Here is a 69,895-nt window from a genome sequence, read left to right on the forward strand (position 1 = left end):
ACACTTAAAAAGTAAAATCACGACCGAGTGTTGCAGCTGCAAGGTTAGCCACCTCTAAATAACAACTGTGTGCTTGAACAGTGGACTGACAATATCGCTCGGATGCTTGTGTGTCCTTCAGCATCGTTTCCAGCCTCAGAATCCTCTGAGCGCCGCCCAGCCATTCAGCCCGAGGGAGGGGGGAAGTGAGGAGGAAGAGCTGCGTCTCAGCGCCCACACTCTGCTGCTGCCCACACGGGGCCAACTGGAGGCTCGCATGATGGTGACCGCCTTTGAGGTGGGCTTGGATAACGTCACAGAAGATGCCATCAGCACCATGATCTATGCCGTTGAGGTATATACTAACAGTTCAACAGAAGAGTGACTGTTTGAGCCTCAGTGCACCCTCATAAAAGCTGAGAGTGTGACGCAAGTGATTCTTCTGCTTTTTAAGTCTGACATTGTTTAAACATCGGTGCAGTGGTTTAAATGATCAGAAAGAACATGCTCTGCGTCATTTATTATGCAGCACTGACAGCTTTGTTTTCTCCAGAGACTGAGCAGAGCTTTGTCGCTTAGTCACACCAAAATCTAATGAGATGTTTACCCATGTGTGGTGGCCAAAAGCAGGAGGGACATCAGTTGTACTGTCTCAGTCTGTGTCCTTGCCCAGCACAGTGTCTTTTTCACTCAGCTGTTTGAATTATTTTAAAGTTGAGTTATGAAACAAGTATATAGAATATATATATGTAGTAAGAGAGGTCTGTCTTGATTCCATTATCAGTGATCACTTGGATTAAACTACACTAAGCTATCAGTCAGTTTACATGCAAAAGCTAATGCGACCTGTTGCACCCAGAAATGAATGGGAGCCATTTTGAGTCTGACTGTGCACTGACTCAGTGCTCTGATTTATTTCAGCACCACTTGAAAGATGTCCTGACTGCCGTAATCATGCGGAGGAAGGCGTATCGATTACGAGACAGCCGTTTCCCCTACGCCTTTGGCAATGACGTCACGCCTCAACCCTATCTGAAAAACAGCCTTGCTGCTTACCACAGTGTTGCTGATTGGTAGGGACTCCAGCTTTTGTTAGGCTGTGAGAATTCTCAGTATAAGAAAATGCATTTGATACAGAAAAATGTGTATGCCTCTCATTAGTGCAACTTCATTAAATCTTTTTAGTTTTTATGTTTGTATCAGTAGCTGCTTTCTTTTGCTGTCAGTATGGACTAATAGTGTACTTTTTTCCCTTGAAGTCCGCCACAGAGTGCTTCCCTCCCTGCAGGCCCACCACCACAGGTGTCACCCGATGAGGCTGAGCAGCAAGCTGTTCATTTGCTGGCTTGTTCTGCTGACAGTCTTCCTGCACCTCTCCCTCCAATCAGCATGTTTGATCTCCTCGAGGCTTTACAGGTAAGAAAATGTGCACAACTGGTCCTAGCAACATCAGCATATTTCACAGTGAGTTTTCTTGGAACAGCCCAAAGGAAAAGTTGTGATATTCCCAGGCAAGTGGTCAAATAATACAACCTTTGACCCTGTTAAATGTGATGGAGTTTTTCACCTTGAAAATGTGTGTGTGGGATTCTTAGAATGCTGTGAAGTTGTGTAATAGTCCACAAATGAGTGTGTAATAAGATTGATATAAACTCATTTTTCCAGCAAAAATGCCAAACTTTTCTAAGTTCTGGCTTCGAAACTGTGTGCAGTTGCTGCCGTTTTTTGTCTTATAATTTTCAAGCTGTCAGTTAGAGATGACAAAACTCATAGCTTTTTTTTATTTTCTAACCAACCTATAAGTTTGAGGTCTTATTGCAGAATTATTAGGCTGTTTGCCTTGTTTACTGAATAGTTGTGTTTACACAAAAACGCTGTTTCCCTCAGAAATGCATATGTAAAGTTTAAAGGTTTATATCTTCATGTCTTACTCTTCATGTCAGCACATGAAATTTCCCACTCGTGGGACTAATGAAGGTATCTTATCTTATCTTTCTTTACTCTTAACGCTGGATTCTTTTTTTTTTCCCAAGCCTACTTTTCCATCATTTAACTATCAGAATTGAAATGGTTTACTCATCTCTTTTATACTCGTTTAATGCAGGTTCACCACGGCGTGATGCCCTCCCACACCATGTACGCCCTCAACATGGAACGCGTCCTGTCACGGCTTTGGCACCCCAGCCATGAAGAACTAGAGCAGGACCACGTCCACCGGCAGCGCATAGCTGCTAAAGAGGGCGTGCTCGTCAGCTGAGAGCCCCCGGCCACAGGACTGTGCACAGACTATGGGGGTTATCAGGAACCAAACACAAGAACGACCCCCAGATAGATATAATTTAGGAACTCAACTCTGTGTTTGAGAACTTAAAGCTGTTTAGAACCTGGAAAAATTTGTGTTGCACAGAAAGACGGAAGACAAGTAAGATCAAAAGAAGCTGTTGGATGAGACCAGAGCAGGCAGTCGGCTCCAGTAATCAACTCCACCAGTCGCTTCTGGCAGACAACCGTCATTTTGTAACTTCAGTTCCATAGTAGAATATAGTGTTTAATTTTATGTACACTGTCTGGGGATCCAGTGCAGGATGCAGTTGTGGAGTTTGTGGATAAGATGCCTTAACAGACTAAACCCTGTCTGAGTTGCCTCGAGTTCGTCTTTGCTCACGTTGTCAGATACGCATCAAAACATCCTGTAAAGATACAGAAAAGCACATATCTAATCCTCAAGTGTTGTGTAAATAACCAGTTCACAACATGACATACGGCACGTATAAAAGATTACAAGCATTTAAATGGTCATAAAAGTCCTGGACAGAATATGCAGGTGTATTCATTTAATGGCTGATTAAGTCTTGTGTCAGGCTGAAGTTGAGGGAATCTATGAGGAGCTTATCTAAACCAATGTACCAAGACTCAAGTTAAACATAGAAACAGTCCTGTCATAACAGGTAGGGCCAGGGTGTATCAAGCAGTGAGTGAAAGCACCTGTGTGGGTTTACAGTCTGTGTGTAGGGTCTTTAAACTGCCAGACAGCTGCCTCCTCCAATCATTTACCAGCTGGTAAATGATTGGGCATGAACATGTATCCAATCATTTACCAGCTTCTGGTGTCACTGTTGGGCTAAAGAGTCTGTTTTTTGTTTTATTTTGTTTCAATTTCTTTCCAAGTAAACTAACATGTGCCCCTCTGTTCAGGTTAAATGTATAAAGTGTATACATTTGTACTTTTTTTCTTCTACAGAAACGTATTTATATTACAGACAGTTAATACAGTTGAGAAAATAAATAAAAAAAATAAGCCTCCTCCTCTTTACAAAGTATCTCTTCTCCACTCACTCCCTTCAAGTGTGTAAACAGATCTGCCTCGGCATCATGGCGTTTCTTGTAAAAGAGTCACCAGCTGTAGTGGGAGGACGGTGACTATTACTCGCGCGCGCGCACATACACACCCCCACCCGTCCCAGCGCTCGCTCGAGACCTCTTGCCATATTTGGCTGCCTGCGGCTCACTTCCGACGCTTCGCTGTCCAATGGGCGTCCGAGTAGCTTCGGCAACCATCGGGTGCGCCTCAGCGAGCTGGTGACTCAGTCTCCCGTCCGCCCCAGTTTCTCCAACAACAAACACTCCATGTAACACACTGCAAGACTATCCGCTCACCTCCAGGCTCATTTATCGTTGATCACAAAGCCACAACACACATCCTGCTGCATGTCCAACACTTTTATTTTCTCATATTTACAGTTAAGTGCTCAAAATACTGCGTACAAATATTACTAAGTGTTAACTTGAGGTTTAACATTAGTTACAACTATATCACAAAGTTGCTTGAAGGTAAGTATTAAGAAAGTAAGGCAGTTTTGTCAGTAAACACACACCTATGAGTCTTTAGGGAAAGGTGTGAACTTTTGTTGTTGTTGTTAGTGTTCTGTACATATAATCGTTGGTGTCTGGGATACTCAGTGCTTGACTCATGTCTATATGCATACGTTGCTACTTGACATAGTGAAAGGTTCGGTTCACATTGTGTCTATGCAATTTGAGCCCACATAAGCCCTATCTATCCTCCAGTCAGGATGCAGGATATGTGTGGGCCACAGTCGAGTGATAAGATGTGAACACTTGCCATAGCTGGTTTGACAGATTATAGATTTCATTGTGTAGTTTAAGGTGGAAATAAATGACAAAGACACAAAAAAAAAATGCCAAAAATATGTAACGAGCCAGATCAGAGGCGCTGGCAGAGCCAAGGTTCCATCTGAGCTGTGTGCGCCTGTGCAATAAGTTTGATGGCTTCTGCTCTGTGATAATTCACCGTTGCTGACCAATACCAAGTATCTTGTCAGTCAGCCTCCATGTGGATACAGTCTGAGCGGATATTTTGGTGGAGGAGAAAAAAAACAATGCGCTGAGACTTCCCTGAAAGGCTGCATTTGGTCCCCGAGCAGTGTCCCTTGGTTCTTTTTCTTTTCTTTTCTTGGCAAGTCTAGTAAGCTTGGAGCTGCTGCGTCAAAATGAGCTGGCAGCCGCTGTTAACGTGGTCCATCACCTTTTGTTTGAGCAGAGCCAGCTCGTCCCGCAGGACGTTGGCAGAGGAAACCAACTCCGTGTTTTGGCTCTTTAGGTTTTTGACCCTGTCCTCCAGTCGGGCGATCCTCTCCAGCTTCCTTTTCCGGCATTTGGACGCGGCCACCCTGTTCCTCATGCGCTTTCTTTCAGCTTTGATGCGCTCTTGGGACTCCATGTCGATGGGGGAGAGCGGTGGGGTCTCGCCGGACATCTCCGGGACCGTCTGTGGCTCCTCTTTGAGCGCGTGTAGCCGTGAGTGCTGCGCAGCCACCGGCAGCTGGTGGTCCATGTGGTTGTGGGACGGCTGTGGGGCCGCCGGGTAACTTGTAGGTGGAGGTGGCTGTCTCTCGCCGGCAGGTGCGGGCGTGGAGCCTATTACAGCCCGAGTGAAGCTGCTCAAGTTGGTGTACTCCGGCGGCTCCGTGCGCACCGTGCAGCTGTAGGAAATCCCGCCGCTCTCGGGCGCAGCGGAGCCGGATGTCATGCCGTTGGCCGAGCCGGTCTGTGGGTCGGGCTGGGCGGCAGGTATCTGCTGCTGGTAGTGGAGCTCAGCCAGCGCCCTCACAAACCCTTCAGCGAAGCCCTCCTGCTCGTCGGTAATGTTCTTGGAGCAGATGAACTGGGTCGGGGTGGGAGTTGTCAGCCCGTTGCAAGACTGGATGATCAGTCTCTCCAGTTCAGGTGAGGCCAGCTTCAGTAACCCGACATCAGGGGACGTCAGGATGTCCAGGGCCTTGGCGCCCAAATGAGGTTTAAAGTTCTTCGGGTCGTTCAGATTCAGGGTCATGGTCTGTTTGAGGGTTTTAGGGTTGAAGCCGTACACTGCCGCCCCGTCCCGCTGAGAGTTGGAGGCTTCGTCGTAGAAGGTCGCTTCCATTTTTCTGGACATAAAGTTTTGTTCACCCTGAGGGAGATCTTTCTTTTTCTCCTTTAAAAAAAGAAACGAGAAAACAGTCCAAGGTCGACTGTTTACATAGGTCCCGTGACAGTCCGTCAACTGGATTGCGATAGAGTCCGCCTATTGTTGAAGTTCAACTCACTTGACAACTTTATGTCCTGGGAAAACTTTTCCTTTGTGAGCCCTGCGCTCATCAACAACCAAAAATTGTCCCCCCGCCGCCGGGTCTCCGTGTCCGGACACACCGAATGTCTTCCGTGATTTATCCTCGCTCCCAAAAAGTAAAAACAGTGCCCGAAAACGTCTAATACTTTCTATCACTTCCAACGTGGAGACGAACTTTATCCACCTCTAAGCTGCAGCTCGCCTGAAAATAACAATGATGTCATTTCTACAGCCAGCGATTGGCTGGAGATGACTTGGTAGGCGGGATGTGTCTAATGACATGCAGGTTGCTCTGACAACAGGCCATATCCCCGCCCACCGCGATGGCTTATGGGATTAGGTAATGCAGACAGTGGAGCAATGTACTCTGGGATTACGTAGTGTTTTTGAATATTTAGTTACCCGCTCAATTACTAGTTATCCCCCGAAGTGCGCGCTGAGGGTGCGCAGAGATGAGCGCTGATTGGAAATGAACCAGGAATCTTTAAATAAGATGTTTCGGATCAGGAACATGTGATTTAAGGCTGTAGGTTTCACAGGCTTAAATATTAAAAAAATAAATCACAACAAAGAGATAATTAACCTGCTTGAAAATGCAGAAATTGTGGTGATCAGTGTGTGTGGCTGTACAGGAAGAACTACACGGGACTTTTGAGGAAGTGGGCACAGGTTGGCTGGTAAAGCAGGGTTAAAGACAGGAAAGAACAAGAACCTGACTTACGTTGAGCTCCTTTGTTGCCCACAAAATATGTGGTCCTACACCTGTGCTGGTTTTAAGTTTCTTTTTGATTTCTTGCTATCTGAAGATGGCATGTGTCCTCAGCAGTGCACATATTTACTCGGAAAATGTGTATCTGTGCCATACAGTATGTGGAAACAAGTAATATCCAAAAAGCTTAGAAATATAAGAACAAAAAAATTATTATATGTAAACAAATGAGTATTAATACATAAATGTACACTAGGCCGTAAGCACTAATTAATAGTCTTGTATGGGTACTCCATGTTTCTATACATGAAATTTATAATAGACTATAAGATTTGTGCATCTCTAACACTAACATTGTTGTATAACAAACATTTATGCAGTTATGGTCTGTTTTTCTTAATACCAGTATCATATGATGCAATAAAATCAAGTTAGCTGCTGAGCCAAAGAGTATTTTATTTAGCTGATCATTTTCAGAAAAAAAAGCTCTTCCAGGAGAAATTTGTTCCACTCTTTAAGGAACATCAGCTTGTAAATTTCCACAGCAGCCTTTTAGAGTGTTTTTTCTCTTGAATGTGTTCATGCAGAGGATGTCAGTCATTCTTTTTGATGTGTGGCTTAAAAAAAAAACAAAGTTGCGTAATCCTGTTTGGAGTGTGTCAAATGTTTGGCATGACGTGAAAATAAACTAGCATGCAACTTTTTGTTTTGATTAAGGTGCAGTACTAGTTAAAACATTTATGGACACATATTTATTTCACAATGCATTTTTGCACAACATAAAAAGTAGTTAAAATAAATAATCGTAAAATACAAATGGAGCTCTATTTTAGGTACGATTGTGACCAATCTATAGATGAAGTCTGCAACAGCAAAGATGATGGCACAGGTGTAACTTCCAGGGGACATTTTTAAAACCTTATATTGAGGGGAAAGCCAGCACATTTAACAGCTATATATAATTTTTTAAAGATATTGATGGGGGAGTGTTTGTTTCCTGTAGTGGCCAATCAAATTAAGCTTATTTTTAATTATGTTATGAAATAAATACCCAAATAAGTTCCTGCGATAGATGGATGCTGAGTGGTGAGACTTGCTCGAAGGACTTTGATATGACACGTGAATTCCTTAAACACTGTAATTTTGGATTAATTGTTATTGAGCAAAATTTGTCAACGCTGATAAGGCCACACTATTAAAAACTCTAGGCAACCTTAACACTGAACTGTGCTGAGAAAAAAAAAGACCATTGATTTAATGATGTATATGAGGGGATAGCAACATACCTATGCACTGACAGGCTAACCCAACCCTAAATCTGCACAAAAAGTAAGGAAATCAGCTTTTTCTTTCTTGGTAATTTCTTTCTTTCTTTTGTTCCCCTAAAATAATAACACATTTGTAAGGAAAATGCATTTACAGGTTTAGCAGCAGAGTTGAGTATGTGGACTGAACCCATGAAAAACTTGTCAGATCTTTTCTTCTTATGTCAAACAGCTTATTCTACTATTGACTCTTGTTTTGAGCTGCTGACACCCCAGCATATGAGCATGGACCCTGCCAGAGCAGTCAGTTGTTCTGCTCCAAGCATGCCCCATTTGACTGTTCTGGATCGGACTTGTGCCATGGTGCAACTTCAAGCTTGTGTTTTATAAGACCAAGTAGCAGCATTATTTGGAGTAAGCCCTAGTATCATCTCCAAATTGAAGGCCAACTTCTATCTAATGGGGAATGTCAGAGACAGTCATTGAAGTGGGCGTCCCAAAATGCCGCCGCCACAAGAAGACCATTTCCTCACGTTGTCAGAACCGTAGGCAGTCTTCTACAGATTTGCAGTCAAGGCTTGCAGGACGACATAGCAGTGGGTAGGCAACTCCCTCACTGGAAAAACAAGGCTTGTCGTCACTGGCGGCAATCTGAATGCATATCAAGATATTGAGATGAGATTCTACAACCAGCAGCGATCCCATGTCTCCACAGTCTGGGACAGAATTCAGTCCTCTAAGACGACAATACTCACCTCCACAGAGAGGGGTTTATCAGAGACTACCTTCAGAACTTGGGAGTGGAGAAGATGGAATGGCCTGCCTGAAGTCCTGACTTCAACCCCCCTGAACACTCGTGGGTGTGCTGTTCATGACCAACACAACCATATTGGCTGACTTGCGACAAGTCGGTTGAAGAATGGGACGCCATCCCACAGCAGTGCCTGACCAAGCTGGTGACTAGCTTGAAGAGGAGCATGTGTATGGTTCTTCCACATGCTACTAAGGTCCCTGTTTGTTAAATGAATAAACTGTTAAATTGTCAATATGTATTGTTTCTTCGGACGAAATCATCCAATCTAATAAACGACACCAAATAAAAGTCCACAGCTGTTTGGTACTGGCAGAGAAGCATGGGTGCAGCCCCCACACTTAACTCATGAATGCATTTTCCTAAAAATGTGGCACCATTTAGTGGAAAATAAACATAATGAATGCATTCTTTGGCATTGCAGTCTTAACCACCCCGCACTGTATGTATGAATATGTGTTCTTTCATTCACATAGGTAGACACAAAGCCAGCTAATGACAGCTGCTGTCCAGTCTGTCTGGTCTACCCCATTGTATTATTAAACATGTTCTCCTCGAGCCAACTATAAATAAGTTAACAGCCCAGACAGACAGGCTGGGATAACCAGGGCAGCCTGAGGTCAACACTCTCCAGATGACATGTTGTCTTCATCAGAAGGCTGCGCAACACCCATTCTAAAGTATGATACCCTGAAGAATGCTTTAGAAACGTTCTTTCTTTCTATCACACGGTAACGTTCTGGGCCACTCTGTCCATATACCTGTGTCAAGACCCACCGTGCAGTGTTTCCAATCAAACTATCGCTATGGCCTGGCCATGCTTCCTGTTTCTCTGTCAGCTTTTCCTCTCTACTGGGTTGACGGGGTCGCCTTTAGATAACAGTGCTTTCCTCCTCCCTGGCTGGGCCAGCTGTTTCCACTGCATGGAGTTTTCTAATCAGGAGCTGGTCCCGCCTGTCTCTCAACAGGCCCTGCTTTTGTTGTACAGAGGTGGGACAATCCAGCTTTCACGGAAACACCCCTCCCCTCTCCTCCCCTTTATTAGGGCAAAACACACAGAGAGAGTGTATGTGCATGTGTTGATGTATCAACAGAACAAAGTTTTGATTACCTTCAGGCATGGACTTGAGGGACACACACACACACATGCACACTGGCCAGTGAGAGAGACAGATGAGATTTCAAACACTGTCCATGCACTGTTTGTTGGAGACCATCTGTTTCTTCCTGTCCTGCTGTTTGGTTTTTCTCTGAAGTCCATCTCTGCTGATTATTCCTTGCCCAAACATACGGGTCACATCCAGCGGCACTTCCTTTACACAGCTGCTTAGCTCCTTTAATAACACAAATAGACAAGGTAGGATTTAGAATGAAAAACTTGACTATATAAAATTCCCCACCCTTTGTCCTTCCCTCGAGCTTGAGGGTACCCTGGAGTATCTTTGCTGTGTTCCTAGAACTGCGCTCTTCTGGACAGAGATCTCAGATGTCATTCCTGGGATCCGCTTGAGCCAGTCGCCCAGTTTCCAGTCACTGCTTTGAGCTCTCCGATTTCACCCTCCACATCTTCTCTACTCTCTCAGCCCTTGGTATTTCTCGAGTTTCTCATGTTCCTTCTTCCTGATGTTCCTATTGGTTGGTATAGCTACGTCTACCACTAAGGCCTTCTCCTATCCCATTTTGACCTCAGGACTTCCAGACCATACTTCCAGAGATGTTCCTGTATACTATGTCGGCATACACTTCCACATCTGCCCTGTCTAATGGCAGCTTGCACCCTGTTGTTATGTGCTGGGTTGTCTCAGGGGCATCTTTGCACAGCCTGCACGTAGGCACGTGTCTTAGCTGATGTGGTAGACCTCAGCCTCTATCAATTTTGAGCTTATAGCTTGTTCCTCTTCTGACATGATTAGTGCCCCTGTGTTGTCTTTCAGTCCAGCTTTGTGAAGCCATTGGCAGGATTTCTCTATATCAGCCACTTCTTCTATTTCAAATCAAATCAAATCAAATCACTTTTATTGTCACATCACATGTGCAGGCACACTGGCACAGCACATGCGAGTGAAATTCTTGTGTGCGAGCCCCACAAGCAACAGAGATGTGCAAACACAACAACACAAACGAGCAAAATACAAGAATGGCCAACCTGAAACTAATAAATATATGTACAATATATAATAGTGTATGCATTTCTGGATGTGTATACTAAATATTTTCCTACGTGTGTGTGTGTGTGTGTGTGTGTGTGTGTGTGTGTATACACATTTTTACAAATTAAATAGTAAAAAAAAATAATAATAATAATAATAATAATAATAAAATATATAAAATATACAGAGTTGAATATGTGCAAAACAAGTGGCATTTATATACAGTGTGGAGTGCATAATGTTGAAGTTCCAGTAGTGAAGCTGAGGTGTCTATGACGTGTTCAGCAGTCTGATGGCCTGATTTCTTGGTGGTACATGCCGTGCAGGGGGCTGTCCTCAATGATGGTTCCTGTTCTTTCTCCTCTTCTTTCTCAGGGGTCTGCTGCCTGAGGCATCCACTAAGCACACAATCAGTTGTGGCCAGTTGTGGTTTATATATATCATAAAAGCAACTGAAATCACCAATGTCCTTTATTACAAATGTTGTGTAGGAATCAGTAGTTCTGATCTTTTGGTCCACCCCACCAGATTTATTAAAATTTTTATTTCTAATTATTTTTTTTAATTTTTATTTCATTTTTAATTATAATCTTTTAATTCAGTTTACTTTCAGTCCCCCCCACCCCCCGCTCATTGTTTAGATTTTCTAGTTTTTATTTAAATAATTTCAGTTTTTAATTAGTTTTAGGTAATTCTGATAACAAGCACTCCACAACTGGCATTGCAGTTATTTTCTGCACACTTTGAAAAAGTCAAAATGTTTTCAATGGTAAACTTGGACTTTTCAGATAATAAAAGATATAAATGTAAAATATAAAAATATTTAAATGTATATATAAAAATATGGCATGATGAAAAAGTGAATAAGCTGATTTCTGAAGCTAAAATGCCTGAACAACTTGGCATACGATAAGCTTTTTGTCCGCTTTCGCATTCCGTCCGACTCTGAAGTCCAGCAGCGTTAAAGCAATGCTTTAACTCTGAAAGTACCCTGATCACAAACTTGAACGATCAACACAAATGCTCTGCGGACTAAAATAATTGTTTAATCGCTGGGTAAGTTCAGATTACGCACTCTCGTCCTATTTGTTTATTAATAAGTACTTTATAAGTACTAGTCTGTTATTATTGCTGAAAACTCTGTTTTACCAGCTGCTGCTGCACTTCACACATTCCTGCCCTCCAACCGTCTGCAGGAGTGTGTGAAGATGCTAAAAAGAAGAAATTTTTCAAAAGCAAAATACGCAAGTTGCCTTAATAATTGCGTTTTTCTTGAATTTGTATAACCTGCTCAAAGTCGACACTGGTAATGTAACCTGGTTAATAATAAACCTCCTCCCCCACTTTCAGGTCATCTCCTCATGGCAGAGGTTTTTTATGTTGGAGTGGACGTGGGCACAGCCAGTGTGAGGGCTGCACTAGTGACCAGGGAGGGCCTGCTGAAGAGCACTGCACAGGAGCCCATCGGCATTTGGGAGCCGGAGTCTGACCACTATGTCCAGTCCTCCACTGAGATCTGGGAGAAATGCTGCACAGTTGTCAAGGTGGGATGATTTATGGCCTCAGTGTGTGTTATAAAAATATACATCCATCCCTCTACAGCAGCAGTCTGAGCACAGATACACCAACACAGACTCATGTGTTCATTTTAGCTAATTTTTAGCATGGATGTTAATAGTATTTTAGCAGCTAAAGAAAAAAAAGCAGTTTCTTCATTATATATGTGTTTTAATTATTTAAAAATTCCTTCTAAAACGTATTATTTAATATTCCTACCGCCCTTACATTGTTCTCTGCTAATTATTTCAGCATTTTCTTCACTACATCAGCCATCGTTTGTTATTTTTAGCTAACTCTCGGTAAGTCTTTCAGTCGTTGTGTATTGTCATATGCTAATGTTTCGCTTACTTTGCTATAATTACTTTAAGCTAGTTATTTCGTCTTTTTATTCAGCACCTATTTTAGGTAAAATATAAAATATATTTACTATTTTGACCATTTTGGTTACCTTTAGCTAGCTACTGTACTCGTGCTTTTTCTGCTAACTTTCTGCATTTAATTCCCTCCTAGTTCAAACTCAGCTGTTGCAGTAGGCTTCTTACTACCAGTACATTTGCATAATTAATTAAACTAGCACCACTGAAGAACAATGGGCTGTGAGCTCAGTTTCTTGATCATTAATATGCCAAGTGTCATGACCATGAGGACCATTCACAAAGAACTGAGGAATGGCTTTCAGTCATTGTGCAAAGGCACTGTTTATAAGGTTGGGGAAACCTGCAGTCAGCTGAGACTGAAAAAGTCACTGGGATGAGTGACCAAGCGTTTCTCCCACTGAAAAGGCTACATCCAGATGATTTTTGGGATTTCCTTACCTAAATGATTGCGCATGCATCAAGACATTTTACTTCAAGATGTTGCACCTCCATTGTTTCCAATACACAAAACACTATAACCAGTGGTCTAGAATTAAGCTGTGTGTTGTTGTTACACTGTAAACTAGTTTGTTTGAAATACATTGCTGAAAAGTTGTTATGCAGGACCCAATCAATTTGCCTTTTATTTAGAACTCCCCTGTAAATACAGCATTACTGTATGTCTAAAGAATATAGGGCATATATTAGTATCAGATCATTTTTTACACCCTAAGTTGGCCCCCAAAATCTAGTATTGGTCAGGCTCTACTCTTAATGGCAGCACACACACTTTGGCAACAGCTGCCTTATGGTTATGGGAGGTATATACTCGGCAGCTGGCATATGTGGTGGATGACTGGTCTCTGCGACAAAAAAATTAACATTACAGGGTTTTTCCTGGCTCCAAATGTGCCTGTGGGAGAAGCATGATTCATCCACATTAGGTTAAGGCAAAGAATATGTTTTACCTTAGTTAACAGAGGTTTATGTAATGAGAAAAATGTGAGTAAATTTAACTGTACTAAAAAAAATTAAAAAAATACCTGTTAAAAATGCTGGTTGAAATCATCAGTAGTGGTAATTTCCCCTCAGTGGAAGGCAAAAACCTCATGGGCAAGGAATATTCAGGAATAAACTTGTATTAGACTCACTACATGTTGTAAACGTGTTGTGCTGAAAAATCTTTTCTATGTATTGCCAATGTACTCCCTAGGTTTCAATGTGCACTTGGTTGGGAATCTCAAGCACACATCCTGTGTGAACAGCTGTTTATTTATGAAAGGCAGAAATTGACATCATAAGTTGGTAAATGTATTCGTGCCCTCTTACGGTTGCAGGATGAGTAAATGCACGGAGGAAATGTAATTTAAAAACAACTGCGTGTATTTGTTCCAGAAAGTTACTCACGGTGTGGAGAAGAGCCAGATTAGGGGGATTGGCTTTGATGCCACCTGCTCTCTAGTGGTTTTGGACCAAAGCTTCCAGCCTGTGCCCGTCAGTCAGGAAGGTAAGCGATTTATTTTATTGCAGTTGATCTGATCTGAATGCTTGGTAAGCATTGGTTATGTAAGCCCCATTTTTGCTGAGCATTGATCCTTCAGGGGGGAAAAAAATCACCCCTCCACAGTGAGGTCCAAGGTCATAGTCGGCTGCAGAGTAGAAGCCTGGAGCTGGATTTGAATCATGTTTTTGCTTATTAAGCAAGACACAAAAGCATGACCCAAATTCTTTGGCTAAATACTGAATTTGTACTTCAAGATGAAATCTATCCATGACAACAGTTTTATGTATCAGGTCTTAACAGATACAATATTATATCCAATATTAGCTCTCTGGTGTTTGTTGCCTTCTCCCTTACTGAACTGCTTTTCCCAGGTGACCCCCAAAGGAACGTAGTGATGTGGATGGACCATCGTGCTACAGAGCAGGCTGATCGTATAACAAAAAATGGCCACAGGGTCCTCAGCAGGGTAGGGGGAGTCATGTCACCAGAGATGCAACCCCCTAAGCTGCTCTGGCTTAAAGAGGTGAGAGGTGAACAAGGTCACCACTGATCTCTGCATGTTTTATTATTGCTCTTTGTACTGGCTGTTCAGCAGATACCTGGTGGGCTTTTTTTTGTTTGTTTTTTATTACTGTTTTAGCCTTAGCATATTTGTCATACAGTTGTTGCTTTTATTCTCACACACTCTGTCTTTCACTCATTCAGAATCTAAAGGAGAACTGCTGGAACAAAGCCAGTCACTTTTTTGATCTTCCAGACTTCTTGTCTTGGAAGGCATCCGGCTCTTTAACGAGGTGAGCTGTCGATGATGTTACGGAGACTTACACACTTATGTATGTCTAATAAAAAAAGGAGGTAGGTTTGAAAAGGATCACCACTAGCAGGCCTAAAACCCCTTGTATTAATTCAAACATATTTGCTGGTGGGCTGCCCCATTAAAAACAATAGTCTTCTTTCTGTTCTCAGTTAAAAAGAAAAGATGCAGTTGCCTAATCCGTTGTAAAATGTGTGGACAAAGTCATTGGTTTTCACAAAATACTTGTATCTAATGTGTGCTGTTAATAAAGCATGTTTATTATCCTACAGTATTTGCAAGTGGATGCATGTTGTCCAATGTTGCACAGGTCTTTATGTACTCTGGTGTGTAAGTGGACCTACTGCCCTCCAGAAGGATGGGAAGCCAGCTTCTGGACGAGCATTGGACTGGACGACCTGCTGGAAAATAACTTCTCCAAAATAGGCCAGAAAATGACATTTTATACATTCAGATAGTTTGACTGATTATTTCTTATATCTTTTACAGTTTTTGTGTCCTTTATTAAATTCTAAGAATTAAAAATTTTAAATAATTTTGTCATCCAGGCAGTGTGACGTGTCCTCCAGGAAGTCCACTGGGAGAGGGCCTTACACAGGAGGCAGCAGCAGATTTGGGTTTGGACCCAGGAACTGCAGTTGGGGCTTCTCTCATCGATGCCCATGCTGGAGGCTTAGGTATCAGATGACGAATCACACTTACTTGAAAACAAAAGTATTTTCTTGTCATGAATAAGCTGAGATTACTCAGTTTGCAGCCGCTTTCACACAGCCTGTGACTGAGGCTGTTCCATATGAAAGCTATAGTGAAAGCATGGAGGGTAATCACATAGCCAAGTCATCACACACCAGAGATGTGTAGCTGTTTTTTAATGGTGTGCTGGAGTGGTGCAGACATGCTGGAGGAGTAAAAATTGCTCTATGCTGTCGCGTTGTTATGCCTATTTAGAGGTACTGAAAGGAAAATGAAGGCATAAAATGTCAGTGATGCAAAGTTGATATTTTATTTGCAAAGTTGATATTTTGATATGCTACGTGTCAGGGTCACAATAAAAAAGAAGTTCATTCCTTAAGGAGCAAAGTTTAATATAAACATTTACTAAATAGACTTTAATATTTCATAATTTCCACTTGTGGCTGTGGCTTTTCAGTATCCTGTGTGCAAAGTTTAAACTTTAACTCCAAAACAAAGCATGTGCTAAGTTAAATCATTATTTTTGTAGGTGCATGAATACACTAGGAAACCAACTTAAACATCATAGTAATATGTATATGGACAAATGTAAATTTGGGCTTGATGGTAGTTCTATATTAGATGCTAGTTTATCCATCCATTATATTTTGCTTATTTAAAGCCACGTCACAGTAGCAGCAGGCTAAACAGGGTGCTCCCGACGGCTTTTCCAGTCCTTTCTAGGAGATCCCGGGGCATTCCCATGACGCGTCAGATATATAATCTCTCCAGGAGCTTTTGGGTCTACGTTGGATTGTCCTCCAAATTGCATATGTCAGAAAAACCTCTTAAAGGAATCTCCAAGGAGGAGGCTTCCTAACCAGATGCTTAAACCATCTAAGCTGTTTATGTTTGGCGTGGAGGCGCATTGGCTCTATTTCAAGCTCTCTCCTGATGTCTGAGCTCCTCACCCTGTCTCTAGTGCTCGCAAATAAAAGAAATCAACACAAGTTGCCTTTGTGGTGTGGCTGGGCTCAGCCTTCGAGATAGGGGAAGCATTTTTGCACTTCTTTGTGAAATGTATGCCTATTGATCAGTGGATGACCTGCCACAAGTTAAAGCGCTAATTATCAGGATAGTGTGATCCTCACTGAAAAGTGAAAACAACCTGCTTGACCAGCCGACAACTTGTGACTGTACTTAGTTACCAAAAAATAAATAAATAAATAAATAAAATACCTTTTTTGGTTTTATGAGTTTGCTGGAAGAAGGAAGTGAGAAGGGAGATAATAGATGGATGATGTGATAATATTTCAACAACTATAGTTTACCACATGAGGATTAGGTGCCTAGCGTGTGTTAGATGTTCCCATCTTTAATATTATGGGAAATAAACTGAATAACAAACCCGCCTGAGATGTTAGTGAATTTCTGACCAGTGTCAGGGCAGCAGCAGACCTTCCTCAGGATCAGAAATCCTCACCATCTGGATCTGTTCTGTGAGCTGAACTCGTCGTGAACTCTTGCCTTTGACCCTCAACCGTGACCGCTGCCAATCACACATTGCTGCGTCAGTGAGAGGTTACAGCACTCTGCACCATTAGTTTCTGTTCATGTCACAGTGATGGAGACTGGCCTCCCACCTTAAACTCAAACCAGCTTGATAAACATTATTCCAGCAGTTAGCGTCACTGCTGAATCCTACGAAGAGGTTGGAGCACAATTTCATTCATGTGGATTTAAAGCTCTAGCAGCATCTTTGACACTTTGTGTTAGATGACAGCAAAAAAACCCAACAACTTAATTATTACAATGTATCTTTTTCCCCTGCATAAAATAAAGAGTGTTAAATAAAGCAACATTAACCTCCTCCTTCCAGGTGTGATCGGTGCTGATGTGAAAGGTTTTCATTTGCCCTGTGAGGGTCTGCCGATCACTGCACGCATGGCGCTGATCTGTGGAACGTCAACTTGTCACATGGCGGTCAGTAGTTCACAGCTGCTGTTCACCTGATTGGTGTAAAATTACCGTGCTAGTCTACTACTGTACTGTTCCCCAGTGGCCTTTGTGATTGTGTATATGTTCCTGTGAAAATCTCCTGATGACTAATAAAAACGTCTTCTGATGATTAATCGTGTACTCACCACCTTCATTTCCTAGGTGCACAATCTGTCTTAACTAGTCTGATAAGATATCTTTCTAAAAGCCACTCTATCTGTATTACTTGTTTATACTTATGTGAGCATTGTTAAAAATTGTTTATAGACATAAATTATCCTGTCTGCACAGGCCAACTGCAGTAACTCTGAGATGAGAAGCAAATGGCACGCATATCCTGTTAGTCCGGCGGTTTCTCTTTTAATTTATAAAATATCTACCTCCAACTAAAACTAACTAAAAGATTTCCTGTGCCATCAGATCAGTGAGCAGCCTCGGTTTGTGCCAGGAGTGTGGGGGCCCTACCTATCTGCCATGGTGCCTGGACTGTGGCTCAACGAGGGAGGGCAGAGTGTGACAGGAAGGCTGGTCAGTCTACTCATATTTTCTTGATCTTTTTCATTCATATTTAAATTATTTTTCAGATCCTCTTCATGCTCAATACTAACAGAAAACATGGAGACAAAACCACTTATTTTTTCCTCACCTTTCACATTTGAACTACTGGTTTGACAAAAGGAGCTAATGCTTTGAGATGTATATAGATTCAGCTTTGACATTATTAGTTGAAGCCAGGTGGCCACCAGTCATTTGTGATCCTTTTCAGTTTAAATGTATTGCCTCTTTCCTCCCTCAGATTGACCACATGGTGAAAGGTCACACTGCATATACCCAGCTCCAGGAACAGGTTCAGCAGAGGTCAGCTGATGCTTTTAATACTGCAGTTCCCAACAATGCTTTTGCACATCTGTGATCCTCATCAGCTGGGCTAGAATAATGTCAAGTATGCTTTTGGGAGATTAGAAGCTCAGTAATGTGCTTTCAGTGCAACTCAACTGTTCTCTGGAGGAATAGGAAGTTAAATTTTTTGATATACGGTACTTCACGTTTGCTGAAGATTGAATATAGATTTCATGCTCGCCAACCACCATGGCATTAATATAGGTAATATCAGCTATCATTTTAGGTGTCCTGGCAACAGTGTTTTTAATTTTATAGGCTTCCTTTTGCTGGCGAGAATATCTACAGCTACTTGAACAACCATTTGAGTTCGATGGCCAACTCCTGCTCTGCTGTCGATCTGCTAGGGTCCAGTCTTCACGTGTGGCCGGACTTTCATGGAAACAGGTCGCCCCTGGCTGACCCAACTTTGAAGGGCATGGTAAAGGCTATGACTTAAAAAGAAGGATATGTGTAGACTGACGTTGTGTTGGATGTGTGAGTATCAGATTTTAAGTTAGGGTATGCCTGCTTTGAATGTTTCTTCCTTTTTGTGCACTTGGGGTTTTCTTAATCTTTTCTTAATGTTCTCTTATGCCCGTGGAAGTCTGTGTTTCAAAGATCCATGCTCTACAGAATGATTATGAATGAATTCCACAATGATTCCACATATATGTGTGAGGCTTTTAGAAGCAGCAACATATACGCAGCTCTGACTGGCTGCTTTCCTGTTTTTGCACTTTTTTCATTTGTCACACATTTAAAAGGTTTAATCAAAACAAATACATAAATTCCATTGTAAAATGAGGGCAAATGATTAAAGTCAGACGTAGGGCTGTTCAATATAACGATATATATCGGATGACGATATAAAAAGGTCTATCGTTTCATTTTACACTATCGTTTGTTTCGTGGTGTCGCAAAATAAACTGTTTACGGCAATATTTTTTCATCGTTTTGATGGTCACTGTAGTGGCTATATTAATTTATTAAAGTTCTTTCTTTCTCTTATATTTAATATAATCACACTACGGATGGACAAGCGCCTGTTTTTATGCGTTGTGGTTAGCAACAACGACGGTAACAGCATCGCGTGTCCGCTTGTTTATGTTCCACATAAACCTTTCACAATAAAGCTCAAGATCCTGTTGAGACTTTTCAAAATAAACTGAATCACGTGAAAGATGCAGAGTATTTACGGATGAGAAGTAAAAAAGAGCCGCCAGGTGCTAAAAAGTAAACCTTAGACTCAAACGTCAGAACAGGCTTTTCCCTGCAGCACGCTGTGTAATAAATACTCACAAAGAAAACGGCGGCCGTTACAACTTATGTCTAAAAATGTATAGTTTCATGCATCTGTTAAAACACTCGACTCCAGCTACATGACGCGCAGCTGGAAACACTTCCTGCAAGTCGAGCTGCCCGAGATTCACAGAATTTACAGAAAATGTTACATTTTTTGGATTTATATCGTTATCGGACGATAGAATTCTTATATTGGGATATGAGATTTTGGTCATATCGCACAGCCCTAGTCAGACGTTACTTTTGTTACATTTTCCAATTAAGGTGAGTTATTTTTGAACTGGTCCCTGTTATCCAACTCAAAGCTGTTGACTTATCTTTTTTTTTTTTTTTTTTTTTAATCTCTTTATTTTGATTTTTTGATACAAAAAAACAACAACCACAACAACAACAAAAAAAATAAATCCCAAAACAAAAAACAAGAAGCAACACAATAAGCAGTCTGAGACATGTAAAAGGAAAACTAATACATTATGGTAAATAATTGGGTATACCACCCATTTACACATTTGTCCTGACAAACCCATCCTGCCATTGGAGTGGGGCTGCCCCTCCAAAAAGATATCGTCATTACCGCTTAGTTTTGCACTCAGTCTTTCCATCGGTAAGATTCTAAAGATTTCTTTATACCACTGAGTTATTGTTGGTGGTTTTCATTGATCCAATTGAAAAGAATACATTTTCTTGCCAAAAACAATAATTTACATAGCAGTTTATATTTGTTAGCTGTTGACTCATCTTAATACAGGAAGTATTGTTAAAGAAAGCTCAGATTAAGTTATTTAGCTTTTCCTAAGAACCATCAGTAATGTTTCTAAAGAGCTTTACCATTGAATAAGACCATAAAGAACAGTGAATTTACAGGGAGTGCAGAATTATTAGGCAAGTTGTATTTTTGAGGAATAATTTTATTATTGAACAACAACCATGTTCTCAATGAACCCAAAAAACTCATTAATATCAAAGCTGAATGTTTTTGGAAGTAGTTTTTAGTTTGTTTTTAGTTTTAGCTATTTTAGGGGGATATCTGTGTGTGCAGGTGACTATTACTGTGCATAATTATTAGGCAACTTAACAAAAAACAAATATATACCCATTTCAATTATTTATTTTTACCAGTGAAACCAATATAACATCTCCACATTCACAAATATACATTTCTGACATTCAAAAACAAAACAAAAACAAGTCAGCGACCAATATAGCCACCTTTCTTTGCAAGGACACTCAAAAGCCTGCCATCCATGGATTCTGTCAGTGTTTTGATCTGTTCACCATCAACATTGCGTGCAGCAGCAACCACAGCCTCCCAGACACTGTTCAGAGAGGTGTACTGTTTTCCCTCCTTGTAAATCTCACATTTGATGATGGACCACAGGTTCTCAATGGGGTTCAGATCAGGTGAACAAGGAGGCCATGTCATTAGTTTTTCTTCTTTTATACCCTTTCTTGCCAGCCACGCTGTGGAGTACTTGGACACGTGTGATGGAGCATTGTCCTGCATGAAAATCATGTTTTTCTTGAAGGATGCAGACTTCTTCCTGTACCACTGCTTGAAGAAGGTGTCTTCCAGAAACTGGCAGTAGGACTGGGAGTTGAGCTTGACTCCATCCTCAACCCGAAAAGGCCCCACAAGCTCATCTTTGATGATACCAGCCCAAACCAGTACTCCACCTCCACCTTGCTGGCGTCTGAGTCGGACTGGAGCTCTCTGCCCTTTACCAATCCAGCCACGGGCCCATCCATCTGGCCCATCAAGACTCACTCTCATTTCATCAGTCCATAAAACCTTAGAAAAACCAGTCTTGAGATATTTCTTGGCCCAGTCTTGACGTTTCAGCTTGTGTGTCTTGTTCAGTGGTGGTCGTCTTTCAGCCTTTCTTACCTTGGCCATGTCTCTGAGTATTGCACACCTTGTGCTTTTGGGCACTCCAGTGATGTTGCAGCTCTGAAATATGGCCAAACTGGTGGCAAGTGGCATCTTGGCAGCTGCACGCTTGACTTTTCTCAGTTCATGGGCAGTTATTTTGCGCCTTGGTTTTTCCACACGCTTCTTGCGACCCTGTTGACTATTTTGAATGAAACGCTTGATTGTTCGATGATCACGCTTCAGAAGCTTTGCAATTTTGAGACTGCTGCATCCCTCTGCAAGATATCTCACTATTTTTGACTTTTCTGAGCCTGTCAAGTCCTTCTTCTGACCCATTTTGCCAAAGGAAAGGACGTTGCCTAATAATTATGCACACCTGATATAGGGTGTTGATGTCATTAGACCACACCCCTTCTCATTACAGAGATGCACATCACCTAATATGCTTAATTGGTAGTAGGCTTTCGAGCCTATACAGCTTGGAGTAAGACAACATGCATGAAGTGGATGATGTGGACAAAATACTCATTTGCCTAATAATTCTGCACTCCCTGTATATCACAGAATTTAAGGCCTTTATAAGCACAGAGCATACAGAGAAAAGTACTAAACTGAATCAATTTCAGCTTTTGTTTTTCATCATGTATATTTTATTAATAATTACATTTCATTATCTGTATCTTTGCCACACAGGTGTAGATACTGTAGGTAGGTGCAGTGAATGCTTAAATTGTATGGATTAGAATATACTGGACATTCAAAGCTAAGATTCAGCGCACTGTGTTAGAGGCCGGGATTTGATGAATTCATCATATATACAACCTTTGATCATCGTTTATGTCCAGTTGAGAATTAATCTGTGCACTCACATATTAAATGAACTGAAATCAGTAATGTGATCTCCAGTCTTGATATAAGGAATGAGAGAACTGACAGCTGTTATTTTAATCAGCCTGTTTCAGTTTCTTTAACTCTAAGTATCATAAAGTAATGTGGTAACATCTGGACTGACGAGTTTACTGTCAGCATTTTAATCGCTAGTTTAAAGGCTGTAGGTTGCAGCCATTGCTCTAACACTGTATAAATGTAACAGGCCTCAGTGTTGGTTCTAACAGTCTGAGCTGCTTCAAGCTTTATTTGTGAAGAGCACCGCAGCTTACAAAACACGTAGCTAGCTAGTACAGCTGCAATGTAAAATTTGCGATGTGTCCGTCCAACCAATCAGAGAGCTCTTTGCATCCCACGGTTTGGCTAATTTGCATTGCAGCAGGATTTTTATAATGAAGTTGCTAATCTAAATGTTCATCCCTGAGCGAACAGGAAAGGGAAATGGATTTTGAAATGAGGAGTGGAATCGCCATTTTACAAAGCATTTTGAAAATCAGTTTATTAAATTGGAATATCTATATGAGTTGTTACATGAAAACTGTCAGACATTTGAGTTGGTTGTACAACTTGGACAAATACCATCATATTTAGCACTGCTTTGCGTTCTGATTTATCAGTTATATTTATCTCTTTGAGGACTAGAACTTTTGCCTGCTCTGGTGTTCCATTTAATTTAATGAATACCTTACAATCTGATGACCAAGTTGACTGTATTTTCTTCTGTTTTCTTAATATTCTTGGTGGTGCCCGGCGTGGCCTGGCAGCTAGCCTCGCTGGCTGGTGGTCTGGTGAATGTCCAACTCTAAAGTTTCTCTCCTCTTTGAAAGTTCTTCAAATTCAATACACTGAGGAGTGTTGGGGTCATCGCTCTCTGTTGACTGGTGTTTTTTTTCTCTCTCAGGCATTTTGGTACCTTGCTGACTAACATGACTCTGTGAAGGATCCAAATGTGTTTAAATTCGTCGTAGTCGATGCCGAATGTTTGATAGCTGCGAACAAACCGGTGTGTTGACTGAAAATGGTTGACTTGAAGTGTCTCTTGTTTACTTATGAATTATAAAACAGCATAATGTTTGATATAAGATTCTAGTGATGCAGCCAAGTTCCCGACAAGGTCAACATTCCATGTGCAAATTAGGTTGTCACATGACATTTTTGAGGAAGGGATTATTTTTCTATTTTGTTTGTTTCAATCTCTGATATCTTTGTTAAAGATTTATTATCATTGCAATCCCATAAATATAACTGAAACAATTTAAAAAGCGATATATATATATATATATATATATCGATATATTTTACAAATTATTAAATACACCTGGCCAAAGAAGTCACTGATTTTGAATATACATATTCCACTTACGTTATTTCTTATCACCTTGATTAGTAAAGAATAAGAACCAGAACTTACCTGTTGATTGTATTATGAAACAATTTTTTTAAATTTATTCTTTTAAAAACTTCACATCCACAGATTTGACTTATTTTAGTTGTGGTGTGGAAGAGAATTATTTTCACTAGCTACAACCAGAAAACCCCCTTTTCTCCTAATAAGGTTAACAGTGGCTGTATTCTGTTCAATTAAACTGTGTTTATCCTATTTTGACATATCAAAGTGTCTCCTGAAATATGGTCCATCAGCATTAAAACTCAGCACATGGGGAAATAGTTAATTTAACTTGAACTTATTTAACTTTGCAGAACCACAGATTGTGTTTTCTAGAGTGCTGGTTTGGTACAGGGAAAGCAAATGAGATAAGATCCTAATGACTGATTTGATTTTGTAAGTCACAGCAAGACAGTTCAAACCTGTGCCTTAACCTTATTTGTGGAACTCCCCACAGGACTGAATAGGTTCAAGTTGGCAGTTTTATACGATCTGTTTCAGATAATATAACAATGACCAATGAACATATATTTTGCTCTCTACATAGACAGAAATTCACATTTAACTCATGCATTTGTGCTCAGCAGCCTTTCTATTCTCTTCCTGTCCCCTCGACTTCAAATCAAATTAATTTCCCATTACACAATAAAATGCCATTAATTGAGTTTGCTACTCTTATTCGCTTACTTAGCTTATGGTCCCTCACTAATCATATCAAAAAGAAACTATTTTTATTTGTGAGTTTAACTTGTTATTATAGAATAGAATAGAATTAGAATAGAATTCAACTTTATTGTCATTGCACATGCACAGGTACAGGGCAACGAAATGCAGTTTGCATCCATCCAGAAGTGCTTAGTGATATAGATATATTACAATATATATTAGCAATAATATAGATATGTAAGTATATTACAGAAATGGGTCTATTATGTTATAATGTACACGGTATGAAGTATGTTGTGAATATTCTATAACTATAAGTATGTACAGGCTGTAGTGAGTACAAGCTATGTGCAGGCTATGAACAGGATATAAATATGAAAAACTATACAGAATATGAAATAAATAACTTTACAGGAATCTGAGATATACAGTTATACAGAAATGGGAACTATGCAAGTTGTAAACAGTTGTAGGGTTAAAAATGATCGTATGTACAGAATGATTGTTTACACAGGGCTATACAGTAGTGCAGTTAAGGTAAGTGAGGGTGTGGATAATTTCTACAGAGGCTATATAAAGTGCTAGTGGTTGTGAGTGGTGGTTCACTCCATGTTATTATTGTGTGTTTGAGGGTACAGTTGTCCATTGTGTGTGTGTGTGTGTATGTTCAGTCCATGTGTTAACGTGGGTCAGATGTCAGGAGGCAGAGTTCAGGAGTCTGACAGCTGTGGGGAAGAAGCTGTTCCGGTACCTGGTGGTCTTAGTCCGGAGGCTCCTGTAGCGCCTCCCAGAGGGCAGGAGGGTGAAGAGTCCATGTGATGGGTGACTGGGGTCTCTGATGATTTTCCCAGCCCTTTTCAGACACCGCTTCCTGTAGATGTCTTTTATGGCAGGAAGTGGTGCTCCGGCGATGCGCTGGGCAGTTTTCACGACCCTCTGCAACGCCTTCCGGTCCGAGGCAGAGCAGTTCCTGTACCAGACTGTTATACAGTTGGTCAGGATGCTCTCGATGGTGCAACGATAGAAGTTCACCAGGATGTCTGAGGACAGGTGGTTCTTCCTCAGAGTCCTCAAGAAGAAGAGGCGCTGGTGAGCCTTCTTGACCAGCTTGGAGCAGTTGGTCGTCCAGGTGAGATCCTCGGAGATGTGGACTCCCTGGAACTTGAAGCTGCTCACACGCTCCACAGCCGTCCCCTTAATGTGGATGGGTGGATGTGGGTCAGCATTCCTCCTGTAGTCCACGATGAGCTCCTTGGTCTTCTCGGTGTTAAGCAGCAGGTTGTTTGTGTCGCACCACTCAGCCATTATATTTGGTTATCCATGTTTTGTTTTGGTTTTTTTGGTAATTACTGGCGCCAAACCACATCTAAAATTCCAGGAAACAGAAAGCCAAGGAATGGAATATGAAAACCTGTTTTTAATAAATCACCAAACACTGGATGACAGCCTTGCTTTCACAAAATCTTAGACGGTGATCACACCCTTGCTGGTATTTTTGTGTCATTACTGTTTTGCAGGTAGTTGGACTCTCTTTGTCCCAGACCTTGGATGACTTGGCCCTTCTCTACCTGGCCACCATGCAAGCCCTCGCTGTGAGTCTGATGGCGTTTTGTGTTTCAAATGACTTCCTCTCTCTCAGACTGATACCCTAGCACCTTTAAGTACAAAGGAGGTTGTATTTGCTTTCTTGTAACTTTATTCCTGTTGTGTGTCCTCCTCTGGTTTCAGCTCGGTACACTTCATATTCTGGAGGCCATGAAAGAAGCAGGACATGAAATCAGAACCCTCTTCCTGTGTGGTGGATTGAGCAAAAACAACCTGTTTGTACAGATTCATGCTAATACTACAGGTAGTAAATACCAATAACATGGTTATATGTATATTTTGAAACACAGTTGCACAGTATGTACATTTATAATTTATTGAGAGTAAGAAAGAATGTTTGTATTAGTATTTCAATAACTTAACCACGAAATAAAGATTAAGAAGAAAATTTTAATTATGTGCAGCTTCCAGTGGCCAACTTTGAAGTTTAAAGAGTCCCCCAAAGTCTTTTTTTAACAACACAGCACAACAAGACAGAAGAAGTTACTCCTAGGATGGACTTACATGTAACTGAAGTAAATTTAGAATACAGACAATCAACAACAAAAAATAATTAATATATAGTAGGAATATGATACATGAAGACATTGAAGAACATTCAGGCAGAGAAGACCTGGAGAGAGGAAAAGGTAAAATAAGTTCTGTGATAGCTTTAGCCCATTCCATGTCTTCAATCTCATTCTCAGGATTGCCTGTAGTGTTGCCAGACCAAACTGAAGCTGTGCTAGTGGGAGCAGCAGTGCTGGGAGCATGTGCATCAAGACACTACAGCTCTATACAGGTAGAGTGAAGTTACAATACACATGAGTCAAACAACATCTGAGGGATTTGGCAGGAAATGCTTTTGAAACGTAATTAAGCACTCGTTAGATATAAGGTCTGAAGAAGAGCATCTCTGAATGGGCAACATGTTAAACATTGAAGCAGATGAGCTACAGCAGCAGAAGACCACACCGGGTGCCACTCTGTCAGATAAGAGCAGGAAACTGTTCTGATGTAACATTAAAGTTCATAAAGAACATGAAAGTATAAATCCAACTGCCTTGTATCAACAGGTCGGTCTAGTGTTGATGGTGTAAAGGTATGGGGGATATTTTTTGGCACACTTTGGGTTGCTAGTACCAAATGACCGTTCGTCAAATAAACACCTGACGAATGGTACGTAACTGGAAGTTTTTTCTGATATGTCACAATACCAACACAATAACATAACAAAAGTATCCCGGTGGAAATCCACTGAAACACTGTCGGCTGTCACAGTGGAAATTTGGATTTGCTCTTTTGCACAAGTAGAGATGGAGGTGCATAGTGTTTTACTCCAGTCTGCAATTTGACTTTAAGAGCTGGCTTCCCAAAACACATTCAGCGATTGTAGGGTAAGTTGTTCATTTTAACAGTTTTTCTGTTTAACAGAGTTAGAAAAGGATTAGAATCTGTGACTGGCTTTTTAAAATAATTTAATAACATTAAATTATCACGGCACTGTTTGTGTTTTTGGTTTAAGCTGTACTCTTTGAATTATGGATTTCCGTTTGTATTATATTTATAGTTCCTGGTTATTCGGTTTCTGTTCTGTTTCTGTGCCTCCTCTGTGTTCTTGGTCTAATTCTGTTCTCCGTGTGTTGTATATTTAGTCTTAGTTTTCTGTCTTTATGTCTTCCCTATGTCCCACGTCTTGTTACTTTTGTCTCTGTGTTTCATGTTCCTCTGTCTCAGTATCAAGTCCACGTTTCTGTGTTATGCTTCCTGTTTACTTTTGCTTTGACAGTCTGTCCTTGGTTAATGTATTCTGCTTTTCTTCCTTTGTCTCACTATGGGGGTGTCTAAATTCATGGGCTGCATCCTCCTGAGGACACATTTGTAGGCCGATTATGTCACAGCGACGCGACGAAGGCTGTCCAAATTCGTAGACTCCTCCGAATGCAGCCGACAAATGTGTCTTCCTTTTCTCCGAATTTGAAGGATGGGTCGGGTGTGTCCTTCGTGGCCCACCATATCCCAGAATTCATAGTGTGGCTTAGCCAATTCCAGTTTTCAACAATGGCGGCCGCTACTAAGTTTTAAATTACTCATACTAATCTTTCTGGGTCACAAAATAAACTTTTAACATATTTTCAGACCAGAATGTAGCTGTGTAAACTTCAAATATCTGCTCAGTTTATCAAGATATCACGTATTTGCAAAAATGCTCCGACGTTTTCGGAGACGTCTGCTACCCACCAGCTCGATAGCTAGCCGGGAGCTCGAGGGTCACTGAAGCCGCAGAGAACGGCACAACTCCCGGCACATCATTTTCAGATCACCGCGGACTTTTGCTACTCAGGTTAAACGTAATATATAAGTCACTTAGACAACCTAAAATTGTTATTGTTTGGCTTTTTTCAGTGTTGTATTTGTTTGTGAGTAAATCGGTTTGGCTGAGATTCAAGTTATTAGATTAGATTAGATTAGATTAGATTAAAAAAAAACTTTTTTAATCCCCCAGGTGGTTTTCACACAGCTGAATAAACGTCAAACAGAAAACAGATTAAACAGAAGTGTGAGATGGTTGAGAATTTACGCCAGTGTCCTGTTATATTTCAGATAGCAAGGAGCAGACAGCAAATCTGAAGGCTAGACCGTCCAATTTCACAGCCGTTTACTTCCGGCCTACCCGACCTTCTGAGGACCCGGCCCACATAGACCGCGAAGGCCGAGTCCTCAGGAGGATGCAGCCCATGAATTTGGACATGACTTATATCTGATTTGTACCACCTGTGTTCCCACCTGTTCCCCATCATTGTCTTGCCCTCTCATTTAAGCCCTGTGTTTCCCTTTGCCCTTTGTTGCATCGTAACCTCACTGTGCTGTGTCACTGTGCTGTGTTTCTCCCTTCGTGTTTCTGATGAAATTCTAGTTCTCAGTCCCTGTGTTTCTTTTCCTAGTTTGTGTTTTTTATTTACTAGTTTCCAGTTTAGTTTCTATTTTATATGTTCAAAGTTTTGGTTTGTTTTTTGGGAAGTTTCTTTCTATGGAAAAGTATTCCCAGCAATAAAAGCTGCTGCTTTAAGTTTGTCCTCCGTTTGGCTCCTACATCCTGCCTGCCACAGCACACACCTTGACATAAATACATTTCAGTCAAAGAGGACACGTTTGATGAAGTGGTTGCATTTGAAGAACATATAAGTAATCCCATGTTTCTGAAACTTGGCTTTAAAGGGATGTTAATGATAACCACTTCATTATAAATACAATATGGATAGCATTTTTTAAAGAGACTGCCCCTGCTACTTAAATGTAAACTGCATATATCCCAGTTTATTTTGTAAAAGCCAACATCTTTTTTTTGTCAGCATCATAGAAGACTGTGTTGTGCAGCTGTTTTGAGCAGTTGAGCAGTACTTAAAAACGAAATACGTGTCTCTTTAATCTAGGTCAACTTGGTATTTTAATGTTTAGTTTACAGTTTACAGTCTGCAGCAGTTTGCAGTGTAATCATTAAATGCTGTAGTGTCATGGAAACACAGCAGAGGTCAAACATGACATAGGTTTTGTCATACATAATCACTGACTCACTGCCTGCATCTGCTAGGTGGAACCAAACTACATAATAAGCAATGCACTGTGCTGGCTTTTGTTACAGACAGGTATGGATTCATCTTGTGTCAGGTCAACTCATCATCTCTTTGTGTCTCAGCTCCACAACTCTGAGCAGCCTCAAAGCCAGACAGACTAAAAATACGATGCTGTTATTTGGACGAGGATGCACCTGTCAACCCATTACGAACATAGACACAGCAGGCAGTTGTGTTGTCTGAGCCTCCGAGCTGCAAACAGTCAGCTGCATGGATTTTGTAGGTTTAGACAGCAGAGGGGCCCTGCACTGCATTAATTATAAACTCCGCCACAGCAGCAGGCTGCTGCTTTTACTATAACTGGGTCATGGCTGACATGAAGCTGAATCAGTGTGCTATCATTTATTGAATGAAATTCATGTGTGTGTCTTGTGTTTCAGGAGGCCATGGAAAAAATGGCTAAAGTGGGGAAAGTCGTCCAGCCTGACAGTGAAGTCCAGAGGTGAGGAATTCTGCAACAGGAAAGGAAACGCTTGACTCTGATGCCTTCTTTGTGTTTAATAATTGATATAGTTATGGGATATTTTAGGAATGAAATCCGAAATATACAGCAGGCATCAAATTTATCTCATGATTTTCTTTATTCCTTCCTTTTTTTTCAGCTTCTATGAGAGGAAGTACAAGGTGTTCCTGCGACTGCTCGCCCACCAGAGGGAGTGCCAGGCCCTCATGAGCCAGAGATGACAGTGCTGGTGGGAGGTGCCTGAGATGAAGCTCGCTCTCTGTGACACAACAGTGATGACAAATCAAGAACGAGACGTCTTAACCTTGCTGCTTTTTTCAGTATAAATAATGTTTTTTTAATTCCATTATGGGGGTTAAACATTCTCATATGATACTATGTCATATATGCAGGACTTATCAGATGACATATGGCATCAGATCTCTGTGTAAAACTATGTGTTTCAAATTCAGGCTGAATGGGACAAGTGGCAGTTAAAGTCAAACATCATGGAGTGTTATCTTCTAATGCATTCCTAATAAATATTTCAAATGAACACTCCTGTCTCTGTCACTCCAGCCTAATGTGTCTGGATAAACAAGCTTATGTCCTTCCAGTCAGCGTTCAGTGACATTCATTTTTAAACTGCTTGTCCTTTGTTCTCTCCTCACTCGACTTCATCCCTCCATTTCCTGTTTTTAACACCTCCCTTGTCCTTAAATTCTCCTGTCTGCTGCTCACAGAGGGGAAGCCTGTTGCCATCGTTCCCCTAGATAAAAGTTGATAAGCTCTTAGCTGATGCTGTCAACCCGGTGAGGAGGGAACACCAAATCCCACACAGCTGAGTTAACACTTCAAACACAACTAACTTAGGATACAGAGGAGATCCTGGACATATCTATATCTATGATATATGTATATATATATGTATATATATATATGTATATATACATGTATATATACATATATATATATCCATCCCATCCATCCATTCGCTACCGCTTATCCTTTTCAGGGTCGCGGGGGGTGCTGGAGCCAATCCCAGCTGTCATAGGGCGAGAGGCGGGGTACACCCTGGACAGGTCGCCAGTCTGTCGCAGGGCTAACACACAGGGACAGAGAACCATTCACACTCACATTCACACCTAGTGGCAATTTGGATTATCCAATTAACCTATCCCCACAAACTGCATGTCTTTGGACGGTGGGAGGAAGCCGGAGTACCCGGAGAGAACCCACGCAAACACGGGGAGAACATGCAAACTCCACACAGAAAGACCCCGGCCTGATGGTGGAATTGAACTCAGGACCTTCTTGCTGTGCAGCAACAGTGCTAACCACCGTGCCACCGTGCTGCCATATATATATATATATATATATATATATTAGTGTCCAAAGTGCCTCTTGGATAAAAAGATATTCCATATATATATATATATGTGTGTGTGTGTGTATTTGGGGGCTCGTCCTTGCCATTTGCGTTTCCTTTTGTAGCGCCCAGGTGGGTGGCTGTTTGGTTTGTGTTGTTAGCCACAATGGAGTTTGATTTGGATAAGTTTGCTGGGAATCCTATATTGCAGCAGTTGAATAAGTGTAATATGATAGATTTGATGCTTATTGCCAACCTTTTTAATGTGCAAACACCACTGGTTGTGAGGAAGGAAGAACTGTGGCGGCTTATAGCCAAGGCACTGGGTGAGAGGGGACTGTTGGCGGATGGGGCAGGCATAGCTGATGTGGAGCCACTAGCTCCTGTACCTACTCCTTCCACTAGTCTTCCTGTAACCACTTCTATAGCTCCTCCCAGTCCTGCGGTGGGGGACGTCAGCTGAGGAAGTCCAGCTGATGCTCTGCATTAAGGAAGTGGAGTTGAGAAATTGGGAGCTGGGAGGGGAAGCGATGCATCTTAGGGTGAAGGCGTTAGAGCTGGAATGCCAGCCTAGTAGCTCCGTCCACCCACCGCTCACACTGTGATGTCATTACAGATCCAACAAGAAGCCAACCTCAGCCAAGGCAGCTCACTCTTTGGGCAGTAAGCAGTAGCATATACATACATTTGGTATATACATACATTCCCTATATTCTTTTATGTTGTCAATACAAACGATGGCAAAGAAACAATGTTTTCAAAAGCTTTATTATCACGGTGACCTTGAGATGAATCTGTTGAAGGAGGTTAGAGGTCAAATGTAACATGATATTTTAAATCTTTATATAAGGTACTTTCTATATGTTAACAATACACACCATACTTGTAAGAATTATAGTTTCTAACTTATGAGGCTTTTTGTCATTTTTTGGCAAATAAATCATCATTACTTAAAGACCTTGGTGGATATAAGATTGTTAACATTACCGGACTCTACACCACTACAAAGTTTGCATTCATTCAAATTCATTAAAAACTTTATGAGCTATGTGTTTACACACAGAATGACACGCACGCACAGAAATGCTACCAAAAACATGTTGCATGACCAAAAAAACTTGGTCGAGGTAAAAAATCCAGTGAAATCAGTTAATTTGTTCTTGCAAAAGTTTTGCATCATCACTGTCAGCAGTTTAATATTAGACCAGTATTACACACTGTAAACATTATTGCCAAATTTAATCATGTTTACTGATTTAAGCTTGTCATGCTCAACTTGACAGCTGTAAAGAGAAGAGTGGGGAATTATATTAAATTTTGTTACAAGTTGCACCTCTTCTCAATGTATCACCACATCCAGCTTCAAAAACCTAAAACGTCCACAAATGTATACAGTAGATTTAAACCTGCAGGTCCTGGATTGGCCACTTGAGTCTGGTTTGGAATTGTTGTTGTTGTTGAAATGCCACATTTCACAGCATTAAAAGGGATGTTTACTGCCTGATATCAGTTTTAGTCTCTATGAAGAGACCTCAGATAATATGAATCACTGAACCGGCCCTTTCGGTATTTTAATTGAACTATTTGACAAATATTGTGGCCCGTTGTGTGGTACAGACCACCCAAGAAAATTGTTTTCAGTCTCCCCTCAACTCTAGATTACATGGATGGATGAGCTCGGTGAACTGATTAAGGCTCTGAGGGAACACATGAGTGTTGACTGATGTGCTTCATGGAGCGTTGCAGTGAGACGTCGCCACACTCACATTTTCCAGACCACAGAGTGAATGTACCTGGCTTCAGAACTATTCAGCAGGCGTGGATGTTAATCTGAGCAATAATGAGAAATCTTCTTGTATTTGTGGTGGTGTAATCCCAGACTGCAAGGAAATGTTTCTGCAGCCTGAATATTGAACTGCCAGCTGCTGGAATGCATCCATATTACTGGCCAAGGGAATTCGTCATTGCTGTTGCTATTTTGAGTGTAGTTTGAATCAGCACACTGTTTGGATTCCTCCATCATCTGAGAAAGAGGTCACACAGATAACAGTGGATGATGAATGGATCCTGACCACCCCAGCAACCCTTACTAGACATGCAGATGAATGCTTTCTCTAACATCTGCTTCAGCTTCTAATTGAACTCCCCTTTGAAACATTTTTCAAATCTTTCTATTTTTTGTGATATTGTATTCATTTATTTCATCATTTTTCATGTCTGTAATGGTCATTTGTTACAGCAGTAACAGTTACTTAACACTAAGTAGAGATATTAATGTTTGTATGTTGCACACCTAAAGTTTATATATGCAACTTTCTAACCAAGCTAAATGCTAATGCTAATGCTAAACTAACGCCAAGCTGAAAAATGAGGACAACAGATGCCAGTGGTGTCATATTTGCTACGTCCATCTTTTATGTGCAGGGTTGTGGAGACCTTCTAAGGAGTCAGCTGTGCATTTTCTCTTATTAATATCACAGCTGATTATAGATGGACCTTGCTAACCAAACTAGCTAGCTCTTGATTTAGTTCAAAACTCCTCAGATGGTATGGCAACATCAAGGCATCAATACGAGAGTAGCTTATGGGTATGGATATTAATAAACCTATTTGTGAGGTCATATTCCTATATGTATTTATGATATACAACGTATGGCTTAAATGGCATCATAAACATCTTACCTTTGAACCTGTAAACAACATGCCAACAGTATTTCTGCTAAAAAAAAAAAAGAGACTTATTCTGCCACACTGTAGATTAAAAAAAAATCTTTTATTCAAATAGTAATCTATTTCCCCATGACAGCTCCTTTCCATCTGTCTTCTTAGAAAAGTAGGCAGCTTGAGGAGAGGAAGTTGTACTAAATGTCTCAATCCTATATCATAAGGCACTGGTATTCATTCCATCCATACTGACTGGGACTTATTCACAGCTGGGATGTCTAACAACCAGGTGAGAGCGCTGTCCATGCAGTGGACATTGCAGTCCACGTAAAAGATGCAAGTGTTGAATATCAGCATCCTTTCTGCCTGTGCTTATGGCTGGGGTGTGTAGCGCAGGTACTTCTTGCCAGAGGGGAGGTCTTTGGTGTAGACGCCAGCTGGGAACAAAGAGGCGGCCTCTTCTTCAGACATACTCGGGGGAACCATCACGCAGTTTCCAGGCTGGAGGAAGAGACACATTGCAAAAAGTCTGCTGGTCAACACAGCAGCTGCTCAGGTCCTATAGCTATTATCTGTGCCTTCAGCTGCTGTAATAACTGGCAGCAACTGAGGTCATTTTCATATGCATGGCATACCTTCCAGTCGGCAGGTGTGGCTACTCGCTTCCCTGCTGTGAGCTGGAGCGAGTCCACCACCCTCAAGATCTCATCAAAATTGCGTCCGGTGGTGGCTGGGTAAAGCAGGGACAGCTTTAATTTTTTGTCAGGACCAATAATAAACACCTAGATGGTGGGGGAAAAAAAGGTGAGAGAGTTTCCCAGTGAGAGGGATAAAAACCTTCACAGGAATGAGCAGAGATGGGGCACAAATTCCAAAAACAAATGTGTGTTTATGTTTCTCACACAGCGGGCAGTAAGGGGCATGCCATCTTTGTCCTTCTCATTTGGGTCCAGCATGCCCAGGGCGACTGCCAGCTCCCGTTTGCTGTCCGCTATGATGGGAAAGGGCAGCGAGCAGCAGGCAGACTCCTCACAGTTGTAGGCCACGATGTCCTAGTCACACACAAGAACAGACGCAAGCTCTCCATTAGATATTCAAAGCAAGTGTGAGTGGTGCAACATTGATTGAGCTCTGTCATATATACACTGTTACTCAGATTTCAATGTAGATTTCTGGGATGTGAGGAAATAATCCCCCACATTATTTAGAACACAATCTGTGGAGTCTGTGGCCTGACGAGTTAGCTTTTCTTTGTTGTGCCATCCGACTTCGCCAGAAGTTGTTTGGTTTCCCAGATGGATAACTAGAACTGATCACAGCCACAAAACAGCAATTCAAAACAACAATATTGCAGACGTGGAAGCAGAGCAACTACAGACGAAGGTTTTGGCCGGTCTCAGCAATGCAAAGCCCCCAGCATGCAACATCAGCATGGAGGAGAGGAAGGCACTCACATCACTTAGTAATGACAACAACATTATTATCCTTCCGGCAGACAAGGGTAGGTGCACAGTTTTGCTAAACCAGAAAGCCCATCATGAGTAAATTTTATCACTGCTCAGTGACAAAAATACTTATGAAGCAAGACCCAGAAAGTGGTTACAGGAAGAGGGTGATAGATTGTCTTGTTCAAACTGCTTCAGACAATCCTATTGACTGGACCTCATACCACAGGCTATACCCAGGGGAATCTACACCAAGTCTGTATGGTTTACCTTAGATACACAAACAGGGTGAACCTTTAAGACCGATTGTCTGTATGATCAACTCGATCACCTATAACATCTCAAAGTTTCTGGCTTCGATCCTCAACCAGAGACACCACATCCAGAACACCTTGGATTTGAATTGGGAGTTGGAGCAAATGAAGTATCTTGGAGTAAATATCACTAGAGAGCTCTCTAAAATATATCATGTAAATTTTAAACCTTTGTGTTATAAAATAAATGAGGATATTAAAAGATGGAACTTAATACCAATTTTAAATTTTGAGTCACGTATTGATACAGTCAAAATGAATATTTTGCCTAGGATGCTTTATCTGTTCCTAACACTCCCAGTTGAAATAACTGATAAATAATTTCAGGAGTGGGATAAAATAATCTCTGTGGCAGGGGAAAAGCCCACGGATTAAGTACCAAACTATCCAGTTGGCTAAAGATAAAAGGTGGTTGGGGTTCCCATGTTTGAAAGATTACTATATTTCAACTAAACTGAGGATCCTAGCGTGTTGGTGCAATGTAGACTACCAAGCAAGATGGAAAGAAATAGAAACAGTTATCTCAAGAGATTTTCCGATTCAGGCAAGCTTAGGGGACGTGACACTTATTAAAAAACAAATTAATAAAGGAAACCAATGGATTAACTTGCCTTTAAAACTCTGGTTACAGTTTCTTAATAAGAATGACTGTAATGAAGAGGCCAGGATCTTAAGATGGTGCGCTTATGATCTTGATTTTTTATCCAATAAGTTAGATATAAAAGATATAAAAAATGGGCAGGGGAAGGCTTGATGGCATATTGTATGTTTTATGATAAGGGAACTCTTGGGGACTTCCAATCAGTAAAAGATCAATACCAGGTAAGCAATACGGATTTTTTCAGGTTTCTTCAAATCAGGCATTATCTATATAACTTTATACCTAAGAGAACAGATCTTTTCTCTCTTCCTGTTTTGAATATATTTGTCAAGGCTTACCATGCAGATCCTGGCCTCAAGGTGATTTCTAGATTGTATAAGGGTTTACAAGAGGTTAAGAAGTTGAACACTATCTACATTAAACAAAAATGGGAAAGGGAAACAAATATAGCAATTTCAAATGATATCTGGTATCAGCAGTGTGCCTTTCAGTGGAAAATTTCTAGTTCTAATATATGGAGATGTTTTGGTTGGAAGAGTCTCTGTAGGTTTTTTATTACACCTGCACAAAGTAAACACTATTCTAATCACTCTAGCTGTTGGAGAAACTGTGGGGCCCAAGGAATAAAACACTTCCACTTGTTTCGGTCTTGCCCATTGATCAACACTTTTTGGGTATCGATTCACTCTGAGTTACAGACCATTTTTAGTATGCAACTCCCCTTTAATTGGGATGAACTTTTGTCTGGATATTTATATTCAGTGAATGTAGATAAAATGTCCAAGCTGTTATATGGTATTCTGAGTCTGGCTGCCCGAAAGACTATTACTAAGAAATGGCTAAGTGTGAAAATTCCATCACTAAATGACTGGCATGAGACTGTTTATGGGTTGTTTAAAATGTTTAAAATGGAAAGAATTACCTTCTTTAACAGATTTCAATATGACATATTCATTGAGATTTGGGATAAATGGAAACATTATTTGTCGTCAAGGAGACCCGATTTTCGTTTGAATCTCTGTAATTCTGTATGCCATATTTTTGAACTGCTATGTGTATATATGTGTATGTCTGTATGCATGTATAGGCGTATATATATATATATATATATATATATATATATATATATATATATATATATATATATATATATATATATATATATATATATATATATATATATATATATATATATATATATATAAAATAGGCTGGCCAAAGGAGGAGATAGAAGCCACTGACATAAAGACAAGAAAGCTCCTTACCATGCATGGAGGGTTTCACCCCAAGTCCAGCACCCTGAGGCTGTACGCTAAGCGGAAGGAAGGGGGCCGGGGACTGGTGAGTGTCAGCACCACAGTCCAGGATGAGACAACGAACATCCACGAATACATCACAAAGATGGCCCCAACTGACCGAGTGCTCAGTGAATACCTCAGGCAGCAGAAACCCAAGAAAGAGGAGGGAGACGAGGAACCATCATGGAAGGACAGGCCCCTGCACGGTATGTACCACTGGCAGATAGAGGAGGTGGCTGATATCCAGAAATCCTACCAGTGGCTGGACAAAGCTGGACTGAAAGACAGCACAGAGGCACTAATCATGGCAGCACAAGAACAAGCTCTGAGTACAAGATCCATAGAGGCTGGGGTCTATCACACCAGGCAAGACCCCAGGTGCAGGCTGTGTAAAGATGCCCCAGAGACAATCCAGCACATAACAGCAGGGTGCAAGATGCTAGCAGGCAAGGCATACATGGAACGCCATAACCAAGTGGCCGGCATAGTGTACAGGAACATCTGTGCCGAGTATAACCTGGAAGTCCCGAGGTCAAAATGGGAGATGCCCCCAAGGGTGGTGGAGAATGACCGAGCTAAGATCCTGTGGGACTTCCAGATACAGACGGACAAAATGGTGGTGGCTAACCAACCGGACATAGTGGTGGTAGACAAACAGAAGAAGACGGCCGTAGTGATCGATGTAGCGGTTCCCAATGACAGCAATATCAGGAAGAAGGAACACGAGAAGCTGGAGAAATACCAAGGGCTCAGAGAAGAGCTCGAGAGGATGTGGAGGGTGAAGGTAACGGTGGTCCCCGTGGTAATCGGAGCACTAGGTGCGGTGACTCCCAAGATAGGCGAGTGGCTCCAGCAGATCCCGGGAAAAACATCGGGGATCTCTGTCCAGAAGAGCGCAGTCCTGGGAACAGCTAAGATACTGCGCAGGACCCTCAAGGATAAACCGCCCGCAGGCGTGCTGGGTGTTTAGTTTATATATATATATATATATATATATATATATATATATATATATATATATATATATATATATGAGTCAGTACTACAGGTAGAAACATGGGTGTGCCATGGTGTCCAGTTTCACCCATTGTGGCCAACTTTTACATGGAAGAAGTGGAAAATAGGGCTTTGTTATCCTACCCTGGAACACCACCAAGTCATTGGTTCAGGTATGTTGATGACACCTTAAGATGTGCCACAATTCACTGATCACATTAACTCGGTGGACCAACACATCAAATTTACCAGGGAGGATAATAATAATAATACATTTTATTTAAGAAAGCGCCTTTCAAAACACTCAAGGACACTGTTCACAAGCAATTACAACAAACAAAAATTTACAAAAATATAAGGATAAAACATAGAGCAAATAAATAAAATAAATTAAAGTAGCAGGATGGAAAAGCTTATGTGGAATAGGCTGTTGTGAACAGGTGAGTTTTGAGTCTGGACTTAAAAAGGGGGAGGGAAGTGATGGGGGCAGAGCCCCATGGTGGCTAGCCAAGGGGAAGGGATGGAAAGAGGAAGAAAGAGAAAGAGAGGAGGAGGATCTGAGACACCGAAAAGGAAAGGTGAAAAGGATATGAAGGATATGAAAAGTGGCAGGTTAGCCTTCTTAGACTGTGAGATTTCCATTAGTAATCAGGGACATTTAAAAGTTGATGTAAACCTACACATATGGATCAGTATTTAAGGTTTGACTCTCATCATCCACTGCAGCATAAACTGGGTGTCATCAGGACACTACAGCACGGAGCCAACACCATCCCCACAGACACAGCAGCCAGGGAAGCAGAAGAACATCGCATCAAGAAGGCCCTGAGTAAATGTGCGCAGTGGTCTTTGAACAGCGGTTGTTCACATAATAATCCTATTTTGCCACAGGAATGATGGTTGCTGATTATGTGCCTTGATGTTCTATTGTAGATATTCCACAGACATTATTAATGATTATTATTTCTATTAATCATTGTGATTGACAACTTTGGAGGCAGTATACAGTACTTAACCTTATACTTGGGAAGAGAAGTGATGCTCATTTCACAGCTGTTGCAAAGGCAACATGGTAGACTTTGAAGTGCAATATATATTTTTAAAAAGCATCAAATATTTGAAGCAGGAAGACAATTTCACACAAGGGGTTTTCAGGCTTTCTCAAAGATATATAGATTGATACTATATTGATCCCACAAGGGAAATGTAGTAGTTGTAACTGATGTAATCAAATTGAGTGCTAGCAGTAAAAAAAGTTGCCACGGCTGAGATAGTCTCACTTTTAGCCTCTCTAAACACACAGCATTCATACACATCCCATAATCACAAGCCTCGTCCTTCTATAGATCCTCAATATGGTTCATACACCTTTCACCCCAGTTTTAAATTCACAGCTTGTGGTCGAAGCTTTATTTGTGTTGCAAATTCTTTCCGCACACACTATATATAGGAGTCAGGCCTGCACAGGCTCAATGTTCATTGTTCATTTGAGAAACCTGAGATTTTAATAGGAGTGAGGTTTTGAGTGAACCCAGAAGGATTCATTTATTTCAGCATGTTGTTGGAAAATCCTAAATACCCGCATAGATTTAGCCCAGCATTAGTCCAGATATCTCGATGTCATTTGGCTTGCAAATCTCTTGTGGCTTGTTTAAAGAACTATGCTCAGCTGGGAAGTCAGAATGCTGAAATATCACCAAGCTTAGAGCACAGTTCACCAGCTAGCACCGACTTCCTGCTTTCTTTATGTGTTTTTCCAATACTTCTAAATACTTAAAGGTGTGCAGCAAATAAATAAATAAATAAAATGTAGTTACAACACCTTGGCCCAGCCGTGGTGATCCTCCAGGAAGTCCACTGATAGGGCGATCATTTTAACGTTGCGTTTACTGAACTCAGTGCTGAGTCTGGCAGCTCGGCCCAGCTCTGTGGTGCACACAGGAGTGTAGTCCCTGGGGTGGGAGAACAGGATTCCCCATCTGAAATGAGTCAGATTTACCACCATGCTCAGTTCGATCTCAGAAAAAAAGAGGCCTCATCCTGACCCAGTTTCCTCTCCGCATCAGTCTGCATTTCTTGATATTGTGTGTGTTACTGCTTGTTTCTGGGTTTCACAAAAGGACAACAGGATGTAAAACGAGTTTAGCAAAGTTGTCAAAAGTGACGGCAAAGTTGTTTTTCTCCACCTTGAGGTCAGCGGTCTGCACATAATCACTCAAAGGAGTGTTTTTTTCTCAGGTTTGACCTCAATTTCATTCGTTCAGCTTACAGATGCTCTCAATATCTGAAGACTTTCACTGTCTCACAAAGAGATGATTACTGATAGATGCACTAAGTGGTAAAGTGTTGTTTTAGACACACTTAGATCGCACTTAGACCACAATACCGTCATTACAGGTACAGTATGCAGATTTTAAAAATGCCACATGCAGTATTTCAAAGCAGAAGCGAAAAACCATGACAGGAACTACATCCCGCCCTCTCTCCCCGCTCTTAAGCGAATTCTCAATAAGTCTGTAAACCTGCAGCGTCAAAAATAAAAAGTCACAAAGTCTACTCACGAATCACCAAGAAATTCGTGGAGTTTAATTGTGCCGGTGGTGGTCTCTGCCTCGAAATCAGGAAACACGTCTCCGAGCAGCAGCCCCGGCATGCTGTGGCCGTGGAAGTGTTTAGTCCGGTGTGCAGTAGCTCTGGTGGCAGCAGGTAGAGCAAAAATAAAGAAGAGGCGGAAACCACGCACGCACTGCCACAGCATGATAGACCCAATTTAGGTTCATAAAAAGCGCTGCGCTCTGAGCCTTTGGCGTAGTTGTGACACATTTTGCGCTCAGACCGGTGTCGTGAAGAGAATATAGACATTTATTATCATGAAATGTTTATTATGACACAACTAACAAAATAGTCAAACTTTACAGTCAAGGCGGGCTATCTGGTTCACAAGTGATAACGTGTTCGCTGGGTTTCCAAATTTAAAGAAAAAGCCTAAAGCTCAACACCGGACCCGTTCAACGAGCACGGTTTTGTGGATTCATTCTTGTCACGTGACAAGAGCGGTCCCGTTCTAAACTGGTACCATTTATCCCCTGTAAACCGGGCAGGATGTTACGAGCTCATCAGGGGCCATAAAGGAGAGCGGATACACGACCTACGGCACTGTCCAACCAAAATGTCCTCACCAGGGTCCAGGCGGAATAGTTGCCGTGGAGCTGCGTGTGGAAGCCGGGCAACTTTTGAATACCAAGTCCGTCGCCGGAGCTCCAGCTGTTCTTACTTTGCCTCTGGAGCGCAAACGGGAGACTTTTCAGTCAGTCTGAGTCAGCCGATATTTACTGTAACGCTCCGGTTTTTGCTGGCGATAGATCTATGGCTGTCCAAACGGCTCGGAGTGTGCGCCTGTGAGGGGTCTGCATGGGGCAGCATACGGCCCTTGGTCCGGCTGGTCGAGTTCTCCGGTCATGTCATCCCGTGGCTCATCGGCACCGTGTACACTCTTCTCCGTGGACGAAGTGTGGAGGAGCAAGAGATCATGCTGAATTTGGCATTGGGTAAGTATCATTACACCATAGTTAATGTTAGGATTTCTGTCTTTAATGAAACAAAAATATGTTCTGATTTAATAAATAACACATCTCTAAGTCCACAGCCATCAACAGGCTCGATATTTACGTAAGAAGTGCTCCAAAGTCAAACTGACTTTAGCTGTCCGACGCTCTCGCAGCTTCATATTTATCACCACATTGCCGATAAGCCGGTGCGTTATTATGCACGTTTGTGCCATGGCCACAGTGGAACCCGTGGCATTCATAAGTGGCTCTCATGTTTGGTCAAAGCTAGATAACGTTAATAGCTCTTAATGTCCAGAGACCAAAATGAGTCCAACTAGTGCCAATTAATGCATTAGCAGGAGTAAATGGTGTCTGAGCGAGAAACAACTGCACGACAGCGATGGAAAGTTTTTCGTGGGAGCTGTCTGAGATGTGATCCACCGGTTATGGCTGATGATTTATTTGCACATGTAGATTATATTTGTGAACTTGCAGCCTTGAGTTCAAGCTCTGTGCTGCTATACTGTATTGTGTTGTGGTGAAATGCCAGAGCTATTTCTGGCCTGTAAAAGCCCAGGATGCCATGGAGATTTGGAGATAGTATATGATGTTAGACCAATCAGGTATTGACCTGGTCAAAGACCTTTAGAATTTTTTTTCTAGGTCAATAAATTGAGCTGGTTATATGCTTTTACTTCAGCCTTGCTCAGTTCCCCAAGGTGTTACATTAAGAGTTCAACATGTTTAAAATCTCAACTATTGGTTGATTCAACTGATATAAAATTCCACTTGACTTCAAAATGTTTAGCAGAGTGCTAACTAAAGCTGCTAACCATGGTTCACTGCAAAATTTGACCTTTGCTATAATGATGTACTGAAAACATCTGAAGATGTTTGAAATACCTAGATCTCAGTTCTTTAAATATCTGAAAGCCCTCATGGACTATCAAAGATGTTCAAATGTAATTTATTAGCTCCTAAAGCTGCTGAGCTCGTTGAACTTTTGAACTTTGGGCGAGGCCATCAAGTATTTGTAGAGTATTCGCTGTGGATTCAAAACCTGTGTTAGGAAGCTTGAGAAAGTTTGAAATTTGATGATAAATGAGATGATGGGATAGGTTATTTAGAGACATCAAAGGAATTGCAAGGGATGTAAAAGTATTACTTAGCCAATTTAATGTTATTAGTCATTTTTGTTGGACACAGTGCCGATCATGTAGATTTAGCTCACAAATCTAAATAATCTGCCAGGAATATTAATTAGAGTAGGGTCATTTACTCCAATTATGATCATGTAATAAATTCCAGGAATATTTTTTCAGGATTATGATAAGCATTAAGAAACAAGAATACAAACTGTGATCACAGCAGCAGACTGATTTTAGAGGATGTTAGGCTGAAGAGGTATCCTTGGTGTGAGAATAGACTGAAAAAATATCAATAGCTGCAGCATTTGGAAAAAAAATGTCTTGAAATAATTTGAAAACTGGACAATTATTCAAGAAAGCAGGGAAAATTTTTTACTTTTCCTCAGAGGACTCTTGACTTTAAGCCGCGAGGTGTGGAGCAATGTCAGTCGGCTGTTTCTCAGTATAAAAAATATATAAAACCTTATATAAGTTTTATATAAAACCTTAGTCTAGTAATTTTTTTTAATTAAAGAAGAAACTCAAACAAAGTCACCATGATTAAATATTAGATATAAGTTCAAGACAACTTTTCCACAGTATTTACATACTGCATGGTTACAGTAACACTGGTACTAGTAATCAAACCCTAAAAAGGCAGTCTCAGTTACCGGGGCAAGCTAACATAGGAAACCACATCATGAATTCACAAGCTAGTTGAAACACAGCCTAACTGAAATAATGATCACAGCACCGATAAAGCTTATGAAGCTAAACATTATCTTTACCACAAGTTTTTCTTTTGCAGAAATGCCCCATACTTGGCAATATCAAGTGCTCAATTAAGCAACTGCGTGCAACTCAGAATGGGGACAGAAAGTACAGCTAACTTAAGCGGGAAAACAAGTGTGTCAAAGCTGGTACAAATTAAGTTCAACACACTAAAGTAAAACTTTTGTTTGTCTTTACAGTGTAAATCTATAATTAACTGAAGCTTTAAATAAATGTATCAACAACTGAACAACTTCAGCTGCATTTTTTACTCATCTTTTCAGCTATTTAGTTCTTTTTCTAATATATTTTAAGGAAAATGTAATACTAATACTAATATTTAATAATAATAATAATTGTTATTATTGTAAACTAATATATATCTAATGCAATCTTGTTGTTATTTACATCCTCAACTTTAAAAACTACTCCTTCCTCCCCACAGCTCTGATTTTGGATTTGCTGCTTGTCAGACTTGTGAAGACTCTGGTCAGACGTCGCATGCCCACCCAGAACCGCTCGGAGATCCTCTCCACCTTCTTCGTGGAGCGCTATTCTTTTCCCTCCGGCCACGCTTCACGGGCGGCCATGTGCGCCCGGTTCTTCCTCGCCCAGCTGGTGGACACAGACTCCATGCGGCTCCTGGTGGTGGGGTGGGCTGCTTTGGTGAGCCTGTCCCGACTGCTGCTTGCAAGACACTATGTGACAGATGTGGGCTTTGGCTTGGCCATGGGCTACTGCCAGTACAGTCTGGTGGAAAGACTGTGGGTGACTTGGGACTGGTTGCAGGACGCGCTGCTCATTGGCCTGGGAGAGAGGCTGAACAGGGCTTACGATGGACTCTGGATGCTAGATGGGAAACATTAGGTCAGGTTTAGGTGTGTGTGCATGTAGGAAAATGTTGAACATGAGTGGGTAATTCTGAAATTCCTGATTATTGATGTTATTTTAGGATTCTTATATGTTTTAAAAAAATCTGTATCAGCGTTATGTGTTTGTCTTTGTGTTTACTTTTATTTTGAAGTAGAAGTATTAAATGTTTTACCTCCATTAAGCTGCTTGTTTGCACATCACTATTGATAACGCATGGACTTAATTTCACAAGCCTGAAACCAATGTTGAATTTATTTAATTAAATTTTCTATCTTAAAAAATTACATTTTTTTTTTTTTTGAGTGTGTGTGAAAGTTTAAACTGTGGTATAAAAAAGAGACTTCCCCCTTGACACACTTCATGATGTGAGAATTTTTTCTGTGTTTGTTTTTCATGTGGCTTAGCCACAGTGTGTTTGTGTGAACATTGTTGTGGGGAAAGTCAACTCACACTCAACCAAGTTTCCATCAGCTGCTGCTGCTGAGTCTCCTGACTGTCATTGCACGGTAACACATTCCATCTCATCTTACAGTGTTGATAAACTGCTGCCACCGCCTCCTTTTTAACACACCGAATACCACTTCCAAAGCAAGCAGTTGTTACAGAAATCATTACACTCGATACATGTGGGTTTGGAGTTAACATGTTGAACAGGTTAAGACAGCAGATGCGTGTGTAGCCTACATAAACAGCTGGAAAGTGTGACAAGTTGTGCTCAGGTTGTAAGTGGGAACGTGGGATATTTTCAAGCAAAGCTGCTCATTTTTATTGACTTTCAAATAATGCAGGTGAGCTGACGTGTGGGCGCGTGTCTGTTAGTGGTTTTATTACTCCAAGAAATGTGACAGAAGTAACCTCATCTCTTTCAGTTTCATCGTGTGAATACATATACTCATATTATTTAAACTTTTATCATCTAAATTTAAAGAACACAGTTGTGTTTAAATAGGAACAATTTTCTGAAGGCTTTCTGTAATTATAAAAGGAGGAGTACATTTATTGAATATACTGTGTATCTTAGAACCTCAATTCCAAAATAAGGTTGATATCCTGTAAATGTAAAATGTAACTAAAGCCAAAATACAAGGAAATTATATTTTAATTACAATACAGCATGGAAAACATATCAAAGGTTTACAAAGAGAAAATATATAATTACAAGAAGAATATTAGCTCATTTTGAATTTGATGGCTGCAACAAGCCTCAAAAAAGTTTTGCCAGAGCCATGTTTAGAGCTGTAAGACAAATCCCGTCTTCTTTTAAAAGCAGTACGTTTTTCTCTCGGAAAGTGAGGGGCCTGCCAAAGATGCCTCCTGGGTGAGGTGTTGGGAGCATGTCCCACTGGCAGGAGGCCCTGGGGCAGACCCATGACACGCTGGACAGATTACATCTCTTGGTTGGCCTGCCGGATAAGTTGGAGGAGGAGGCTGGGGAGAGGGAGTTCTGGGCTTCTATGCTTAGGCTGCTGACCCCGCAACCCGGCCCCCGGATAAGTGGAAGAAGATGGACAGATATTTTCTGATGATGCTTGAAATGTTTTCAGTTGGTGAAAGATCTGAAGTGCAGGCGAGTTCTGCACCCAGACTCTCCTACTATAAAGTTGTGCTATTGTAATAGCTGCAGTATGTGCATCAAGATTGTCTTGCTGAAACATGCAGGGCAATCTTGAAAATAAATTGGACTGGATGGAAGCATGTGTTGCTCTAAAACCTGCACTCAGTAATCATGCTGATGGGGCCTTTCCTGATGCGAAAGCTGCTAATTCCGCAGGGCTAATGCAACCCTTTTGAACTGAGCACTGATAATATGGTCCCCCTCGTCTTTGGGAGGACATGGCGTATGTTTTTCAAAAAGAATGTAAATTTTGGATTTGCCTAACCAGAGAACAGTTTTTCTCTTGGCCTCAATTCTTTCCTGGATTCAGAAAGGTTTCTTTGCACGACAGCTTTAACCTATGTTTGTGGATGGCACGGTGAATACGTTCACAGACAGTGAATGAGTTCATGCAATGGTTTCCATGACAGAATCATACTTTTTTAAATTCAGTGCAGACATTCAGAAATTCAGCAATGATATTCAGGCTTGTCCTTTGCACACAGTGCTTCCCAGAAACCTTTGATGACGTTATGTACTCTGAATGATTTCTTTGCAACTTTACACGGGAACATTCCTCTAAAATTGTTCTACAATTTGTAGATACAGTTTTTTGGTGATTGTCAACCTCTGCTCATATTTTCATCTAAGACGTTCTGCCTCTCTAAGATGCTATTTCTATGCCCAGTCATGTTGCCGACTTGTTGCCAATTAACCCAATTAACTGCAAAATGTTTCTCCAGCTGTTTCTTTTTAGTACCACCTTCTTTTCCATCCTTTTGTTGCCCAGTCCCAACTTTTTTGATGTTGTTGCCCTCAAATTGAAAATGGGCAATATTTCTATTTAATGAAAAATTATATTTTTCAGGAAGTAGCATAACAACGAGGAAGGATCTCTGAACCCACAGTCCAGCCCATCTAACAGTAGTATTAAGTATTAGAATGGACTAAGGTTGTCCTTATTTTATGACATAAGTTAACTTGGCTAATGCTGCCTGTAGATAAGCCTGTGGTTGAGGTTGTAGGTAATAAACAGCACATTAGCTTCCAAAGCTGAGCTTCTTTGCTGGTGCTGATTCTACGTGGCATGGTTTGTTTTTGTTTAATGAAGCCGTAACCATATTTTAATGAACGTGGGCGATGCCAGCTAATGCTATTTCTAGCTAGCTTGTTTATTTCATTAGGATGCTAACTTTGGCTAGCAAAAAGGAGCTTAAAATAAAAGGTCTGTGCTTTCTACTCCTTATATTTTCAAAACAGCTTGTTACATTAGGTTTAACGCATTTGAGGTAAGTTTTTATTTCGTGGTACTTTGCACCTTAAAACAGATTTGTGCCTAAATGAAGGGAACAATGAGACATAAAAGACAATCCTATTGGTTTAGCCATCACCAACGCTTACAGCATACAACGAAATGAAAGATGCACAAAGATAATTTATGCATAATCTAAAGCACTAAACTGTTCCTATATGGAATTGGTCTTGGTATTTCAGCATCAAGTTAGCAATAAAGAAGAGGAGCAAGTACAAAGGGAGTAACATGTTATTAAAGTGTCAGGTAATTTGAAATGTAACATTTCTATCAGGTCAGGTTTGTGGACTGCTGTCACAGTGTGTTGTTAGCTAAACATCCTGCTGCTGTATTTCATGGGGTAGTGAAAAGAATAACAACTGACTGCACTCAGAGATGAAGAAATACAAGATAGATAGGAGAGGAAGAGCAGTTATATTTAATGGTTAGAACTGCTCGGGGGCATTTGATGAACAGGAAATGTGCTTGTATGATGTGAAGTTTTTGTTTTTGTTTTATTTTATTTTATGAAACATCCTGTATCCTTTAACCTGTATTGGACTGTTTCACAGGGGTTGTGGTGCTCATGCTTTGTATTAGGTTACATAAAGTGTAGCAGAGAATAATTTGGCTTTGAGCTGATAATACTTAGCTTCATTCTTTGAATTCCACATTTATGCTAACCAGGTCTAATTTAAAGTTATTCTGAAGAGTATGCTGTCATTGTAGAGGATGCAAATCAACCGAGATGGCTTGTGAAATGTTGGATTACGTCCTGCTCAATTCAGTTGTGTACATCTACAAAAAGCAGTAAATCTGAGAACCACAGCACAGTCAGCTCTAAATTTAGGTATTGTAACCACTGTAGTCTACTAACTTGCTCTTTGAGGCAGCTATAGTCAGCAGTTGGAACGCTGCAGTTTGTGGCTTTGGCAGCTGAGGACATGAGTGCTTGGTTGTGACTACATTTTCAAAATGCAATCCAGAAAACAAAAACTTTATTTCATAAATTCATATCTTAAATAAAAAATAACATTTGCAGATTACAATTCTGTTTCATGAGCCATCAGTAACAATATCACATAACCACACTGAACAGGTTTACTGTATGAATAGTTCTTTGTTTTTATGCCACTCCTTATTTATGATACTAATGCCACAGAAATACTGTAAAATTCAAAACACATTGATAGCACAGCCTTGACAGAGCACCTGAAATGATTATTTATTTCATCTCTATCACTTGTTGTTGCATCAGTCCTGCCAACAGCAGTCCTTCTCTGTGTCCTCTCTAGCTCCTGCCATGGCTGGCCCTGCCCAGTCTGATGTCATAGGTGACCATGTGGAAGTTGTCCCAGGCATACAGCTTCCTCTGAGCGTGGTTGTAGTCCACCATGCTGTTGTAACTGTACTTGTTTTTGAAGGGCACGGAGACAGCTTGTCCCACACCAGTGGCTGTATCAAACGCAAAGTTGATGGTGGTGTTGGGAACAGTGTAGCTAGCAACTGTGTACAAACGTCCACACACCATGAAAGCGTTGGCCACTGTGTTCTTCTTAATATTAGTCTCCCAGGTCTTTTTCACCTCCAAGCTCTCGGGGTTCAGCTGTGAAATTACAATTGCACCCCTTGCTTTACTTGTACTGTAGATGGCCCACAGACCCTGTTCATCCACTGCTAGGTCAATGTCAGTGTAGCCCCCCCAGGAATAAGGGTGCTGGCCATGGAAGCCGGCATGAGGCAGGTCCATGCGGGATGCCAGATATTCAGAAGCCAGGTCGTAGCGAATCAGTGTCCGACTGCGTCTTCGCTGATAGTAAAGGGAGCCTCGGTACACAGTTGCCCCTGTGCTCTCCACAGGCTCTGGCAAAACCAGCACCTTCATTGGGAAACCTCGGGAGAACTGATCCATGTCTTCATATGCAAAGAGGTGACGCACATCTCTTCTCACTGCATCAATACGCCACACAGTGTTGTTGGTGTACTGAGGGCCTTGAGGCTCTGGATCCTGCATCCACACACCATACTTCCCTGTGATACTGTCAGCTTTCCTGTGTGACACAGGATCTCCCACTGACACTAACTCTCCACAACCTGAGGGAAAAAAGCAAGTTACTTTAATTTAGACTCTAAATTTTAATTTGCTTAAAAGCTATAATGGTCGATTCCAACAACTCCAGTAAAACGCTACCTGTGAAGTTGTGACTTCCTTCATGGAAGACGTGGGATGCAGAGATCTCTGTCACTTCAGCTTTCATCTCCTGATATCCACTATTCCCAAAGTCATATGCGGGATCTGGGAGAGAAATACAAATTCTGAGCAAAACTCAAAAGTAACACTTTAACCTCAAAGTTGTAAGGTCCCTGTTTTTTCCTCAGAGTGCTTGATGCTCTAACCCTGAAAATAATCACACTTGTGTAAACATCAACATGAGTGACGAAGCCATAAAAAAAGACTGGTAAAAATTCCTATCCCCTTACTTAACTGGGGACAGTTAACTGCAGGCCAACCTGTCTCTGCCTCTTTAGACTTTTCAAAGCACGAGTCTACCACAGAAACATTTATTCTGAAAAAAACAAACAAACATTAGAGCTGGCAAAAATTGCATAAAATATGTTTCTTCACAGATTTTTTTTTTTTTAAAAAAAAGCATTATTTTGAATTTGTATGATTTTGTGGTTAAAAAAAATGTGTTCTTTTGTGATTGACAATCTTTTAACTAAGATAATTTTTTATTTGTGTGGTTTCCTGTTACCCCCTGACTGGTACATACCATTGGCTGGTCTGTTTTCATGCTGAGTGCCCACTGAGGTGAGCGTCTGCTGGCAGGGTTTCTGCCTGAGGCTTTCTGCCTCCTGGCTCAGCTCAGCCAACCTCCTCTGCAGCTCCTGGATCTGCCTGTTTAGACGCTCCTTATCCTGCTGCAGCTGGTTTCTTTCCCCAGTAACCTGGGAATAAGCTTCCTGGAGACCTTCTTCTCTATTAGCTCCAACCCCAGTTATGGTGCCTTTGTCTACTCCTGCTAGGAGACGGCTGACCAAAGCTTCGAGCAGGGTGAGCCTGGACAAGACTCCATCCATCTCGCGGTCGCTTCCAGGGCAGCTGGACTCTTGTGGACTGGCCACAGTAAAGGTGTAATGACAATGTCCAGAGGGGTCATTGGAGCGGTGGAGGGAGGCTCGATCTTGAGCCTGGGTTTGGATTGACAGAAGTAAGCCGGACAAACTAAAGAGGGACACTTGGAGCCACATTTCAGAGGACTGAATCTTGTGGTATGTGGGAGTTTGTAGATGCAGTTGTCTAACTTCTCTTGTTAAAAACCTAGACTCTTTTTTAGACTCTCTTTTGTTTTCTTAAGCTAGTCTCTTTTCGCCTGAGTGTCTGATATCCTGATAATGCTCTGAGTGTGGGTATTTATACAGTTAACTCAGAGAATGGGAGGGGACGAGGAGTGTGTCGGGAATGAAATAACCGGGGGTTGTGGGGTGCTTGTGTAAAAGGCCACGTGTTTCTTCTTTTTGCTCGTGGTGGTGGAGATGTGTGCAGAGACAGCAAAAACGATGTGAAAATCAGTGGAAAAATTTAATGTTTGTTTACTCCTGTGAAGAATTCTTTTAGTGTGTCTCAGCAGTCGGTATGTCTCTGCAGGTTGTTTTGACTGGAGAGCATCTCTTTATGTGTCTAGTGCGTGTCAGCTGCTGTGCTGTTTACTTCCTTTGAAACTGATAGTCTTTCTATTAAACCACTGTGTGATTAACCACAAATTCAGTTTATGGGCTCGGTGTGTGCGTACATTTGTGCTGAGAGGAAGTGTTTAGGATGCCAACATTCAGCAGCCAGGCTCGAAAGCAAGGCAAGCTGGTCCTTGAGAAGACCTCAGGGCAGACTGGAACTTATCTGTCCCAACTACAGCTGAGCAGGATGTCTGGCACAGGAGGCAGTCTGGAATGGAGACTAATCCAAACCCCATATTTTTTGCAAATGGCCGCAAATTACAGATAAATTATCAAGACAAAAGGAAGTAATCATTCACCTTTCAGGCTGGAAAAACACAGAACTTGCAGTAAGCAGTCTGGAGAGATGACGCTGAAATTGCTGGTTGTAGACACCAACCTTCTGATATATACATACAAAATTATGACACAATTTTCAAGAAGCATTACTCAACTTTCACATCTTCGCAATCAACAAATGAATTAAAATTGTTCATTCTGGAAAGGATTGTTTATTCTCAGTTGATGGACTATTTGAATGACTTTCAATTGTCGGAAATCTTTCAGTCCGGCTATAAGCCATTTCACAGTACAGAGACAGCCCTCGTAAAAGTTATGAATGACATTCTGATAGCGACAGACTGTGGTAAATATGCAGTGCTGGTCCTGTTGGACATGACTGCTGCATTTGACACAGTGGATCACGATTTGCTGATCTCCCGCTTATAGCACTGTGTGGGAATTTTTGGTTCGGCACTTGTGTGGTTTAAGTCCCATCTTTCAAATAGGACCTTTTGTGTTAAGTTGGGGTCCGCTTCATCCTCTGTGGCCCCTCTGCTTTGGGGTGTGCCTCAGGGATCTATTCTTGGGCCATTATTGTTTTCACTGTACCTTTTGCCTCTTGGTGCGATTTTCCGAAAACATAAAGTGTCATTCCATCTATATGCAGATGACTGCCAGCTTTATTTACCTTTTAGTCATTCTGATAGTCTCCCAAGTCGACCTCTGCTTGACTGCCTTAGCGATGTTAAAGCATGGATTGCAAAAAACCTTTTAAATTTTAATGATCGGAAGACAGAAGCGATCTTATTTGGCCCAAATCATTTTTCTCACACTCCAGATGTTGATCTTGCAGCTTTGACTTCCCAACTAAAGAGTTCGATCACTTTCTGCACTTACCTTTGATGACCACGTAAACGGGGTGGTAAAATCAACATCCTATCACCTCAGACGTTTAACGAAGGTTAAGCGCTTTCTTTCCAAGCGTGACTTGGAAAGTGTTATTCATGCCTTTATTACTTCATGTTTAGATTATTGCAATTTTCTTTTAATGAGGGTTGGGCAGGGCACTTTGTCACGCTTGCAACTAGTGCAAAATGCTGCGGCATGATTTTTAACTGGCAGAGGGAAATTTGACCACATCACTCCGATTTTGGCCTCTCTACACCGGCTACCAATTGAATTTAGGATCCGTTTTAAAGTCCTTTTATTGGTTTTTAAATCTCTAAATGGTCTGGCACCTGTTTATTTGTCTGACTTGTTGAAGCCCCATGTCCCCACTCGTTCCCTTCGGTCAGCTGAGCAGTTGTTGCTTTCGGTCCCAAAGTCACGGCTGAAACTTAGAGGAGACCGAGCGTTCGCTGTTGCAGCGCCGATGCTTTGGAATAACCTTCCTCTCCATATTAGACAGGCTACATCAGTGCCAGTTTTAAGTCCTTATTAAAAACCTATTTTTATTCCCTGGCTTTTAACTCTGTGCGTAACTGACATTTTTATTAATTTTGTTGCTATGTCTGGTTTCTGCTGTCTATTATTATATTTATATTTCGTGCGTCTAATGATAATTTGGATATTTCGCTATGCATATTGGTCTACCAGGTGTGTTTTTAACCCTCTTGAGGCAGGCGTTGCCGATTTGCAACAGTTAAAAGCTAACAACCTGATTACCCCACATACATATTTTATGAGTTTTTTTTACTCAGAAGTACCACTGCAGGACTTGGTTGTGCATTAGCAACAAAAAGTTTAATTTGAGCCCGAGAAGGTTAAAGTGCTATATAAATAACTGATGATGAGCTGAAGCTTAGCAGAAGTTTGATGATGCAAAAAGAAATAACACAGTGCCCAAAAGTAAATCAACTACAGAATGGTTAAAACCCCCCAAAAGGGACCTCCCACCACATCTACAAGATGCTGAATTCAGATATGGTGGTTTCTGAAGCGTGCACTCAAATGATTTCTCGTTGTGTTCACTAGTGCAAGTACTGCTGTCTGTGTATTTTTAGTTTACTCAGATTGTGTTTGTCTAAAAATGTGACTTATGTAAAACTCAGAATACGTTTTAAAATATATCAGAGCAGAAATCCTGATATATCCAGCATGTTCACAAGCTGTTGTAAGACAGTGCTGCCATGCAAGTTGCTCTTTGATGGTTTATATGGCAAAACTGTGTTGACTGTGTTTGCTTTCTAGTTTGAAGCCTCATTGGTACACCTACAGCATGTTCCAACTGTCTTCATGTGAGTACAGTGTACTTACTGTGAATGTGCAGAAATCATTTTCTGGTTTCTGAAGGATGTGGGCACAGTGCTAAGTGCGTCAGGGGTCAGTGACCTGTTAGGAATGTTTTTTCCAAGAATGTGGCCTGTCAGTGGTTAGCTGCAGTGCCTGCTGTTCTATCGCATCATTTATTTGTTGGTAGATAAAGTGCGTCTAATGCTAAACACTGGACCTTGCAGTTATGGTTATGTCGTTGCATGCGAAGACTTTAGCTAGCCACTGGCTGTTACAAAAACAACTTGATGATTGAAATCATGAAAAGATGACCGAGATAGTATTAACAGGCAATGCAAGGTCATCAGATTACAGACTAACAGTTAACTATAGACTAATGTGCATTTGTAGCATGCCTATTGTACGGTAGCAGAGCATAAAAAATGGTCTTAAGCTTGGGATTCACACTGATTAAACTGCATGTCCTGGTTTTGAAAGTTCTGTCCTGAGGTGAAATTTTGGCTCATATACCTGGGAGAAACTGTGTCAGCTTTACAGTATTTTTGATGCCATCAAGGAAACCCTTGCTGCCAATGCCATAAAAATTCAGAAGCAAAAAAGAAATACAGGGTAAAGTAGTGTAAACTTCAAAGTAATACCAGTGTGACAGCTTTAAATTGCTAAAATCAACGGTCACATCTTTAGTGTTTCTTAGCTAAAGTGTTCCTTTATCTGAGTTTCCTTAGATTTTGGAGGAATGAGTTAAAAAAAAAAATTAAGTAACAGTTCAGTAACAGTTGAAGTAACAGTTCACAGGTTGGCTTGTAACAATGCTGAAACTGAAACATCTGCAATATTAAGTTGCGTTTCCATCTTACCATACTGTGACACCCACGTGAAGCTGCTGATGAGCAGTTAAAGCATGCTGGTCTGGTGAAAGTTGGAATCGTTGTACATCGTTCATGTAACATAAACTGGAAATACATACATCAGAATAATGGAGTTTTGTTCGTGACACAATCATGATCACGTGATCAGGCCTGTGGTACAAACAGTTTGTTTTCCTGTTTTTATTTTTTACTTTTATTTGTTGTTAATACCAATTATTGAAGCACCAACAAATGCCGTGGCCCCAGCGTCAATGTATTAACCAAACTATGATTTTGGAGAACTGTTACACCCCTAATATCCACTGTCTGAAATATAAAAGTATATTTTAAGTGAACGAGTGATACTTCATTGTGGATATTATGTGCAAACAGGGCATGCACACTGAAAGTTAAAGTGTATATATATATATATGTATATATATATGCATACATTTTAATTTCATCTTCAGCAGTTAAATGTTTTACATACACTCAAGTTTTACAAACAGTTAACTAGGCTTTTCTTGCTCCAAAGCACATTGATATACACTCACAGGGAGCTACGCTGGTGTGGTGCTGTTAATTACAAGGTTTCCACAAGAGAAGATTTGCCTTAGAAATCCTTGTTATAACTGCAAAATTTTATTTTCAGACAGATAAATTCAAAAACTTTACTGAGATCAACAATAGCTAGTTGTCATTAGTTGTCTCAGAACTCAGAAATCCTTGCTATAATGCTTTGAAAACAGCTGCTGTATGCGTGTTTAGCCAGAAAGGACCAGAAAGAAAGCATGCATAACCAAAGTGCATATTACAGTTTATGTTATTCATGCATCGCTTTCTTCAGATTGCTATAACCCAGCTCACAGATGTTATGTCATCTCCACAACACTCCCCTTTGAAACATATCCCCACAGTTACGACTATAGGTCATAAGTTTGCATTATGAATTGGTAGCATTTCATTTCTCCTCTACTTTCATTTGGATCCATCCATCCATCCATCCATCCATCTTCATCCGCTTTGTCCGGGGCCGGGTCGCGGGGGCAGCAGCCTAAGCAAAGAGGCCCAGACCTCCCTCTCCCCAGCCACCTCCTCCAGCTTATCCGGGGGAATACCAAGGCGTTCCCAGGCCAGCCGAGAGATATAATCTCTCCAGCGTGTCCTGGGTCTGCCCCGGGGCCTCCTCCCGGTGGGACATGCCTGGAACACCTCACCCAGGAGGCGCCCAGGGGGCATCCTTGTCAGATGCCCGAACCACCTCAGCTGGCTCCTTTCGATGTGGCTCCTTTCATTTGGATATTTCACTAATTGCTTCCACAATTGTTGCAAAATATTGTTTATGATTAATAAATAAAGAACCTGTTTTTTCAGCAATAGAGACTTGAAATGCACATCTGTATTTAGTTCCACAAGATCAATTTGCTGTTACTCTTTTTGTACTGTGGAAAGTCACCAGTATTCCACAGTGTCCACTGCTGAGGTGTGTTTTTCTTATGTAACATAATGACTCAAGCATCCTGTACAAAGCGAGCGCCAGCTCCTTGGTTGTCCTCAAAGAGAAGAGAGGATCACATGGAATACGTAACTTTTTCCACAGGTTTGTAAGTTTTTTATGGCCCACTATCCTTTACAACATTGCTTCAATTCATTGAGGATTGTGGACACCCTCTTAAGGCCTTTCCACAGCATTTCAATCAGGTTGAAGGTTTGAACTTTGTCTGGACCACTGCAGTCACCTGATACTTTTTTGGGTCATTCTGTTGTAGATTTACTTCTGTGTTTGTGATTATTGACCTGCTGCATGACCTAATTTGGGCCAAAGTTTAGCTGTCAGGCTTCAGGTTTGACTTTAGAATATTTTGGTATACAGACGAGTACATGTTCAACTCAGTGACTGCAAGATGCCCAGGTCCTGTGCCTGCAAAGCAAGTCGTCACCCCTCCTTCTTTTTGGAGGGGTTGTTTGTGCTGATTTGCTAAATTTGTTTTTTGCTAAATGCAGCGATGGACATTACGGCAGAACATCTCCACTTTGGTCTTGACTGTCTAGTTTCAGAAGTCTTGTGGTTTATTCAAGTGCAGCTTTGTAGCCATGCTGTGATGTTCTCTTTACAGGAGAGGACAGGATTTCTTCCAGGAACCCTGTCAAACAAGTCAAACTTAGCCAGTGTTTATTTAATTGTACTGTCATGAACATTGAACATGCTTTTTATTCAGTTTCTGACCATATGATGAATTTCCTGGGATCTATCTCACTGTAGAATGATGCACTTTCTGGCAATCGAGTGCTCCAGAACAGCAAACTGCCAAAACTGCTTTTATTGAGGTGCTCACACTTCCTGATGATCAGCTCATAAAGTGCATTTAAGTAGCAGCACTTGGCTGATACTTACTTACCTTCTTAAATAGTAAGGGGGGACTTTTTGACACACTGCATGTCGACTTAGTTTTTGTTAAATAAATGACAACACAGTACAATATGCCATGCATTGTTGTTTATCTGAGGGTGTATTTACCAAATTTTAGGAGCTGATATAAGAAGATATAATTATAATATGTTTAGCTTCACTTAGGAAACAGCTAGTGTAATTCTGTCCATAAATAACAACATAAAAACTCCCCCCTTCAGCTCCACCAACACTGACTGAAGTGCACATCCTGTTTTTAATCTGCATAACTAAAGTGAGAATGACAGTTAGCCCTTTTACAGCTGATATGTGCAGGACTGTGTTCCTCTCAGATGTGCAGACTGTTCTTACAAAAATGTTATCAGCTTTTCCACTGAATAAGAATCGAAAATGTAGATGAATAAAAAAAAAAGAGCAATGAAAATCAGATGGAAAAGTTAGTAGTTAAGACCCATTGAAAATGCAATCCCAGAATCCTTTGGCATTCAGCAGGATTTCCATTATTCAACTTTGAGGGGACGGTTTAAGGGCTGTATTTGTTTGAACATGAATTATATAATATTATGCAACAGGGGGAAAAAGGGGGAGTAATGATGGGGCTGATGACATTAGCATGACACAAGAAGAAAGAGAGAAAAAAAAGAAGAGAAACGTGCAACAGCTGAATGTCAAAAGGCAGGGAAAATAAAATACACTCCATCAGACTCTAATGTGCAGTTTGAATATCGAGTTCTGCGAGCGGGAAAGCTTGAAAACAAATTACCGGTACGGGCCTGCTTTTCTCGCACGGCACCAAAACAAAGATGCATCACTTTTCCAGTGGTCGCTGAAAAGCAAATCGAGAAACACCCACACAGAGCTTTCATTGGCTCTGCATAGTTGCACTCACAGGTGTGAAGTGTTGCACAATGTGCGTTTACATGGGAAGCTGTCTTCGTTTGGCTCGCTGACTTACAGTGTAAAGCAGACATAAAGCAAGCAGTCGCCCGAGGGCTGGTGAGTGCTCCGTGGTTTAACACCTGCAACCTCCCCCCTCATTGTGTCGGGCACATTTGAACAAAGTGCCTCAGTGCTTTGACTGCAACTGTGACTGGAAACGCGAGCTTCGGAGAGGAAAGTGAGAAAGTCTGGACACTTCACACGTGGTGCGATCCAAGCTCAAATGACTCAAGCATATTTGACTTGCTGCAAGCATTGCTGGGGTATGATTAAAAACTGCAGTTCTGCACTTTGGGGTTCATGGCACAGATCCAAGGGGGAAGTCACCGTGAGGTGTTTTTAAGAAAAGCATTACAAATGTCTTGCTGTCTGCTATGAATGTGAGGATATAATCACAGTGGACCGCGTGCCTGCACACCTGAACTCTAACAGCAGAGCAGTAGGTGTTGTTTAGCGTCACAGGTGTTACACCAGACATTCTTATTACCCAGAGAGGCAGACTGGCATGGCGCCAGTGTCTCCTTTGCGAAAACACAGTTGCAAACACAAGGATTTAAAATTCAAATGGCATAACACAGTAGTGACGCAACTTAGTTAACTCTAAAAGAGCCCTCTGCATCATGGGTAGTGATGCATTTCTGCACGCCATGACAAGGCAGGAGACAGGGAGCGATGAGTCTGTCTGGAGCATTAATTGCTGGGTAGATGATAGATCACTCACATCTCATAGAGAGTTCTCCCTATCAGTTATTTTGTTAGTGAGCTCTTTAACTCTCTAAAGTTAGAAACATGAAATAACCATAAAATTACAACATTTTTGAAAGTTTATAGTTGAACCTTCAGACCAATTTTAAAAAAGCAATTTACATCCATAAATTTTAATATGTACCATTTTTGCTACATCGGCATCTTTGTGCAAATTATTGCTTAAATATCACCAACACGTCAGTATCAGCAGCATGGGTCATTGCACATAACATTAAACACGTGTTTTAGATTTGTGCTATTTTATGCAGCATTTTTAAACCCTCATAACTTATTATGTACAAGAGATTGCTGCGCGGAAATTTCAAGGGTGAAAATATATTTTGGGTCTGACAGGAACTGCTGCCAAAACACCCACATAGTGTGTCACAGCCTTAAACCGAAATCTTTTTTTAGTTTAATTTTTCCTACTATTCTCATTTTAATTGTTGGTGTTAAAATCAGACTTTATAGAAAATGATTTTTACACAGAAGAAATCAGCTAGAACACAGGCGTCCTGCAGGTTTTAGATGTGTCCTTGATCAAACACAGCTGATTAAAATGGCTAAATGACCTCCCCAACATGTCCTGAAGTTCTCCAGAGGTCTGGTAATGAACTAATCATTTGATTCAGGTGTGTTGACCCAGGGTAATATCTAAAACCTGCAGGACACCGGCCCTTGAGGCCTGGAGTTCGACACCCCTGAGCTAGAAGATGAGGCTAGCGTCAAAATTGCTATGATTTTTAAGCAGTCACGTGATCCATGTAGAGATGTGGGATTTGAAAGTTTTCAGTTTAAAGTTTTATCCAGGGAATTATCGGGAAATATGTAAAACACAGTCCAAAAAAAAATTCCCCCTACTGACTTTAAGTAGTTTAATTCCATGTAAATTCCCTATGTAATTTTGTTGCATAAGTACAATGTAAAACATTAAATTTAATGCAGTCTGTTCAAATGAAATGTATTTGATTGGTATAGATTCAGTTTATAACAAAGATTTTCCATATTTTGAATAAATAAATAAAAAATTAAATGGGGACATGGGGCTTCAACAAGTCAGACAAATAAACAGGTTCCAGACCATTTAGAGATTTAAAAACCAATAAAAGGACTTTAAAACAGATTCTAAATTCAATTGGAAGCCGGTGTAGAGAGGCCAAAATCGGAGTGATGTGAAAATTATTTGAATAAATAAACTTTTTTTTAAAAATATCTCTGATGCACTTTACTCAGAATTATTGCTTCATGTTTATGAGATCAAAGAACAAACTGTTTCTCTTTTTCTACGTCACAGACTTTAGCTTGTTGCTTATATATCTGTTATATCTCATGATACTGATGCTCAAAGTTGATTACAGAAAACAAAGGATAAAAGTGAGATTTCTGAGGGCCTGTAACTGTGAACACTGTCAAATTATGAAGAAAAAAAAGCTAGAAGATATGAAACTGCTCATGTGAAAGAAAAAAAAAGCTGGAAAAAAATCTGCACTGTTAGAAATCATAACCTTACCTAAACTTTTGTTCTGTTTATTGGTGCTTCCAAGTTGCCCGTGGGTGTGATTATGGAGCTGAATGGCTGTCTGTCTCTGTGTTAAAGACTCGTGACCTGACCAGGGTGCACTCCAGCTGGGACAGGCTCCAGCATCCTACAGTCTTATATTGAATAAGTGGTTAAGAAAACAGAGATGGCTGGAATAACAAGCCATGCTACTTGGTCTGTAGGTAGATTATACTTTGATCTTAGTATAAGTTAAAATTACCCAATAATCCTAATTAGGAAGAGTTTGGAATTTTGACCACTTTACATTTAATCTCAAAGGGATGTGAATCTCCAGAACCTACCCAAGACCTCTGGAGATATTTCAGTCTATAGTTGCAATGATAATGTTTTAAGAAAGATCCCAAAGGTTAAGGTTTCAAATATGACACCATACTTTTCAGAATTGCCTTGTAACCTGCCCACAGCTAATAGCAGTGTCTTTTGTGGCATTACCTCACATACTGTAAATACACAGCATGAAAATTATGGAATTTCTGTTCACTGCAATTCTAATAGTAGCTCCTGATGCAGTGTCACCCTACAGATGTGTTGTTTTTAACGTATTTGTTTACAGGACTTCAGTTCCTCTAACGTGTACATTCAACACTTTCAGTAAATTCTTCTTTTCCTCACTATAAAACCAGCCCTCATTCCATCTGTGATCTGGACAGCATGTGGCTGTTTAAAGATGTGTTATGTAAGAGGGCCACTATTTCCCCCGAAATAATGACATTTTAACAACAGCCTCCTTCCCCTTTGGAACATAATTCAAACTGCCCCGAATGAGGAAAATTAAGAAAATCTCTGAAAGATTTTCCCTGATTTAGTTGAATAGTTTGCAACTTTCCCAAGTACAGACCCTGATTTAGTTTCATCTTGAATAACAGAATAGCTTTGGCTCGTCTCACTGGGCCGTGCAGTCTCGTGCTAGAGAGAATGAAAGGACAAGGAATTCCTTAGAAACACATTTAATGCGGCATCAGACTGAACATGTGCGCTGCTGTCTTTGGCTTCTTCTTGGACTTTGCTGTACAGCACTTTGCATTCTGGTACGTCTTAAACCGGATACAGTAGGGCCCAGATTTATGAGCTTAGATATGGTAAGCAGATGCCACCGTCCTGTCCAAACGCTGTTTGCAGTCAAGCATGGGTAATCGATGATTCAAGGCCATGATGGAGTGGCTCATGGAGACCGGCATGCTGATAACTCCTTTCCCCGGCCTCTCTTTGACCTGAAGCCAATAATATGTTCTCCACCAGCTCTTGACCATCTGCCTCTCATTCAAAGTGCGCATATAATTACAAGCAAATACACACGTCCACACAGGCACACTGTGGAGGACTGAAAGTGCCATAACAAAATTTAAAAATGGATCCAATTTAGTCAAATAAACAATCAGTCAATAAATAAACATCTCATCAAATGTGCCAAACATGTTAGAAATTAATTTCTGAATTAATGTATTTATAAGCTTGGCAATAAATTCATTCTGCCTTGCCTAGATAACCAAGTACCTAAGTTATCGTGGGTTGACAGGACACAGCCGTTTGATGTCTGATTTATAGTTCTGCACTAATCAGTGTAGAAAGAGGCTGAAGCTCAATATTGGGGTATGAAGAGCAGCTTTATTGCTTGACCAACCTGTGGCCTTCATCAGAGTCATCCTGATCCTGACCTGATGATTAAATAACACCTGAAGGCAGATGTATTCAGACTGATTATGTAATTATTATCTATAGTATGAACACAGTTAAATATTTTGGATACATTTCCAAAAAATTATTTAAAAGTCCATACTGCTCTCCACAAACTTTAATATATATTCATTTTTATCTATTTCAAATACTCTGCGGCATCCCTGATGTTGATGTTACCAGGAAGTGGTGCCATGTTTTCCTATTAACACAAACATTTAGAAGGTTGTGTTCTTTTAGTGTTGTAGCTATTTTATATTTATGTTTTATTTTTTTTAAGATAATCAGTAAATATCAACCTGGTGGCCCAGAGCCACAATAACTAATCTCCAATAAATCATCCAGCACCTCATTTTTAAGGTGGCCCTGCTGACCAGCAAGTACTAAGGCATGTATTAAGGTAGCTGCCAGGTCTTGATCTAAAAACAGGCCCACCTGCATTATTGAGGCTTACATACTGACCTGGAGACCAGCTCTGGCCTTGCCCCAGATTTATCGGGACACACGAGCTTTGGCAGGGGATGAAAGCAACGGCGAGAGAGAAGTGTTGGATTGATGTTGTTACTGGACAGCCCTTTTCATGGGTAAGCTCACACTGTTCACATAGTCACACTGTCAGCATCCCTCTTAAAGACAACTCCTTTAATGCAGTGACTTGATAGTACTTCCTCCACTTTCTGTAATTGTCCCGATATTTTTTGTTTTTCAATGAAATAGCCCGTTTTAATTTTCTCAACGATAAGGCCAGTAAGCATTGGTCGTTACTGCCCTCTAGTGCTCACTACAGCGTGACGTTACGAGTGGACCCGGCTTGAAAGGCTTGGCCATAATGAAAAGGGGAAATGCCGACTAACCCCTGAGCTTTTACTATAATTTAAATAAATGGAAGGCTCCACTGTGGCCTCCATTTATGAGCCAGCACTTTACTCTTTAACCTCTCGGCTCAGGGCTCTTGAAAGCAAACCAGTTTTCTCCTTAAAGACTATTTCTGATGACAGCAGATGTCACCCGGCGCTACCAGGCACAGATGCCGTCCTGCTTGAGGTTAAGGCAGGATGGCACCGTCCTTTCCGCATGACCGCTTCCACCAGTCAGGAGGCCAGGCCTCACACGTCTGTGCCTGCTCAAGAGCAAACCCCATACGCTCTTTACATCACCGAGCGTGGTTTGAGTGCCATACAGGATCATATTCTATCGCGCATAAAAGCAAGGTGTCATAAAACGACCGTGCCACGTCTGAAAGCGGTAGAAATTTACGACAGCTGCTTTCGGCTGCTACTGCGGGGATCTGCAGGAGCGCATTCACCTCTTCTGTTGCAGCGATGCGCAGCCGTGCCGCATGAGTCACAGCGGCAGAAACGGCACGGATGTAAACAGGGGGCGGGCTCAGGTAGGCCTAACCTGTACTCGCCCAGCCAATAGGGAGCCGCGTTTCTCTGCCTCGGCTTCAATCTCGAGATTTCTATTGGTCCTCCGAAGCGTCGATAGCCTCTGACAGCTTCGCAATTACACCGCGGAAAAAAAGAGGAGCGAGAGAGCGAGGGGAAAATGATTAATCTGTCAAAGGCAAATTTGGGATCGGGATGAGAGCTCTGACATCCAGCCGAGCGTAACGCCAGCCCCCGCAGGCGAGCACCATTAATGCACAGGAGTTTCACGCTAAGCCGATGCACCGCCATAGCAGGTGGTGCTCGTATAATCATCCGAGGGTCTTGTGTCACTCGTCTCTGCTGCCTGATCTGCGCCTCGTTTCAGCACTGGACAGCGACCGGGCACTGAAAACACCGAGGGAATCCTGAGGCGGGGTAAATGTCACAGCCGCACAATAGTTTACCACAATCTTGGCATCAATCCCGTGCTGCATTTTTTTTTTCTACTGGTAGCTGTTTTCTATTGCGATATCACCGTATGCGTGTGTGTCCTCTCGCCGCGAAGGATGCTTTGTTGTGCCGTTTGTTAAAGCGTGATTCGTGTTTGATTTGTCAAGCCTCCCGGAGCACGGGACTGCGCACGGTGGCGATATGGAGCTCACCGAATGCCCTTGAAAGTGTAGCCTTCATGTGTGTGTGTGTCGCTGTGATTGTGTGTTTTTGTGTCAAAGGGAAATAGAAATAGAGAGAAATAGTGGGGGGAAGAGAAAAGGAGAGAGGGGAGGGGGGCTGTGGTGGTTGGAAGCAACTGCGCAATTGTCTCAATTGTCTGTCCCTATCTGTTCACATCTCCTCTCTGCGCCTCTCTCTCTCTCTCTCGCTCTTTTTCCCGCTGTATGTTTCCTTCTTGGCCTCTCTCTTGTCCGCTCTCTCTCTCTCTCCGCTGCTTCCACAGTCGGTCCGACCCTCGCTTGGCTCGGGGCAATGCGCGCCTAGATGACTTCACTACATCAACAAGCACCGCGGTAGTCCTGGACTAATATAGCAGAGCCACATCTTTTCCCCCTCATCTCTCCTCCTCCTCCTGCTCTCTCTCTCAATTCCTTCCGTCTAAAGGCACCATGGGAAACCGTGGCATGGAGGAGCTGATCCCGCTGGTCAACAAGCTGCAGGATGCCTTCAGCTCCATCGGCCAGGCCTGCAACCTAGACCTGCCGCAGATCGCAGTGGTCGGAGGCCAGAGTGCAGGAAAGAGCTCTGTGCTGGAGAACTTTGTAGGCAGGTAAAATTGACAAACAGAAATAGGATAATCCCTTCTCACTTTAACCTTGAGGATGACATAAGAGATTGGCCCCATAGAGTTCAGACCATCTTTCCCCTGCTTTAAGTCACAGTTGAAGCACCTTAAGGCGAGCAGATTCAGTCACTTTCTGTGCTGCTGTTTTATTTTCTCTTTTTTTTGGTACCACATATCCATATCTTGTGACCGCCAACAGGGGATGGAGGCTTTATTTGGGTTACAGCAGCACCTTTGGGGATTTTGGCCCAATCAGCACCAGCTGCAGGAGGCCACCTCACAACCCTAAAAATAATAACCGCTGCTTTTCCGTGAACCATGTACTGATGGCGTTATGTTCGGATGTTGTGTAAAATGCAGATTGCTGCATGTAACCTTTATAAAAGCACCATCCTACTGTTCATGCAGAGGTGTCAGCTCCCACTTCTCCAAACACATGAATATTCATAATTTTTTCACCCTTGATTTATATATCTGGGTTGTTGTTGTTTTTTCCAACTCCATAAGCAGCAAGCAGTGAATCTGAAAATGAGAAATACATCCAGGCTCCACAATGACATTTTTTCCTGCTGTCCAGTAGCTACTAGTGTGTTATCTGCTACAAGAATCTCACTATTCTCAGACAATAATGTGTTGCCATGGTTTCTTTATAACCATGCATTTTAAAGAGATTGGGGACCTTTTAATTGACAGCTAATTATAGCGTCCCTCAGTTGTCTATTAATAGAGAGACGTACTAATCGTATATTCTCTAAATTTGATGAGAACTTTGCTTTTTAAATCGATTAGGGATCCCGTCACGTGTCCGTTTTAAGGGGAGAAGTCCACTGCTCTGTCTGCAAAACAAGCTGTTGGCCGTGATGATTTCTGTGTCTCTGGAAAGAATACCAGCGGGGTTATTGGAGCTATGCTCAGATTCCAGACACTCGAAAGCATACATTACAGCATATAGTGTCGACATTTACTTTTAGATGAGAATATTTTACATGCAGGGAGGGTCTATTAAAAGATGCCATTTCATTACTACTGTTTTTGAAGCTTGAACCACACTACATACTTGAAAGTCAGTCGTTATCTGCTGCACCCATTCTGGCCACTCTTTTAAAGCCTGCCTGTCAGTGTTTATGGAGGTGCACAACTAAAATGCCATTAGCTTGAATGTCTTTGTAACCACATATTGCATGTTCTTACAAGCACGCAGTTCCAGATGGATGCATTGATTTAGTTCTGTTTCAGCCCTCATTTAGAGTCGTGATGCTGAGTAACGGTCCATCTGTCCAGCACTGGCTCTGCACAGCGCTGAATGGACAAGTAGTGGGCTTTTAAAAAAAGGAAAAACAACTCACCCACTTTAGGGACTTCTGAGGGTCAATATGTGTTAATAAGGTTCTTGAAACAGACCTTAAAGCATAAGAGGCAGGCTGATAGGTGTGTGGCATGCCTGCATGTGCAAGTCACTATTTTAAACTGGGAGAGCTCGCCGTCAGCGATGCAGCTCTCTATTCTGACCTGTTGTTTATCGGGTCAGGTTGTTCTTTACTGTTAGAGTTATTGTGTTGCAGTAGCAGCAGCTGAAAGCCACAGGACATGTTTTAAAATGGCCCCTTTTCCCCCACTTGTTTTGAAATGGCCTACAGCAGACTACACGAATGACACTGAAAGCTTTACGCTAGCTGTCATGCCATCGTAACTGGTGTAATTATAAGAAATTTGCCTTCCAAGGCTTCAAAAGTAGAAGCTGTAAATAACATTATCATTATGCTATCTATAGCCTTTCTTGGAAAGAGGTTTACATTTGCTGCGGTTTGATGTAATGAGTTTTGATTGACTGTCTGTCCTCAGGGACTTTCTGCCCCGTGGATCTGGCATTGTCACCCGCAGGCCCCTGGTTCTGCAGCTTATCAACTCTTCTGCAGGTGGGTGCACACAGCCACACACCCACACTTGCTAGCATGCAAACACACATGCTCTTACACACAAACACACACACACACACACACACACACACACACACACACACACACACACACACACACACACACACACACACACACACACGAAACACACAAATGCAGCCTCCTCCTCTCTCCTTTTAAAATGGTACTGCTTTTTTTTCCCTCTCTCTCTGGCTTTTATTCCCTCCCGCTCTGGCATTATTTTCCACTCAGACACATGCAGCACAGCCATTACTAATCTCTGTTATATGCTCTCCATTTTCATCCTCTCAGAATGGGCTGAATTCCTCCACTGCAAAGGGAAAAAGTTCACAGACTTCGACGAGGTTCGCCAGGAGATCGAGGGAGAGACGGACCGTGTCACGGGGGCCAACAAAGGCATATCTCCCGTCCCCATCAACCTGCGGGTTTACTCCCCTAATGGTGCGAAAGGAATAACTCACCTTTTTCCTCTTTTTACTGCCAAGTGCCAGTATGCAGTAACACTTTTGAATCAAACTAGAACGTGAAAAGCTGTGAGTCATCATACTCTCGCTCCTCGTTTGAACAGTTGGCAGATAGACTCTTTAAAAACTGGGTCATTAGAAACAAAGAAGATAGTTTTGCTTGTGAAGTTATTGTGCTGGATATGAATGAGTTTTGATGATGTGAAAGGCAGGCAGGCAACCAGATCATTTAAAGGCTCTGTGTTGATATGGTTGCATAGCATATTCCGTTGTGCTGCCCTCAGATTGTTTGTGCTATTAAGAAGAGGCATTTTTTATAGCCATATAAGTCACAGAATTAAAGGGATATGAAATAATAGACTAGCCAATTCAGCTTCCCACCTTCTGTGACCTTCTGTCAAACTGATAATGTGGATTGTCTTTCATTTTAAAAGCTAATAGCATCATCTACCTGCCTTGAAATGCTGAGAGATGGCTGGCTTACCGACTAAGACTTTTATTTCATAGCACTTTATTTACCTGTTTAGTCGTCAATGGAAGTTGTTCTCCCACTGTATCTGCTTCACAGAACTTTATTGCTGCAAAAATGACTACTCGTATTATTATAAAGCTTTAACCACAGATGATACACTTTAAAAAAAGCTAATTTTAAGCTGGAAATGTGAAACTGGTGATAACTTATGAGGTAAAACTAGCTTGCAGTTAGTAAAAGCGTGCATAGCTGTGTATTTACTCATTTAACCTTTAGCTGTTTGCTCTAATTTGCTGATTTAAATTATGGTATCTCAGAGCCGCCTACATATTTATGCACTGTTGAACAGTTGAACAGACAGAATCTAGCCAAATGTTCTAGTTATCAACCACCATAGTTAAATGAATGTTGGACTAGCTGCACATCACAGAAATGTCAAACCAGTTCTTACATTGCATTCCTCTGATTGTGCAGTATTGAACCTGACTCTCATCGACCTTCCGGGGATCACTAAGGTGCCAGTCGGAGACCAGCCCGCGGACATCGAGCAACAGATCAGGGATATGATCATGCAGTTCATCACCAGAGAGAGCTGCTTGATCCTGGCCGTCACTCCGGCCAACACTGACCTGGCCAACTCTGATGCCCTGAAACTGGCGAAGGATGTGGACCCCCAGGGTAAGGCAAGGATGCTGGGGTAAGCACCAGATATTGGGAATAAAAGAGGCTGTAGCAAGGATGTAGAATGAGAAACTGAAGGAAATGAAGTCAGTACACAGTGGCTTTGTGGTTACTGGGCCAGCCTCAGTAAGACTTTCAATCTCTGTCAGCTGCAGGGTGGGTGCTCAGTGTCTGACCTTGTGCTTTGACTGCTCTGAATGTGGAAGCAGAATTTCCCTGTAGGGAATGATCAAGTGTCACATTTTTATTAGAAACGAGGGTCTGAGAGAAGAGGAGAGTGGAGATGAGGAATGCACAAATCAAATGATAAACAAGGAAAGGGAAAGAAAACGAATGTCTTAACTTGTGTGGAAATAAAGATAGGCAGATAAGTTGGGGGTAAGAAAAAGCTGCATGAGATGAATAGAAATGATAAGAAAAGAGAAAAGAATCCACCTAACTGAACAGTTTGACCTTCAGACAGGAGACGAAAATACACAAGTGGACAAGAGGGTGAAATAGCCAAAAAGAGGACTTGAACAAAATAACCTTGTGTGAAAGACGAATTATATCAGACAAGAAAAGTGAGGTGAAGGAATACAGGAGGTAAGCAGAAACAGAGAAAGGATGCTTTAGAATAGAGAAAAGAAGAACAAAGCGTGGAAAAAGGGAAGCAATAAAATACAGCAAGAGCTGGATGCAAAGCTGGATTAAGGCCCAGACCTTCATGAGCCCCAAATGGGAACATTTAGTATAATGGACAACAAACAATAAATGTGTAGTTAATTATAAAAGGAAGCAGATGTGTAATATAAGCTTTTTTGCTCAGTGTGAGGATTGTATAATTTTACACTGTAATAAATACAAAAAACAAAATACTCACCAGAGTGGATTTTAAATCAAACAATCTGTGTGTAATTGAAGTGCAAGCTGTGAGCATTAATCTGGTGAGTTTGAAAAAAAAAATATGGCATTGACTGTTTAGTAATTACACCCATTTTTATACAAAGTTTCCCATTTTCAGAGGTTCAAAGGTTTCTTGGTTGACCGACAGCAGTTTCATGGCCATATGAAGTCTGTTCTGTTGTTGTTAGGTAAAATCTTTTGTATTTTATAGCTTTTCACTGACATTTTAAATATGGGGCCCAAAGAAATGTGAGTGCAAGTGAGGAAGGCCATCATTTTGCCTGAAAAACCTGAGAGATATCATAAACCGTTAATATTATCAAGGTTTACAATCTAGAAACACCTTAATTAATGGAAATACATGGTGCAAACCACGAGTTACACTCAA

The 69,895-nt window shown here is 41.3% G+C and overlaps 7 protein-coding genes across 10 annotated transcripts in view; 4 read left to right on the forward strand and 3 right to left on the reverse strand.

Moving 5' to 3' along the window:
- tada1 (transcriptional adaptor 1) overlaps window positions 1-3,280 on the forward strand; it is a 5,434-nt gene extending 2,154 nt beyond the window's left edge. The window contains exons 5-8 of the mRNA XM_026148993.1: window positions 122-334; window positions 901-1,052; window positions 1,239-1,395; window positions 2,084-3,280. Of these exons, the coding sequence (XP_026004778.1) occupies window positions 122-334; window positions 901-1,052; window positions 1,239-1,395; window positions 2,084-2,236 (675 nt within the window). The 3' untranslated portion in view covers window positions 2,237-3,280. The remainder of the gene's footprint in view (window positions 1-121; window positions 335-900; window positions 1,053-1,238; window positions 1,396-2,083) is intronic.
- A 403-nt stretch (window positions 3,281-3,683) lies between these two features.
- LOC113010118 (transcription factor AP-1) lies at window positions 3,684-5,875 on the reverse strand. Its single transcript, XM_026148994.1, has one exon. The coding sequence runs from the start codon at window positions 5,432-5,434 to the stop codon at window positions 4,463-4,465; it is 972 nt and encodes a 323-aa protein (XP_026004779.1). The 5' UTR covers window positions 5,435-5,875; the 3' UTR covers window positions 3,684-4,462.
- A 5,581-nt stretch (window positions 5,876-11,456) lies between these two features.
- On the forward strand, window positions 11,457-30,659 carry fggy (FGGY carbohydrate kinase domain containing). The gene is made up of 16 exons (XM_026148992.1): window positions 11,457-11,599; window positions 11,894-12,087; window positions 13,855-13,966; window positions 14,335-14,486; window positions 14,669-14,757; window positions 15,088-15,203; window positions 15,326-15,454; window positions 17,329-17,432; window positions 17,868-17,975; window positions 18,244-18,305; window positions 18,606-18,768; window positions 25,960-26,034; window positions 26,171-26,291; window positions 26,734-26,828; window positions 30,042-30,103; window positions 30,264-30,659. The coding sequence occupies exons 2-16, from the start codon at window positions 11,905-11,907 to the stop codon at window positions 30,343-30,345; spliced, it is 1,653 nt and encodes a 550-aa protein (XP_026004777.1). The 5' UTR covers window positions 11,457-11,599; window positions 11,894-11,904; the 3' UTR covers window positions 30,346-30,659.
- A 3,565-nt stretch (window positions 30,660-34,224) lies between these two features.
- LOC113011313 (peroxiredoxin-6-like) lies at window positions 34,225-42,023 on the reverse strand. Of its 2 annotated transcripts, XM_026150797.1 has the most exons (6): window positions 41,970-42,023; window positions 41,352-41,483; window positions 40,613-40,769; window positions 35,039-35,188; window positions 34,772-34,918; window positions 34,225-34,637 (listed from the first exon to the last, which is right to left on the reverse strand). In XM_026150797.1, exons 2-6 carry the CDS (start codon window positions 41,441-41,443, stop codon window positions 34,509-34,511), a joined length of 675 nt encoding a protein of 224 aa, XP_026006582.1. In that variant the 5' UTR covers window positions 41,444-41,483; window positions 41,970-42,023; the 3' UTR covers window positions 34,225-34,508. The 2 variants fall into 2 exon arrangements, with proteins under 2 accessions (XP_026006582.1, XP_026006581.1); XM_026150796.1 differs by lacking the exon at window positions 41,970-42,023 and having other exon boundaries at window positions 41,352-41,613.
- LOC113011312 (phospholipid phosphatase 6-like) lies at window positions 41,728-45,393 on the forward strand. The gene is made up of 2 exons (XM_026150795.1): window positions 41,728-42,338; window positions 44,682-45,393. The coding sequence occupies exons 1-2, from the start codon at window positions 41,960-41,962 to the stop codon at window positions 45,101-45,103; spliced, it is 801 nt and encodes a 266-aa protein (XP_026006580.1). The 5' UTR covers window positions 41,728-41,959; the 3' UTR covers window positions 45,104-45,393.
- A 3,612-nt stretch (window positions 45,394-49,005) lies between these two features.
- Window positions 49,006-51,363, reverse strand: LOC113010955 (myocilin-like). The gene is made up of 3 exons (XM_026150256.1): window positions 50,769-51,363; window positions 50,186-50,290; window positions 49,006-50,088 (listed from the first exon to the last, which is right to left on the reverse strand). The coding sequence occupies exons 1-3, from the start codon at window positions 51,244-51,246 to the stop codon at window positions 49,286-49,288; spliced, it is 1,386 nt and encodes a 461-aa protein (XP_026006041.1). The 5' UTR covers window positions 51,247-51,363; the 3' UTR covers window positions 49,006-49,285.
- A 12,504-nt stretch (window positions 51,364-63,867) lies between these two features.
- The window catches only part of dnm3b (dynamin 3b), a 22,767-nt gene continuing 16,739 nt past the window's right edge, over window positions 63,868-69,895 (forward strand). Inside the window, exons 1-5 of one of the 3 annotated variants that reach the window (XM_026149412.1) lie at window positions 63,868-64,206; window positions 64,727-65,053; window positions 66,911-66,984; window positions 67,297-67,446; window positions 68,416-68,619. In XM_026149412.1, the coding sequence (XP_026005197.1) occupies window positions 64,893-65,053; window positions 66,911-66,984; window positions 67,297-67,446; window positions 68,416-68,619 (589 nt within the window). In that variant the 5' untranslated portion in view covers window positions 63,868-64,206; window positions 64,727-64,892. The remainder of the gene's footprint in view (window positions 64,207-64,726; window positions 65,054-66,910; window positions 66,985-67,296; window positions 67,447-68,415; window positions 68,620-69,895) is intronic. The other 2 variants (XM_026149410.1, XM_026149411.1) reach the window with 2 other exon arrangements.

Source organism: Astatotilapia calliptera, chromosome 18 (genome assembly GCF_900246225.1).
Source record: "Astatotilapia calliptera chromosome 18, fAstCal1.2, whole genome shotgun sequence".
In the NCBI taxonomy this organism is placed as follows: Eukaryota; Metazoa; Chordata; class Actinopteri; order Cichliformes; family Cichlidae; genus Astatotilapia; species Astatotilapia calliptera.

Coding starts and splice junctions, on each gene's coding strand:
- LOC113010118 (XM_026148994.1), bottom strand. CDS start 5,434: ATGTCCAGAAAAATGGAAGCGACCTTCTACGACGAAGCCTCCAACTCT.
- fggy (XM_026148992.1), top strand. CDS start 11,905: ATGGCAGAGGTTTTTTATGTTGGAGTGGACGTGGGCACAGCCAGTGTG. Junction 13,967..14,334: donor TGTGCCCGTCAGTCAGGAAG/GTAAGCGATTTA, acceptor TGCTTTTCCCAG/GTGACCCCCAAAGGAACGTA. Junction 18,306..18,605: donor CAGGAACAGGTTCAGCAGAG/GTCAGCTGATGC, acceptor TTAATTTTATAG/GCTTCCTTTTGCTGGCGAGA.
- LOC113011313 (XM_026150796.1), bottom strand. CDS start 41,548: ATGCTGTGGCAGTGCGTGCGTGGTTTCCGCCTCTTCTTTATTTTTGCT. Junction 40,770..41,351: donor CACGAATTTCTTGGTGATTC/GTGAGTAGACTT, acceptor GACTCATTTCAG/ATGGGGAATCCTGTTCTCCC. Junction 35,189..40,612: donor ATCACCACGGCTGGGCCAAG/GTGTTGTAACTA, acceptor GTGTGTGACTAG/GACATCGTGGCCTACAACTG.
- LOC113011312 (XM_026150795.1), top strand. CDS start 41,960: ATGTCCTCACCAGGGTCCAGGCGGAATAGTTGCCGTGGAGCTGCGTGT. Junction 42,339..44,681: donor CATGCTGAATTTGGCATTGG/GTAAGTATCATT, acceptor TCCTCCCCACAG/CTCTGATTTTGGATTTGCTG.
- LOC113010955 (XM_026150256.1), bottom strand. CDS start 51,246: ATGTGGCTCCAAGTGTCCCTCTTTAGTTTGTCCGGCTTACTTCTGTCA. Junction 50,291..50,768: donor TGAAAACAGACCAGCCAATG/GTATGTACCAGT, acceptor TTTCTCTCCCAG/ATCCCGCATATGACTTTGGG. Junction 50,089..50,185: donor AGGAAGTCACAACTTCACAG/GTAGCGTTTTAC, acceptor TTTTTCCCTCAG/GTTGTGGAGAGTTAGTGTCA.